The sequence below is a fragment of the Castor canadensis genome, chromosome 8 (genome assembly GCF_047511655.1).
Source record: "Castor canadensis chromosome 8, mCasCan1.hap1v2, whole genome shotgun sequence".
Lineage (NCBI taxonomy): Eukaryota > Metazoa > Chordata > Mammalia > Rodentia > Castoridae > Castor > Castor canadensis.
The window spans coordinates 85,293,999-85,366,087 of NC_133393.1; the positions used below are offsets into that span (position 1 = coordinate 85,293,999).

Here is a 72,089-nt window from a genome sequence, read left to right on the forward strand (position 1 = left end):
AAGGCTACTGATTTTTGTATGTGGATTTTGTATCCTGCCACATTGCTGAATCTATTCATGGTGTCTAGGAGTTCTTGGAGGAGTTATTTGGGTCTTTGAGGTATAGGATCATGTCGTCTACAAATAGGGAATACTTTGACTATTTCTTTACCTATTTGTATTCCTTTTACTTCTTCTTCTTGCCTTACTACTCTGCCAAGGAATTCCAGGACTATGATGAATAGGAGTGGGGAGAGTGGAGATCCTTGTCTTGTTCCTGACTTTATGGAAATGGTTTCATATTTTCCCAATTAAGTATGAGGTTGGCTATAGGTTTGTCATATATCTTCCTCAATCTCTTTCTTCAAGGGTTTGCAGTTCTCCTTGTAGAGATCATTCACATTCTTTGTTAAGTTTACTCCTAGGTATTTGATTTTTTTGACGCTATTATAAATGGAATTGTATCCATATATTGTTTCTCAATTTGTTCATTGTTGGTGGATAGAAAAGCTAATGATTTTGTAAGTTGATTTTGTATTCTTCAACATTGCTGTAGCTGTTTATGGTGTCTAGGAGTTTTTGGGTAAAGTTTTTTGGGTCTTTAAGATACAGGATCATGTCATCTGCAAGTAGGGATATTTTGACAGTTTCTTTACCTATTTTTATTTCTTCTTGCCTAATTGCTCTGGCTAGGAATTCCAAGATTATGTGGGAAAAAAAAGTTGAATAGGAGTGGGGATAGTGGGCACCCTTGTCTCGTTCCTGATTTTAGGGGAAATGGTTTCAGTTTTTAACCATTAAGTATGATGTTGGCTATAGGTTGTCATATATAGCTTTTACAATGTTGAGGTACATTCCTTCTATTCCTAGTTTTCTTAGAGCTTTTCTCATGAAGTGCTGTTGGATCTTCTCAAAGGCTTTTTCTGCATCTATTGAGATGATCAAGTGGTTTTTGTCTTTGCTTCTATTAATGTGCTGTATTACATTTATAGATTTGCATATGTTGAACCACCCTCATCCCTGGGATGAAGCCAACTTGGTTGTGGTGAATGATCTTTCTGATGTGTTGTTGGATTCAGTTTGCCATTATTTTGTTGAAGATTTTTGCAATCTACATTCGTTAAGGAGATTGGCTTATAGTTCTACTTTTTAAGGTGTCTTTGTCTGGTTTGGGGATAAGTGTAATGCTGGCTTCATAAAATGAGTTAGGCAGTGTTCCTTCCCTTTCTATTTCATGGAACAGTTTAAGGAGAGTTGGTATTAGATCTTCTTTAAAGGTCTGATAAAATTCAGCTGAGAATCCATCAGGTCCTGGACTTTTCTCTTTTGGGAGACTCTTAATTGATGCTTCAATTTCATTTTGTGTTATAGATCTATACAGGTGACTAATATCCTCTTGGTTCAGTTTTGGATGGTCGTGTCTAGAAATCTGTCCATTTCTTCAAGATTTTCAAATTTATTGGAATATAGGTTCTCAAAGTAGTCTCTGATGATTCCCTGGATTTTCATGGTGTTTGTTGTTATCTCCTCTTTTGCATTTCTGATTTTTAAATGATGCGAGTTTTAATTCTCCTCATTTTAATTAGGTTTGCCAGGGGTCTGTCGATCTTGTTTATTTTTTCAAAGAACCAACTTTTTGTTTCTTTGATTCTTTGTATTTTTTGGTTTCTATTACATTAATTTCGGCCCTTATTTTTATTATTTCTCTCTTTCTGCTTGTTTTGGGTTTTGCTTGTCCTTGTTTTTCTAGGAGTTTGAGCTGTAGTATTAGGTCATTGATTTGAGATCTTTCTGTCCTTTTAATATATGCACTCATAGCTATAAACTTTCCTCTTAGCACTGTCTTGCTGTGTCCCATAGATTCTGGTAGGTTGTGTTTTCATTTTCATTAACTTCCAGGAAGGTTTTAATATTTCCTCTATTATTTCACCAATGACCCCACTGATCATTGAGCAATGTGTTGTTCAGCTTCCAAATGTTTGCATGTTTTCTACTGTTGTTGAGTTTTGGTTTTAATGCATTGTGATCAGATAGAATGCATGGTATTATTTCTATTTTCTTATGTTTGCTGAGGCTTGCTTTGTGCCCTAAAATTATGACCAATTTTGGAGACAGTTCCATGGGCTTCTGAGAAAAATGTATATTGTACAGAAGTTGGATGAGATATTCTGTAGACATCAGCTAGGTCCAGTTGATCTATGGTGTGATTTAGTTCTAGAATTTCTTTACTGATTTTTTGTTTGGATGACCTATCTATTAGTGATAGGGGGGTATTAAAGTCTCCCACCATCACTGTGTTGGTGTCTATATATGCTTTTAGGTCCTTCAGAGTATTATTGATGAAATTGGGTGCATTGACATTGGGTGCATATATGTTGATAATTGTTATTTACTTTTGGTGTATTTTCCCTTTATTAGTATGGAGTGTCCTTCTTTATCTCATTTGATCAATGTAAGTTTGAAGTCTACTTTGTCCGAGATAAACCATTGGCTTGGTAAATCTTCTTCCAGCCTTTTACCCTAAGCCAGTGCTTGTTTCTGTCAATGAGATGGGTCTCCTCTAAGCAACAGATTGTTGGAGCTTCCTATTTAATCCAGATGGTGTCTTTGATCAGAGTGTTAGTCTGTTAACATTCAGTGTTAATATTGATGGGTACATAGTGATTCCTGTCATTTAGTTTTTTTGTTGTTGTTGTTGTTTAAGTGTTTGATTGTGTGCCGGTGAATTAATGTTACTCTCTGATTCCTTGTCTTTTCTTCTCCTGTGGTTTGGTGTTGCCTGTCCTTTCATGGTTTTGTTTACTTTCATTTTCTATGTACAGAATTTCTTGAAGAATCTTTTGTAGTGGTGGCTTGGTGGTTATATATTGTTTTAGTTTCTGTTTATCATGGAGACTTTTATAATCCATCTATTTTCAATGATAGTTTTGCTGGGTAGAGTATCCTAGGGTTGAAGTTATTTTCATTCACTGCCCAGAATACCTTACCCCATGCTCTTCTTGCTTTTGATGTTTCTGTTGAGAAATCTGCTGTGATTTTGATGGGTTTACCTTTGTATGTTGTTTTTTCTCTTATAGATTTCAGTATTCTTTTTCTATTCTCTGTGCTTGTTGTTTTAATAATAATATTTTGTGGGGTAGTTTTATTTTGGTCAAGTCTGTTTGCTGTCCTGGAGGCTTCCTGTACCTTAATGGGCGTAGCTTTCTCTAGGTTTGGGAAATTTTCTGTTATTATCTTGTTGAATATATTACAAATCCCTTTTGCTTGCACCTCTTCTCCATCTTCAATGTCCATGATTTCCTGGTTTGGTCTTTTGATGGAGTTGGTGAGTTCTTGCATATTCCTTTCACGGGTCTTGAGTTGTTTGAGTAAAAGCTCTTCAGTTTTTCCTTTAATTTCCATTTTATGTTCAAGTTCTGAGATTCTGTCTTCTGCTTGTTCTAGTCTGCTGGAGTGGCCTTCCATTGTGTTTTGTATTTCTGTTTCATTCTTTTTTCTGAGGTTTTCCATATCATGGATCACTTCCTTCCTGTATAATATTGTCTATTTTAATCTTTAATTCATTTATCTTTCTATTTATAGTGTTCTCTGTTTCACTTTGGTGTTTATTTTGGGCTCCTATGAGTTCATTTACTTGTTTGTGTTTTCTCAGATTCTTTATTTTGGGTGCTTTGAAATTTTTGAGTGCCTCTTGTACGCTTTGTTTAACCACGCCTAGTAACATCTCCATGAAATTCTCAGTGGTTACTTTCAGGGTTTCTTCTTTGAGGGTGTTCTTGTGGGCATTCTTGGGTTCCTTAGCATCATTTATCTTTGTTTTGTTGGAGTCTGGAACTGGGTATCAGTTTTCTTCATTTCCCTCCGAATACTGCATTAAATTATTTTTGGGGAGAGAATGGTTTCCATCCTTTTTCTTCTTCCCATTGCTCCACTTGGTGCTGTGCAACTATGTTCTTGATAGACTAGTTGGTGGTTTCAGTCACCTGTTTTCTTTCCTTGCTTTAATTTTGTTTTGTGGCTGTATTGGGTTTATAGCTAAGTGTGTGTGTGTTATTTCTGTCCCTGGTCTGGGTGCAATTTAGTATTTGCTAATTCACAATAGTAAAACTAGGAACAACAACAAAAAAAACCCCCAAAGAAATCAATGTGGAAAGATGAACAAAGAAACACAAACAAACAAGAAACAGAACAAACAGACAGACAAAGAAACAAAAATTCCAGGTTCAGGAACAATGTCAGTCATATTTTAAGTTCTGGTGTTACTCCTCCAGTATCCAATCCTGTTGTTGGTGTTTAAGCAGAAGCTCTGTTGTAGTCTTGCCAGGTGGTTGGGTAGTGTTTGTTATTTTTTTCTTCTTTCTTTCAGAGGCAGCTGCTTGGTCAGCTCCTCCCTCAGTGGGGTGTGGCAGTTTAAGTTTGTATGTTGTCCTCAGGTTCTGGAATCAGCTCTGTAGCCCACTAGCTGTCCTGCTTTGGAATTAGGTTTTCACTGTGCTTGATTACTGGGGGCTTGTTTCTTTGCCTTGCTCCCTTTCTCTGGGCAAGGTCAGTGATCCGTCAGCTGGGCCCCTGCTATCAACATGTTGTGATGGTTTGTTGACAAATCAATTTTTCAATTTTGCAGTGTTGTTTGACTTTGGTTATTGCTCACTGGCTCAGGAGATGAGCTCTGTGGACCGCTACCTGCCCTATTTCAGGCAGTGGCTTATCACCTGCCCGCTGTCAGCGCTTCTGCCTTTCCAGCCTTTGTTTACTGAAAGTTTGTGCAGAAATCAGATCCTTGCCCCTCTTCCTTCTCCAGTGTGCTTTTAACAACTCCACCCCTCTGTGTGTTAGTTTTCAGTTTCTTCTTTCTTGTTTAGTTTTTTTGCAGGGGTGAGTGTCAAACTGCTCAGGAGGCTAGCTGGCTTATCCTAGGGGTGACCGGGTGAAAACTGTGTGATGCTTGGTGCTTACCTGTTGGTCTGCTGAATGTCTCCCAAGCAGGTTTGGAGCCAGCATCTGGCAGTGTGGCAGCTCTCCTGTTTTCTCCATGTAACGTGGCATGGAGATGCTTTCCACAGGCTAGGGGTTCAGGGTATCAAAGTTTTGATTCTTCTTGCTGTTTTATTTCCACCAAGTGTGGCTCCAGTGCCTCAGTGAGGTTTTGGAGTCTCAGAGCTCACACTGTCTGCTTCTGTGCCCTAGTCACCATCTTGGATCTCTCCACCTTTTTCCACTTTAAGGAAAAACATTTTATGTATTGAAATGCAAGAGCTCTGTAGTTTCCCCACCAAGACAGCATTTTAGCATCAGGCTAGTATCTTTATCAAGCAAATTAATATTGCAAGGAATAACTTATTTTGAATCTGTCAAATGCTTATTTATTAAATCTAAGAATAAGATAACAAATAAAATGCTGCATTTTATTACAAAGCCAATTATTTTGGCAGTTTTATGGTGCCAAATTTAATTTGAAACATTTGATCCTAAATGTCTGTATGCTTTCTAGAATGAATCTGGTTGTAAGACAAACTTTTCAATTAATAGCTTCCATTAATTGATTTAGTGATAGTATTTCAATATGAAAAATGTCAATTTCCTAACTTTATAGCACAAAAAGTATATTTAGGTCAGTCTTTCAAATCTGATCATACCCATATTTTTTTTCCAGTACTGGTCCTCTGAAGTCAAGGTTTAGTACTTACTGGTTAAATGGTTTGTCACTTGAGTCACAAATTCAACTCTTTTTTACTTTACTTTTCAGGCATATTCTTGTTTTATTTATTTTTTTTGGCCAAGGTTCAGGTTCAGACCACCTCCTACCTTTATCTTCCTGCTTAGCTGGTATTACAGGCATTCTCAACTATTCTTATTTGTTCAAATGCGGTCTCTCAAACATTGGGCCTGGGCTGGCCTTGAACCATGATTCTCTTGAGTACATGGGATTATAGGTGTGACCACGACACCTCTTTCTACAGGTGCCTAACAAAGAAGTGGACAGAAAAAAAGCTGCAACATATCAAAGAAAACTGGATGGTTCTGACAAGCAGCAGTACTTTCTATGCAGTTACAGAATCTTGCCTATGTGTCAGAAGCCAGATGTTTTTGTTTCACTATCATTACAAATGCAGGGTCAATTACACACTCCACTTTGCAGCTCCTATCATCAAAATTTTTATATAATTTCCTATGACTTTTGTTATTTTGGTATTCTAAATTATGAAAATTGAATGTGTCCTTTGGTGATGTTGACAGTGGATTTATATTTTTTGTTTTACACTAAAACAAAAAATTTCTCTGTAGTGTTGAAATGATTTGTAGCATCTCTCAGTTTGTGCAAGAAATTGAACAGGAAACAAACTCAATGTTCTACTTCTATATTATTTTATTAATGTTTCTTCCTGTAATTGACACCAGTATGGACAGATTTTTAGTTATAGCTCATATTATCATGTAAAAATTGTAACAGAACATTTCATAAGGCAGGAGGGGTAACTTTCCTCAATCATTTTGCAAGGCCTTATACAAAGTCCTAACTATTAAATTCAAAGTGAACTTTGAACTGAAATAGTTGTGGTAAGCTAACCAATAGTGTACATGTAAATTCACCTGTTAATACTTTTAAAAAGATAGTAACAATCATGCATTCTACTATTTTAGGTAGGTTATGGAATTAGCCAGCTTTTAGGAATTTACATATGCCTGTCATTGTTGTAAATGTGTTACATAAATAATAAAATCTATGACAACCTCACTCATCTCATATTTCTGAATGAGGAAGCTAAAATATCTAGATGTGAGCAGTTCATTCACATAGCCTCTGACTTGCATGACTACGAGATACCTTCTTTTAGTTTTATATTGCAAACCTAACATCTTGGCAGACATATATGAAATACTTAAGAATATGCAGGAACCCAGTACGTGGAGGAATAGTGGCTTTAATATGTGCAAGAATATACAAAGGGTAGAGGACAAGCTAAAGCTACAAGTGTGGTGGAAAATGGAGAGTGCTGTTAAGCCCTCAAAAGACAAGGTTCTCATGCATAAGCATTTGTACCTTAATCACTTGACTCCAAATTAGAAAACATACAGAACTATTCAGTTGTGGCTCAACTTTTTTTTTTGAAAGAGGCTGAGCTTGAAATACCTGTTTTCCTGACTGCCAAGTTCTGGGAGTTTATTAAGATTATATCTGACATATAAAATAATGCTAGAATCCTCCAGTTTACAATCAAAGGTCATTAGTTGGGCATGCTGGCAGAGTCCTGTAATCCCAGCAACTGAGAGACCGAGGCAAGGTGATTGCAGGTTTCAGGCCAGCCAAGGCCATGTGGCATGAACCTGTCCTCCCCACTCAAAAAAACCAAACACACACACACCTACTACCATTGTAATTTTGGTTAGTAACTCCAAATTTTGTTTTATACATAATGTTAATGCAGTTGAATTAGTATAAATTCACCAACAAAATAATTTCATTAGTAACTGAAAGGGATTTGGGGGACAGGTTTAGGTACAGAGCTATTGGCCACACTGGGGTTTGAACTCAAGGCCTCACACTGGCTAGGCAAGTGCTCTTACCGCTTGAGCTACTCCACCAGCCGAAGAGTATGATGTTAAAATAAAGGTGAGCTCAATTCAAATTGGATATTTTAACACTAAGACACTAAAGGTAATTCCATAGTACCACACCAGAAAAGCTTATCTGTGGAATTTACACCAAAGGAGGAGAGAAAATGTCTCATCTGGACAGACCTGAAGCTGGACCTGTGGCTGTGAGTTCCCACATGAAGTGTCTCAAACCATTGATGGTTGGGGCTGGTTGAGGGTTCGAAGAAAGAATCACTAAAGGCCCATGTGATCAGACCAAAGCATGTGTTAGGGGGAACTGAAGATATAGCAGTCCTCAGCACAGACTGAGAAAAAGGATGTGTACCTAGGTATGTCTGCAGCAAAGGGGTGCTATGGTTGGAGTGCTGAGAGCTCCCCACATACCTATTGGTTAAAGTCTTGGTCCCAGGTGGCACTACTGGAGGAAGCCCCACTGTGCACAGCATGGCAGTGAGCTTTGCTTGCAGTGGGCATAGTGGGGCTGCTGGCCTGGTGAGATGATACTGGGCAGAAGACGTTCCTTCTCCTGAGGGCAACCAGAATAGCTGGACAACATTGCCCCCACACCAAGAGGAGAACTGGTCAAACCACAGCCCTGCCCCGTCCTGTGGATCAGGTGCTGAAGGAAACACAGGTAGCCTGGCCAGGCTACAACAGGCCCTTCTGGCTAGGCAGGTAGACTGGGCTCAGAGAAAGGCTTTAACATGGAAAGGGTGCTCAGCAGAGGGACAAAGAGAATGCTGGGCGGTGAGCTTGTGCTTGGGGCAGTGGTGAGGCCCCCAGGCTGCCTACCCCCACAATGCTACTCTTTACTCCTAAGGCATATGTCCTCACCATTTTCCTTCTGCAGAGTCTACACCCTTGTCCAACAAACACTTCTGATCCAGTGCTCACCTCTCCTGAGCATCCTGGTTTATCTACTGTGCAGAAGTGCCCTATCCATAGGAAGTATATGCTAGGTGCTCCTGGGGACCGCCTTTTCTCTGGCCTTCATTGCCCTTCCCTGTCTTGTCACTGTCTTTACCCAGCTGGCTTGCCTACCCTGTCCCTGCCGTGCCAGTACCCACCCTCCACCAGCATCACCATAGGAAGCACACTGTTTTCAGGTACCTCAGGTTCAGACGCTTCGGGAGTTCACCTGTGCTAGAGGAAACCCCCATACCTTGTTTCGCCAAAATAGGATGCTGGCTCTTGCTCATTTTCTGCCACTGCCTTTATATGCCACAGCCACAGCCTCCAGCTGCTTCTGGTGAGCCAGGGTTTGTATTTCTTCCTCCACATCTTGCAGAGAGAAGAAGATGCAGACAAGTGTTCATCTAATAGCAACCTTCACCCGTTCCCCTGCATGTGTTCTAGCATCATGGGTGGAGAAGAATACAAATATCTGTTCTCCCCATTATGATACAAAGCAGGGCAGGCTGTGGCTTAGTGTACAGTACAGACCCTGCATGCATGAGGCCCTGGTTCATTTCCACCACACACACATGCACATTTACTTACTATAACACAGAATACACACATACATATGTATATATAAAATGTTTTGTGTGACAGTAAGTAATGCTATAACTGTCCTCCACTAAAACTGACTTGCAGCAGACACTTAAGGCACAAATGCACCAAGAGTTACCTGCCCAGGCCCCATGGTGTTGGCCTGCTCTGGCCAACATGTGTGAGGGGAAGAGCCTGTGTAGGGACCCTCCCCTAGATCCAGAAGAGCCTGTGTTCAATGGAATGTGTCCAGCTGCAGAGCAGCCCATTTCTTCAAGGTTTACCAGAAAATCAGGGCAGGTGGCTCTTCTGAGCCAGACCTTGATCCTGGGCCAACAGGAGGCAGACCCTGAAAAGGGGCCAGAGAGGCTATGAGCTGAGGGCTGTGTCCTCAGACCTGAGGTGCTCTACATACTTCACAGTAGAACTCCTTGTCGCAGAGCAGCTGTTTCACAGAGGACCCTGTCCTCTGCTTCTGCTCTTATGCTTCCTGATTGACCTCATGTTGTCTGAGCTGTGGCCAGGCTTCCCTGGCCCAACTTAATGCAGCCTCAAGGACCATGGAACACACTGGTGTGCTCTCCTCACCTGTCCTGGCTACCTGGCCCAGGTTCTTCAGTCAAGGAGAGGTGCACTTTGCCTCAGTAATATCTGCTCCTGAGCCTGAGGAACCATGGGGAGAGAGAGCTACATGATACAATGGGGAGCCTGGGCTGGACTGAAGGCTGTTCAAAGCTTCACTTCATCTGTGAAGAATTTGTGGTGTCTTCTGTGGGTTTTGTGCTGGTAGAAATCACACATTGCTCTCCAGAAACTCACAGGATGGGTGGAAACTCACAGGACAGCTGCCAAAAACAGAGGTCTGAAGCACAATGAGTTGGTTTCTCTGGACCTCAGTTTTCTCATCAGTAGGAAGGTGGTGACCCACCCAACTCAACGTACCCAGTGTGTAAGGAAACTGTTCTATGCAAAGGAAATGCATAGATCCCTCCCCAGAACAGTTATGGTACAACAGGCTGTACTCAGTCTTGGTACACCTCCAAGATGTGTCCTTCCCCATTGAGAAAGTGGGTGTGTAGATTTGTCTCCAAGACCAGGGTGGACCTGATGTTCCCTGTGGTGTTTGGTCTTGGTTGAGGAAGTCTGTGGATCTTTTCACATTAGCTGTTCAGCCAGCAGAATATTGTTCTCCTTTCCATCTCATTTCTTCCTGCAAGATGAGGTCTGTGTAAATATGCAGTCATGACTTAACTGGGAAACTTGGCTTCACAGACATATGCAAGGTCTTGAGCCAAATGAATCCATCCCCTCCCACTAAGGATGTCAGGCGGGTGACATGAGCAGCTTTCTTTTCTCTGTAGAGAATTTTCAACCCAATCTTGTGCATCTTCTCTGGCAAGGATTAATCTCCAGCTTGGAATTGTTAGCCACACCTCTGGTAAGGAGGCATTTAAGCACTAAGACAGTGACAATCGCCAGCATATTTAAGCCATCACACTTTATATGCAGATGTGGAGTAGAGGAGGGACAATTTTCCAGATATCGAGCGAAGCCCTCACTGGGATTCACGGCTTCCACCAGCTTCTTCTACGAGGTGGCTCGGTGTCTTCTTAGTCCTGGAAATAGAATATTTGCCAATGACAGTCTGATCATGCAGAAGCAGGTGCAGGTCGTGGAAATTCTTCACCTCCTCCTTCTGGTGCTCCATGGCGTGCAGCCCATGTACTCACCAGGCGTGTGGAGTCCAGGGCATGATTTTGGGGAATTGCAGCAGGTGGAGGGTGCTGAGAGACCCTGCTGCTGAATGTTGAAGGAATGCAGAGCTGGATTCCTGTTGCAATTTCACAGGTAGGGCTTGCACCTGTGCACTTGAGCAGATATGGGTGCAGAGACTGTCATTTTTGCCTGAGGTGCACAAGTGGTTGTTTCATTAACATTGAAAAAACATTTTGATTGTAGAAAACAATGAGTTTCCTATAACATTTTGATATATGTGTATAACGCAGTTTGAATTCTGACAGAAATATAAGCCTCTCTTCGGCTGCAATATGACAGTCCGGATCAGGCACAGGCCCAGTTGAGCACCGCTAGCTACCTTGCTCATCACTGTCTGAGGCACACTTGTGATGCTCATTGACCTTTTTTCCTCCTTTTCATTGTACAAAATTTTTAAGTTTAATCACGACATTTTATACATGTATATAATACACTTTGAAATTCGAATGAATGGTGGGCTGCACTCCATCTGCCATTTGGCGGGCAGGGCCTGGCACCTGCGCAGTTGGGCACCGTTGCTTGGCGGGACCCCTCCCCCTCCGCCCCGTGCTCTGAGGTGCGCATGCGCGTTGGTACACGCACTCAGTTGTGTTTACTTTTATTACTTGGAGACGCCCTCAAGCCAACTGCAACTGTCACTTGACAGTTAACTCAGCACGGAGCTCTGTATTGGGACGGTTGCGATAGCTGGTTCGCTAACCTGGAAGCTGAACTATGTGGATTCCGGAGGTTGCGAAATGCTGAAGGGGAAGGGGGTTCCTGGTAGAGTGGAGTCTCAACCATGAACAAGGTTTAAAGTCAAAACATCCCTGGGCTTCTGTGACAAGCGGAAGTCCTTTCTGGGTTTTTTCATCACAGTCTACAAGTTCCGATACCGAACCTAGTCTGGAGATGCCTTCAGCAGTGCGGCATATGAGGGTGATCTAGACGAAATAAACGCTATCCTTCAACGAGGGAAGCAGAAAGTTCAGTTGAGCACCGCTGGCTACCTTGCTCATCACTGTCTGAGGCACACTTGTGATGCTCACAGACCTTTTTTCCGCCTTTTCATTGATCAAAATTTTTAAGTTTAATCACGACATTTTATAGATGTATATAATACACTTGCAATTCGAATGAATGGTGGGCTGCACTCCATCTGCCATTTGGCGGGCAGGACCTGGCACATGCGCAGTTGGGCCATTGCTTGGCGGGGGGGGGGGGGACTTGCCCTCCTCCGTGCTCTGAGGTGCGCATGCGCGTTGGTACACGCACTCAGTTATGTTTACTTTTATTACTTGGAGACGCCCTCAAGCCAACGGCAACTGTCACTTGACAGTTAACTCAGCACGGAGCTCTGTATTGGGACGGTTGCGATAGCTGGTTCGCTAACCTGGAAGCTGAACTATGTGGATTCCGGAGGTTGCGAAAGGCTGAAGGGGAAGGGGGTTCCTGGTAGAGTGGAGCCTCAACCATGAACAAGGTTTAAAGTCAAAACATCCCTGGGCTTCTGTGACAAGCGGAAGTCCTTTCTGGGTTTTTTCATCACAGTCTACAAGTTCCGATACCGAACCTAGTCTGGAGATGCCTTCAGCAGTGCGGCATATGAGGGTGATCTAGACGAAATAAACGCTATCCTTCAACGAGGGAAGCAGAAAGTTCAGTTGAGCACCGCTGGCTACCTTGCTCATCACTGTCTGAGGCACACTTGTGATGCTCACAGACCTTTTTTCCGCCTTTTCATTGATCAAAATTTTTAAGTTTAATCACGACATTTTATAGATGTATATAATACACTTGCAATTCGAATGAATGGTGGGCTGCACTCCATCTGCCATTTGGCGGGCAGGACCTGGCACATGCGCAGTTGGGCCATTGCTTGGCGGGGGGGGGGGGGACTTGCCCTCCTCCGTGCTCTGAGGTGCGCATGCGCGTTGGTACACGCACTCAGTTATGTTTACTTTTATTACTTGGAGACGCCCTCAAGCCAACGGCAACTGTCACTTGACAGTTAACTCAGCAAGGAGCTCTGTATTGGGACGGTTGCGATAGCTGGTTCGCTAACCTGGAAGCTGAACTATGTGGATTCCGGAGGTTGCGAAAGGCTGAAGGGGAAGGGGGTTCCTGGTAGAGTGGAGCCTCAACCATGAACAAGGTTTAAAGTCAAAACATCCCTGGGCTTCTGTGACAAGCGGAAGTCCTTTCTGGGTTTTTTCATCACAGTCTACAAGTTCCGATACCGAACTGAGTCTGGAGATGCACTCGGCAGGGCGGCATACGAGGGTGATCTAGGCGAAATAAACGCTATCCTTCAACGAGGGAAGCAGAAAGTTCAGTTAAGGAACTCAGGCTACAAATGACCTCGGCAGGGCGAAATTCTTTGGTCATCTAGACAGAATCATATCCTCAAAGGAGGTCAACAAAGTGTAATGAAAGAGTCAGTAAGAAGAGGTTTCAGGGCCCTCGAGGGAGGGACCTCCCCAGCTCTCCCTGAGAGGGAGGAGGCCGGGCTGTGCTTCACCCAGGATGCTGGTTGTCTTCCCGCCGCTGGCTCCTCGGCACAGGAGACCTGCCTTGCAGGAAGGGCCGGAGCCGGGCCATCTTCACCAGGGGCGAAACGACTCGAAGGCGCCGGTGGCCGCGCAGCCTGGCTCCTCGCCTGACGCCGGGGAAACGGCCGTGGGCCCTCGCTCGGCCGCTCGCGCTTTCGCTCGCTCGGTGTCCCGGCCCGTGGGCGTCAGGCCCGCGCGTCAGCTGCGCTCTCCACCCCAGGTGCGGTGTCTGTTGCCCGCGGCTCAGCTGAGCAACGCTCCAGCCCGGAGAATACAGCGCCTGCGCGGGGCGGGGGGGCGTGGCTGACGGGGGCGTGGCTGACGGGGGCGGGGCTAGCGGGGGTGGGGCTTGGCCTGCAGGGGTGCGGGCGCTGTGCTTCCGGGGAGATGCTTGGCGTGCTGGGGCTAGGGCGCGGGCTAGCGCTCGGATGGACGCCCAGCGTGGGCAGGATGCATGCCCGCCGGCCCCAGTCGCGACATTGGTGCGACCCCACACACACCCCTTCATGCTTTCGCCAACCCACCAGGGTGCTGGCGGCATAGCCAGGTTCTGTCTTCCCAAGGGAATGTCAGTCACCCTAATTTAAAATAATAACTGCAGCTTTGGGGAAGGTAAGGGGCCGCTTGAGACCATCTCTCACTAGGGTCTCAACCATCTTTGATACTGTGACTTGTGGAGATGTCTAGAGCTTGGATCGTTCCAGAAGCCTCGTCCGCATGCACAAGGCGCCCTTCCTCAGTCAAACGGTAACCAACACAAAACAACTCAATATCCGCAAAGCTCTCAGACCTCTACCGGCCCGGTTATTTGTCCTGACGCTTTCCTGGTCAGGGCAAAGCAGCTCCGCATGTGCAACCCGAGGCTGACAAGGCAACTGGAATTGCACTCTGGATTGTGCTCCTCACAAGGGCAGGGCTTCCTCACCTGTCCGCTCCTCTGACTTTCTCCCTCCTTTGTTCTTGCATCCTTTGTTCTTGCTATGTATTTGACTTTTTGACTGTGCTAATTAAAGTGACACTTGCGGCCAATGAAATAAATATGTGTGACTTGGCCTGGAGAATATCAGTAGGAAGAATTAGAGAAAGCCTTCAGCTTACAGGTAGAAAGACCACTCTAAGCATCCACCAACTCCAAGTTCAAAAGTCTTCCAAACAGCTGGGGATGTAGCTCACTCACAGAGCACTTACCTAGCATGCACAAAACCAAGATGAAACAGACTTTGCAAAAACTATAAAAGCTAAATGTACCTTTATTTGTCTACTTACTGAAATGCTATCAAAATTGTATTAGAAATATCATAAACTGAGAAAAATTTAAAAGAACTAAATAAATAAAAATAAAAACAAAAAGAAACCTTTAAGCAAGCTAACAGAAATACAATGAACTCGCTTACGTTTTGTGTTCAAAACTCTTAATGGTAGGACTGGCAATATAGCCCAGTGGTTCAGCAGGAGCTTAGTGTGCTTGGGGTCCTGGGTTTGATCACCCGTACTGTAAACAAAAACATTTAATTTTGAAATGTTTTCAATAAATGTATCTGAGAAAGAATTTTTGTGCCAATTACTATCTTCCAGCCCAATTATAAAACAAACAACCCAGTTTTGTGCTAGGGATTGAACTCAGGACCTCGTGCATGTTAGTCACACGCTCTACCATTGAGCCATACTCTCCAGCCAACAATCCAGTTTGTGTGTGTGCGTATATGTGTGTGTGTGTGTATGTGTGTGTGTGTGTGTGTGTCCGTGCACACGTGTTTCTGGGATTGAAACCAGGGCCTCACCCACGTTAGACAAATGAGCCACATTCCCAGACCCAACATTCCAATTTTTTAAATGGGCAAAGTGTTTGGATAAATTGGGTGTGGTGGCAATCACCTGGAAATCCAATGACTCAGGAGGCTGAAGTGGGAGGATCACTTGAGTTCAGGAGTTTGAGAACAGCCTAGTTCTAGTTTTTGAGACCCTGTCTCAAAAAAAGTATATTTATATATATATGTGGACAAACACTTGAATAATGTGAATATACAAATGACTAACTAGTACAGGAAAAGATCACGAATGAGTAAACCAAATTAGGGATGATTAAACCACAGAAAGATACCACCTCCTATTCACCAGAAGTGCTAACATTAAAAACAAAAAGACAATACCAAGTATTGAAAAATATGTATACATAGTTGGTGAGAATGTAACATGATACAGCTTGAGCTGAGGATGGTGCACACTTGTAATTCCCATGCTCAGAAGGCTGAGGCAGGAAGATCAAGAGTTCAAGGCCAGCCTGGATCACATATGGAGACCCTGTCTAGTGAAGCTGGGTTTGATTCCCAGCACTGAAACAACAACATATATAACTTGGAAAATAGATGATGTTTCCTTGTAATGTTAAACATCCACTTTAGCATATGTCCTAGAAAACTTCACTCGTGTATATTTGCAAGAGAAATGTAAGCACATAATCACAAAAAGACTTGTTCTCATTCATATTCTTCACAGCTTCATCCAGAACAGTCTCCAACTACAAATGACTTATGCTAAGTGTTTTATTATCACTTGGATTCAGATCCACACTACTTTGCCCTGCTTTGTGATACCAGAGGCCAACTCTGTAAACATTTCTCCTCTGTCAACTTGAAAGTGCTGAAGGACCCTGCAAGCTTATATCTACAAGAAAGCACTTCCCTTCAAGGTTCTGGTCTTTTCCCACATTTGTGTTCAGTACAGGGCCACTATGTGGTCGTGCTCATCTCTACTGTGTTCGCTGACAAGCTTAGCCACAGTCTGAAACCGTGTCCTTCCCACTCTCAGGCTGTGATTACAGACCAAGCCACCCAAACCATAAGGAAACCACAGGGCCAGCTTAGTCTATGTCCTTTGGCAAACAGGCTGTGTGACCACTGACACAAGCAGGCAGTGCATGCCTATGGTAACCATGCCCTTTTAAAAGAGGTCTGAATGAAATCCCTGTAAGGGACATGGCATCCTCCCCTAAGTCTTGGGTTCCTTCAAGATTCAGCTTCCCCCATCCTACCTGTTACTTCTAGACCTCTTAGAGTCCCCTTTTATCCTTTGTTGTCACTAACCACCTTCTGCCCACAAAATAATGATATGTGAAAGACAGACACGCTTACTCTTATTTGAACAATATATAATGCATGAAAATATCACATGGTACCTCAAAAATATGCATAATTTTTAGGTTCAATTTCAAAGAAGAGGCCTGGCGTGTAGCTCAGTGGTAGAGTGATAGAGTGTTTGTCTAGCACGGGCAAGGTTGTGGGTTAGATCCTCAGCACGGTGGAAGGGAGGAAGGAAAAAAGGGAGGGAGGCAACTTCTCTGAATCCAGAGTAGAAAGAACAATGCTTTGAGTCCTTGCTAAAGCCATAGCTGTCAGCTGGTTTGCACTGCTATCGTTGCACTCAGCATTAAAATACTAATGTTCACCTGAACACTGGTAACCTACTATTGACCAGTACTCCAGACCCCACCCACCCTTCTCTTCCCTCTGTCCCTCCTTGAGTTGTCTACATGGGCATCCACCCATCTTAACATCTCATAGTTCTGGGCAATGCCAGGGCCACAATGGTGCCCTGACTTTGCCAGCCTGCTCTTACACAACCTCTGTTGCTCCTTGTGGGAACTTCAATCTCCACAGAATCCCAGACTGGTTGTTACATATTTTAAGTACCACTTTTGCCTACATCCTTTTATTATTACTCTTGTTTGAGAGTTTAAGTGAATTTAATTAAGGCTATAGGAATGAGTGTAGGCTTCAGGATCAGACTTGGTTCAGATTAAGGGGAGCAAATTCTAAGTCCCAGGGTCAGGATATGTAAACTGAAGAGAACGATAATAATATCCATTTCATCAGAGTCAGAAATGTGGCTTGGGGCGTGGCTCAACTGGTAGAGCACCTGCCTAGCAAGCTCAAGGCCCTGAGTTCAAACCCCAGTACTGCCCAAAAATAAAATAATAAAATAAAATTTGGGAAAAGCAATGCCATTTTGAGAGGGGAAAGGATCAAATGAGATAATCCTTCAATGTTCAAATGCCTACATTTTCCATATGGAAAACTCTTGATTTTCCTGCCAGACCTGCTTCTTACACAGTTCTGCCTATTTCAGCTCATGGCACCACCATTCACATTTGCTTAGACCCCTAACCAGAGGTCATTTGTGTTTTGTTTACTTTCAAGATCTTAGGCCCCGAGACTTGAGGTGTGGCTCAAGTGGTAGCACACTTGCCTAATAAGTGTGAGGTCAGGAGTTCAATTGCCAGTACCATAGATAGATAGATAGATAAAATAGTTTATTTTAAACATTTTATTTTAAAAATGTAGACCCCAGCAATGAGGTCTATGTTCAAAATACATGTTGACTCCAAGTACTCTGGATCAACTCCATTGCTATCTATCATCCTAGTTCACCAGTCCTCACACTTCTTTGTCTCAAGGCCCCTTTACACTTTTGTTTTCTTTTGTGTCAGGGTCTTGCTAAGTACCCTGGACTGAACCCACACTCTCAATTCTCTTGATTCAACGCCCCCATGCCCAGCCCCTTTATACTCTTGGAAATGACTGCAGACTCCAGAGACCTTTGATTACATGTATTTTATTTACATTAGTATTAGAGATTAGTACTGAGACAAATTTAAAATATTTATTTCTTTACTAATAATATTACCTATGACATGTTAACATAGGTTATACATTTTTTGAAACGTAGTTATACTTTAAAAAATTAGTTAGACTAGTAGCGTTGCTTTACATTTTTTTGCTGGTCTCTGTAATGCCTAGCTTAAAAAATTTAGATTTTCCTATCTATTTCTACATTCATAATCTTCTACAGGATCCCATGTAACCTCTGGAAAACTCTATTCTATGCTCATGAAAGAATAAGAATAAGAACAGCAAACTGGAGGTGTGGTTCATTCAGTAGTACCCCTCTTCTCAAGCATGAATCTGTGAGTTCAAACCCCAGTACCAGAAAGGCAAATGGTGTCTCAGTATTATTATCAAAATAGTTTTGAACTTGCAGTCCCACTAGTATTTCTCAGGATTCCCAGTGGTCCACAGACTATATTTAAATACATATATATGTGTATGTATGTGTATATATATTTTTCAGCATTATAGGGAATTGATGGGACCTTCATCATAGGTGTGGTCCATCACTGACCAAAACATTGCATGCAGGACATGACTGTGTATCTTATCCAGAGTACTTTTATGTTGCTCTGGGGAGACTACCTGTTCTCCACTTTCAGTTGCTACACTCCCAATAAAGCTGCCTCAGCAACAGGTCTTGAGACTGAGAACTGGTGACTGCACCTGAGCCAATCAGCTCATTTTTATCCCCCTGGCCAGTGTGACTGGTTCAGAAGCAGGCAGATATCCATTGCCTTAATCCAATTTGAGTTCATTTTACTCACAGTCCTACCTGGGAGAATCAATATGCTTAACACACAATAGGTGCTCAACAAGAGTACCTAAAAAAGATTTTTGGATGAATGTGAGAATCAAGTATTTGCTTATGTTTCATGAACCCACAGCCAAACACACAAACTCTTCAACACTCTTCATTAAATAAGTTTGAAACTTCAAAAGCTCTTCAAAGAAGTATTGTTGTCATCATCATTACAGTTTTCTGTTCTTCAGGGGAGGTTATATTTGTTTGACACAGGGTCTCACTATGTAGCCCAGGTTGGCTTTGAACTCAAACTCCTCCTGCCTCACATCCCAAGTGCGGGTCTCTTCTTTGAAGATGAGTAGAGCTTAAAGTGAGGGGGACAAGAAGGAAGAAGGATGGGCACTGGAGATGGTGAAGAGAACCTCAGTACAGATTTCCAAAGTCTTCTCAGAAGAGACATAAAATCAGAATGCCCTCCAAAAAAGTTGGATGCTATTTATGCTCTACTTTAAAAGTAAAGACTCTGAAACAGTAGCAAACAAATCCTTCTAAGATTTGCACTGTCAAAAGCAAAAGCCCTTAAAGAGCAGCAAAAAGCATGTGAAATATTTTGAGTATAGGAGTCTCTCTGTCTCTCTCTCTCTTTCTCTCTCTCTCTCTTTCTGTTAGACAGGGTCCAACTATATAGCCCCAAGCTAGCCTCAAACTCAAGCTCCTTCTGCTTCCACCTTCCAAGTGCCCACCACCACACCCAGAAGTCACTTCTTTTATTACACCTCTAGGAAAATACATCATTAGAACCTTCCGATTTGTAAAGACAAAGGCTAGATGAGATTTTCTAACATGGTGTAACAAGCACTGTACAAAAGGAGGGACTTCGATTAGATAACTCCATAGAATTCCTTCTAGGGATTCTATGATTCACATCCTTCCTTTCAGAACAGTTTTTGTTTTGTTTTAATAAAAGGAGAAGGCATTGGCTCCTGAGAGGCAGGAAGGAGGGAGAGAGACATCTCTTCAGGAAAGAGGAAAAGGAGAAAGGAGGAAGGGCGAGCAGGAACTGCAGACCAATTTCATCCAGTTCCCAGTTCTGGTTGTCAGGAAGCTGTTCCTCATTCTCTACTTGGAGTTGGAATATTTCTACAAATCCTTAGCATTACTTCAGATCATCAGCTTGTACCTGACAGCTTTATTCTCTTGGCTCTGGGAAGGGGAAGTAAATCAAAGCCTGACTGCTCAGAACCTGGCAGGGCCACTAAATGATGACGTTCATCCAGGGCTGGGGTGGGCCTGAGCACACTATGGTTATTTCCCTCTACTCTCCATCCATGCTGGCTTCCAGGAGATGTAGCAAGTGGTAGGAGTGACAAGTTTGCCCAGCTGTATTGCACAATGAGTTAGCGGCTCTGGAGCTCAGTCACTGCAGCACAAAAGGCTAGGAAGGGACTGGAGATGTGGCTCAGTGTACAGTGCTTGCCGAGCACGCATGAGACCCTGGGCTCAATCCTCAGCAAAAACAAGAGAGGGGAAGAAGGGGTTTGGGGAGGGAAGATGCTGCAGTGCTGCTCTAGCACTAACCGGTACAGAAAACCCTCCATGCGGTGAGATGCTTGGTTCTTCTGAGAAAGGCCAAATAAGCAACAAGGAAGACACCGACTCTTACATGGGAAGCTGAGAGAATCCTGCAGCTGAAGTCCACCTGTGAGTCCATTGCAATTGATGCTGAGCTGAGGACTGGGACTTACCACGAGCACAGAGCCAAGGGTCCACAGTGGCTGCTGAACCAACTAGGGTTGACCTGAAGTGCAGTTTCAGCATTTGCCTCAAGTCTGTGTTCTCATTAATCCCCTTGTGAGTGTGACAGAAATGCCAAGTTTAAGCTCCTTTCCTTCCCAAGACCATGATTTTTGGCTAACCTTCAGCCTGAGGTGGCCTGAGGCCCTTGAGGGTAGGCTGGCTTCGGGATCCAACATTCTTAGATCTGCCATCCCATACAGCAGTCGTTCACCCACTTCCCCAAATCTTGGCCAACCTTGTTTATACTCTTCTCTGTCACAGAAAAAGTCTTGCCTAACTCCATGGATGCTTGCAGACCCAAGGGTCACAGCATTCTCCTGTTCCAATAGCTAGCTTTCCCTGTTGCAAGAGCCCGCCCCTACAATACTTTTGAGTAAAAAAATCGCTCTTTAGATGGGTGAGTTGGCTCATGCCTGTATTCCTAGTTACTCAGGAGGTAGAGATCAGGAAGATCATGGTTCAAAGCCAGCCCAAGGAAACAGTTTTCTACATCTTATCTCAAAAAAACCCATCACAAAAAGGGGCTGGTGAGTTCAAGCCCCAGTACCACGAAAAGAAAGCAAAAATAGTTGTTCTTTTCAAAATCTGGAATTTATTTTTTGAGACAGGGTCTTGTTACATAGCTCAGACCAGTCAAACTCATGATTCTCCTGCTTCCGCCTCCTGAGTATTGTGATTACAGGCCCACACCTGGCTTGGATTTCTTCTTTTTAATTTGCAAGAATTGCAAGATAATCCATCAGCTAGCTCCCTTCTGAGCGCCTTCTTGCAGTAGAAGTTTTATAGACATTGAATATTGTTTGATTATTCAGCCCTCCGGAAGGGTTTCTAGAGTGCATAGTTGCTTGCCAAGACAATATGTCTTTGAAAAATGATGGTAAGGGCAGAGGTCTAAGTTAGCACTTACCATGTGCTGGGCACTGTTTCAAGTGTGTTATAAATACTACACTTAAATTCTCCCACTTCCATGAGAGGTAGGTACTATTTCTTTTCAGTTGTTTTTCAAGTGAGGAAGTTAAATAACTTACTCAAGGTCACACAGCCAGTGAGTAGAATGGCAGATCAGGGAGGTAAAGTCTCATCAGCCAGGTCTAACCACCATGCCAGGGCTTTCCCGAGGGACCTATGTGAATAGGAAGCACGTGCAGAAGAAACCGTCAGCTGGGATGTGGGCTGGTACCAACAGCTAAAGGCTGGCATCCGCTTGGCCAATGCAACCCATTTTACAGAACTGTAAGGTCCGATGAGGTTCCTCCATGGCTGTTGTGGAGTTAGATGAAAGAGAATAAAGAACTCTTTTTGTGAACTACAGAAAAGACCCAGCACCCCCTCTCTGGCTATCATAAGCAAGGGTGCCTTCTCAATCAGTAAGAGCTTCAGCTGGGTCTAGTGGTTGCCATTAACTCCCTAAAAATCATTAGGATATCCAACCCCACAACCCAGAATGATCCCCATTCTGCTGAACCCTTCCCCAAAAAGCCTGAAGTAAACTCAAATCCTATTATTAGCCCCTCCTAATTCCTTCTTGTCCAGATAAGGCACAGTTCCCCAACCTTGATATAGCAGGTAATAAACCCAATATTATTAATTTATTTTTGCTCTTTTAAAAAATTATGTTGTACTATGGTACATTGTGACATTCACAAAAGTTCTTACAGTGTATCATAGTTGAATTCACACCCTCTACCACTCTCCTTTATCTTCCCTCCCCTCATTCCTGGAATAGTTTCTACAGGCCTCATGTTTGCTTTTTCATACACGAGTACAGAGTATTTCCATCACATTCACCCTCACAACCCTTTCCTTGTATCCTCCCCTCTCCCAATGCTACCAATCACCCCGCCCCAAGACAACACCTGTTTTGCTTTCCTGCTCTCTGTTTTTGAAAGAAGAAAAAAGACATTTTTGTTTGCTTAAGATAGCTGTACAGGTTGTTTCACTGTGACATTTCCATGAACAGATGTATTATAACCTGAATTTTTTTGCAGTTCCGGGGCTTGAACTCAGGGCCTGCACCTTGAGCCACACTCCACCAGCCGTTTTGTGTGATGGGATTTTTCGAGATGGGGTTTCCTGAACTGTTTGCCTGGGGTGTTGGCTTCAAAGTGCAATCCTCTTGATCTCTGCCTCCGGAGTAGCTAGGATTGCAGCTCTGAACACCAGCGACCAGCTGTAACCCGAATAGACACCCAACTCAATTGCCTCAATTGACAGGCCTTCGGGCTGGCCTGCTTTTACACAAGCCTGTTCTCACCTACAGGCCGGAACTTGATGCGTTCCCACGCGCCACCTTGTGGTTGTACCAGAAATAGCAGGAGCTCCCAGGGGCAGGTTCTGGAAAGGCCTATCCTGGAAGTGCTTACTCCTTAGCACTTCTCCATCTTAGCCACTCTCCCGTGTCTTCCATGCAACTCCCATCCTCTGGTGATGCTTCATTTCCTTTGGGACCCTGTAAATTGTATAGCATGCTGGAAAGATTTCTGTAATTTACCCATCTCCAACTCACTTTCACCAGCTGTGAAAGCTTAAGCCTCAGCCTTCACAGGTTCCATGATACACCTGAAAATGGAGAGGACAGTCCACAGAGACTCCTGCTCCACTGTTCGGTGCTAGATGGGAAGTATCCCTACCAACGGCTCTTCTTCCCTAACTTGTCTTCTTCCTATCGTTTAGGCCTTGAGATGAAAGGTGAAGTTGTCCAAACAGCTACATTATTATTCTTACTAACATTCCCAAACACTAATCACAAAAATACAGGAAGGTTTTTTTTGTCATTTTGCTGTGCTGGGTTTGAACCCAGGGCTTTGTGCATGCTAGGTCGGCATGTTGCCACTAGACTACATTTCCAGTTCCTCCTCCCTTTATTATTATTATTTACTATATTTAGAGACAGGGCCTGTGTTGCCCCATGCTGGCTTCAAACTCTGGGACTCAAGTATCCTCCTTCTTCAGCTTCCTGAGGAGCTGGGTCTACAGGCCCAGGCCGCCACACCCATTGGCAACCCTTTTTAAATTGTAAAAGAGTAAAATTTACAAGTAGACTAAGTGGTAAAAGTGCCTCATCATTCTCAACCCCAAATCCGTCTCCTTTCCCTAGTGTTGGGTCTGGGAACCTAAAGGACAGAGGAGTGAGTCTGTCCCATCCCCCATGGAGAGCACTATGAGCCCTGCACCCTGAAGAGGAGTTATAGATTTGCACTCCTGCACCCTGAGGAGGAGACACACGGGCTCATAAATCTGCCACGGGGCTGATAAACAGAATGCTCTCACGTTGTTTTCCCCCATAAGGGGAAAACAGACCAGCTCTTCAAAGAGAGCTCGTGCACGTCCATGACCAAGGAAAGAACCCACCTAACCCTTACGCTAACCCAGAGTGAAAGCATCCATAAAAAGCCCCAGCCTTCACCTGAGCAGGAGCCACCGGTTTCCAGGCTTCTCTGCACTGCTCTAGCTGCAGCCTTTCCTTCTCTAATAAATCTGCCTGTGTGTGCACTATCTGTGTCTTGTGAGCTTATTCCTAAGCCCAGCGAAGACAAGAACCCACATCACTGGCCTGTTAACACTAGAATAAGCACCAACACCATTGTTGCATGCTTCCTTCCTAATAGTTTGCTGGGCTTTCATATTTCTATACGCAAGCTGATTAGTAGATAATAATCACAAACATCTCTTCCACATTGATGCATTTCAGCTACCTTGCCATCTTATTTAATCCTATAACAGTCTCTGACTTACTGTCATTATCCACTTGGGGATGAAGAGCTGGAATTCTAAAGGATCTAAAACATCCAAGTTGCTCCAAACCTGAACAACAGAGCCAGACTTTAAGCTCAAGGTGTCTATGTAGTATCCCAAACTCTCAACTCTACACTGCACCACCTCCCAACCGCAATATCCATATTGCCCAGTGTTTTGGTTTACTCACCGTAGAGCTGGCCGTGTGCAGTCTGTGTATGTGTTCAGTGGTGGCTCTCCATGGCCAAAGGGTGACTCTGTGTAATGAAACCTGGGCTATTGCAAAGCTTCCCTGTGCTAATAAGGACACACACACACACACAAGCGTAGGGAAGAGAACTAGGGGTTTGAAGCTAAAAACTTTGAGATTCATTGACCTGTCTTAGTTCATCAGCTGGGTGAAATTTAATTCAAGAGTATTTTATTGGTGACTTTCTTTTCACATTCCTGACCCACACTGGTTTTTTTTTTTTTTGAAACAGGGGTCTCACTATGTAATCCTGTTTGGTCTTGATTTCAAGATCCTCTTGCCTCAGCCTGCCCAGTGCTGTGATTACTGGTGTGCACTACATACCTGGCTCTAAAGTACTATTCTACTTTTACAAGTACATTCCCTCCTAGGGAATTTGAAATAATGGAGCAAAAGCTATATTAAATGTCTTTGATTATCTGTTTTAAGAATTCTAGGTAGGCTGGTGGAGTGGCTCAGGTGGAAAAGCACCTGTACAGCAAGCATGAAACCCTGAATTTAAACTCCAGAACTACCAAAAAAAAAAAAAAAAGGGGGAGGAATACTAGGTAAACTGATATTTACATCCTGTCCAGCCCTATTAAATGTTGAGACTTGATTAAACTTATTGCACTTTCCATATGCACCAATTTTACTGATCCTAAGATGAAAAAAGTGATACCCAGCATCTTCTTAGCCATTCAGAGGCATCATGAGTTTAAGACAATGTGTGAAGTGCTTTATTTCAACATTTTCATAGACGTATTTCCCGAGAAGAGCCACATAGATAAAGCTATTGATCGACCTCTGTGTGTCTCCAGTCCATCGCTGGTAGCAGGAGCTGACAGTCCTCAGGCCTGGGAATTAAGCAGGGCTCCCCGAGGCTGATGAGGTTGTACATCAAGGCAGGGAAACAGGGGTGAGAAGTGTCAGAAGGAACAACTGGAGACCCTGATAGGGAACAGCATTCAGAATTTAGGAGGTCTTGAAAAGTAAGTCTGAAGGAGGACAAAAGGCAAAGGATTCCCTCCAAAGTCAAGCAGGCAAGTGCCTTGCCACAGTGGCAGTGGGCCAGCAAACAGGCTATTTCTGCTATCTCTGCTGCGGGCCTGGGTTAGTGCATCCACGCTGGGATTCCTGTCCAGCTTTTCTCCAGAAGGTTTTGCTGTGGAGTTGAGGGTAAGTATCTGAGTTCCCAGCAACCAGGACAGGAGCCCCGGGGAGTAAAACGTCTGATCTAATTATATGGTGTGTGTAGGTGTTGTACGTGGTAGGTGTGAGCCCATCTGCTGCTAACAGTGAGTCATTCTTACAAACACAATCAATATTAACACGACTGCATGCATGCAATACCTTGTACAAAAGAGTGGCCTTTCAGGAAAGAATAAGTTTGGGAAGAAAAATAAATCCTTAAACTGACAATGTCTATATGTAATTCTTAACCTTTCCAGGAGAATGACTTGAATTATTTGATTACTACCTAACAATGTGCATTGGTGGTTTTTGGTGTTGGTATATTGACTGGAGGCTGCAGGTCTTTGTAAGACTTCTAAACTTGATATCCCTTTTCTTTTGACAGGGTCCAGCTATGAGGCCTGGGCTGATCTCCAGGTCACAATCCTCCTGCCTCAGCCTCCTGAGTGCTGGGATCATAGATGTACACTTGATATTTGCTAACTTACAACATTTTTTACAACACCCACAAAGAATAAAGAGTAGGAAGAATTTTTGCAACATTTTAAGAAGAGTTTATGGTTTCTGGAATTTCTGGGAATTCTGACCTCTCTTTTCTGAATCACAAAGCCTGACATCTGCCTTGAATTTGAAAACATTGTCCAAGTTTAATGCTCTCTGTTGTACTTAAGAAGATTAAAGTTTTACTGCTGTGGAAAAGCACAACCTTACAAGTGTATGTGGGTCCTAAATTGTAACAGAGACTGAAGTCCAAATATGGGGTGAAGGTGGGGGTAAGTTCTTCCTTCTGTAGAGGATGACCTCTAATTAGAATATTTTCTTCAGGTTAAGGAATATTTGAGGAACGATTATATAGATTAAAATGCTTGGATAGTTACATTTTTGATAGTATCACAAGGATATGAAAGTTTTATTTTATTTCTCCCTGTTAGCAGGAATTTATAGAATCCAAGACAGTAAGTTGAAATGGAAAGATGAAATAAATTATATAGAAAGTTCCTCTGTTTGCAATAAAAAGTGAGTGACTGTGACTATGCAATCCTGTATGTTCAAAAATATTACTGCATATTCAGCACTTCATTTTGTTTTCCGTGATAGAAGAAGACTACATCTGCCAGAATTCCCTTGAATGAACCGCCTCTCAGAATCTTTCAGGTTGGCTCTTTCTTCATCTGTATGATTGGAAATGAAGGTGCTGAGAGGGCAGACACACACGATAGGAAAGTCATGATCCTGGAATTTGCTGTGTAGAGAAGAGCTGCTCTGACTAGGAACAGCAGCTTGAATGACAAAGCAGGGCTGAGGCAGGAGGATCACCAGTTCAAGACTAACTGGGTACACAGAGAGATCCAGTGTCCAAAAACAAAATAAAACCCACCGAAGGCTGGGGGCATGACTCAAATCACATATGCCTACCTAGCAATCTTGAGGCCCTGAGTTCAAACCATGGTACTGCCAACAAACAAAAAAACCACTAAACAAAAACAACAAAAATCCAGACTTTTATATTGTTATGCCTCTGAGAGCTCACTGTTTAAGATCATACCAACCTGGGGAAGATCACCATGTGGGATTGCAACTGCAGGCGTACCCCAGAGGCCCAACTCCAACATGTCAGGTGCAGCCACTTTCACCTATACGCCAAAGAATGAAATGAATACTGGTGAAGTGCAGACAAAGAAGCTTTATTATACAGCACAGGCTTGGCATGAGAAGAATTGGGGATAGGGGGTAAGAGGTGCATAATTTTTAGACAGTCTGTCACAGGTGTAGTCCAGGGGTCAAAGGTGGGCATGGACCTGTTGACCAGCTTCTCAGGATTGGTTAGGTAAGGCCTGATATGATAATAAAGTTATTGGTGGCTGGGGGATAACTTCCACTTTTGTCACAAGATGTATCCATCAGTCCTGTCCTTCCTGAATTTCAAGGTGACCACAAAGACATGAGCAAAAACATATGAAATGGAGCTGGGACAGCAAGCTTTATGCTGCTTCCTATTAACATGTGGGCTCAAGTAAAGAGGAAGTATTTTTTAGCAAAAGCAGTTTCTAAGTACCTGTTACAGGATTGACATAAAGGCATGGCAGTTGACAACAAACAATAGCACATAAGGCACACTGCAGGAAGTGTATCCTCAACACTTGGAAATCATAAGCTCACTGAGAAATCAATCAATAAAGTCAACATTTAATAGATCCTGCTACCATCTGTTGAAATAACCTCATTAAACCATTGGCCTCCATCATTGCTTCTGTGCCTATTTGTTCATTATAGCTGAATAAATGGCAAGGTATTGTCCTTTGTACAATAAGCTCTCAGGTTTGGCCATGTCTGACCAAAGCTGGTTTTTGACCTTAGTAAGAAGGGCCAACCTGGAAGGTGAGGTTCCCCACCACCCTCTGCTTCCCAGTAAGGTTGTCAGCAGTAGCAGCTCAGTTTACCACCAACAGTTCTCATTGCAGACCAAGTTGTCTTTTTAGTGGTTTAAAGTGATTTAGTCCGTTAAAAAAAAAAGCAGGCAGTCACCAAGAGGAACCATGCTGGAAGGGACATGCAGCCTTAGTGCAAGAGAAGAGGGCCCTGCCAGCATGATGTGGTGACAGGGTGTCTTCATGGGGAGCAGAGTCAGGGGAACTGTGGGGGAGTGGGTGGTCCCATTTTGACAGAGGGCTTGGTTTAGTCCAAAATCTGATCCCTCTTCTTGTGAAGATAAATGTTAAGTGTCACAGTTTATCTAATTTAAAGACATAAAAATCTAAGGCCGGACTCTTAGATTTAGTGTTTCAGACAGCAAAGCGATAAGATCATCTACTTTAGCAAATAAAAGCTTCTGGGGCAAAGTCAGAACTGGAGTAGTTCAGCAGGCTCTTGAGAGAGTGAAGTAAGTTAATTAACCCCAAACTACACTGAAAAGCACTTATACAAGGTATGCTAGCATTGCAGCAGAAACCCAATTCCATTCAGAATCTCTAGCAGTCTGTAGGTCACAAATTCTAATCTGTAAATGTGCAACTGAACACACAGGTTAAGCAGCAGGTTGCTTTTTCTTTCATAAGCCACACTGAGAATGACCTCTCTTTGTAAGTCCCATAGCCAGGCAGTTAGGGGCTGATGGTGCCCCCTGGTGGCCCCCATGTGGAGTCACCTGACTAGGCGGGCTTCCTCACATTGTATGGGACATCGCTTTACTCTTGTACATATGTATGCATTTCTGAGAATCAAAAGTGAAAAACTGGGTTCATATCTATGCATGAATTGATAAGTTATGGGAGTTCTCATTCCCAGAGAAATAAAATGGCTGATCAAGTCTTCATTTTATTTCACAATCTTCAAATGCATTCAGAAGTTCTAATAGTTGTACAAGTTCTTTAATTTTTCTCTTCATTCACAGCTGGTTAGTGAGCATTCGACTGAGATGAAGGATGCAACCCTTTGAGGGTCATCTCTGTCTCAACCTTATTCTGTTCATGTGGTCTACATACTAACTTTATTTTAATTTTTTTCTTCATTTTTAAAATTTTCTCATTTATTCACTTATTTTTGTGCTGATGGAGATGAAACTCAGAGCTAGGCAAGCTCCCTACCACTGAACCACACCCCTGACCCCTCTCATTTTTTAAAAGGAAAAAAAGCAAAGAGACAAACAATGCCAAAAGAGACAGCACATTGGCTGGCAGGAACCTCCATGCAAGGACTCAACTCCATATTCGCTGAGACCAGTGTTCAAACGTGCAGGTGTGACAGGAGCAGTGGAAGGAAGTCTGTTAGTCCAGGACTGATTAGGATTCTTATATTTCCTTTTGGAGTCTCTCTATTCTGTCCCTATCTCCCAGGTTCCCCATGTGGGAATGGAACTCCGAGTCTCATTTTATCTTTTTTTTTTGAACTGGGTTTGAACTCAGGGCTTCATGCTTGCAAAGCAGGTGCTCTACCACTTGAGCCACACTTCCAGTCCACCTAAACCTTATATCTTCAGGATGGGTTAATTCCATTCCAGACAACATTTTTTATCTTACATGTATACACATCCTTTTGAGAAAAATATACTTTTCTTTTGTCTTCTGTCTCTATTTTATTTTCATGTACAGGTCTAAAAACCCTTCTGATAATGGCTAAGAGAGAAAAAAGGTCACAAAAGTCCCAGAGTGAAATACAACTTTCAAAAAAAGAAAGGAAAACAAAACAAAACAAAAGGTTAGAGCATCAACCTTTAACATACTCAGATGGTTCTTTTCATCTTGTCAAATGTGAATATTCTTCATCCATTTAAAATCTACCCTGTTTTTCTTCAAGTACCAAGTATCAAGATAAATAAGAAGTTACTGGCTATATTTTATTACTGCTTTATTTTTTCTGTCATTACAATAGAATAGTCTCAACATTATTTTTATTTTTTAGTTCTTGTATTCACATGTGCATACATTGTTTGGGTTATTTCTCCACCCTGCCCCCTACTCCCATCTTCCCCCCCCGCCCCGCTCAGTTCCAGGCAGGTCCTGTTCTGCCCTTATCACTGATTTTGTTGAAGAATAGACATAAGCATAGTAAGGACGACAAAGCGTTTTTGTTAGTTGAGTTAAGGATAGCTATACAGAGAGATTCCTACTATTGTTTTCATGTACCCATGTGTTACGACCCATGTTGATTCAACTCTAACTGATCTTTACATTGGTTCCTGATCCCCTGTTAGTGATAACCTGTCATTTTAAGGTTTCTGTATTAGTTCCTCTGGAGTGGGGACATCAAACGCTTTCATGTTATGGATTTTCTACCTATTCCTATATCTCCCGTGTGTGCTCTCCCCTTGTAATGTGATCCAAATCCAACCACATTGCTGCATTTGCCCTAGATCTAAAGTCTGCATATGAGGGAGAACATACAATTTTTGGTCTTCTGGGCCTGGCTAACCTCGCTCAGAATGATGTTCTCCAGTTCTATCCATTTACCTGCAAATGATAAGCTTTCATTTTTCTTCATGGCTGAGTAAAATTCCATTGTGTACAAGTACCACATTTTCTTGATCCATCTTGGTTGGGGCAATCTTGGTTGTTTCCATAACTTGGCTATTGTGAATAGTGCTGCAATAAACATGGATGTGCAGGTGCCTATGGAGTAACCTGTGTTGCATTCCTTTGGGTATATCCCCAGGAGTGGGATTGCTGGATCATATGGAAGGTCTATGTTTAGATTTTCAAGAAGTCTCCAAATTTTTTTCCAGAGTGGTTGCACCAGCTTGCATTCCCACCATCAGTAGATTAGGGTTCCTTTTTCCCCGCATCCTTGCCAACACACGTTGGTGGTGGTGTTTTTGGTGATAGCTATTCTAACAGGTGAGGTGGAATCTTAGTGTGGTTTTGATTTGCATCTTATTTATAGCCAGAGATGGTGACCACTTTTTCATGTGTTTTTTGGCCATTTGAATTCCTTCTTTTGAAAAAGTTCTGTGTAGTTCAGTTGCCCATTTTTTAATTGGTTCATTGATTTTAGGAGAGTTTAGTTTCTTAAGTTCCTTGTATATTCTGGTTATCAGTCCCTTGTCTGATGTATAGCTGGTAAATATTTTCTCCCACTCTGTGGGTGGTATTTTCAGTTTAGAAACAATTTCTTTTCTTGTGCAGAAGCTTTTTAATCTTATGAAGTTCCATTTGTCCATCCTTTCTCTTAGTTTCTGGGCTGCTGGGGTTCTATTGAGGAAGTCTTTGCCTATACCTATTTGTTCCAGAGTGTTTACTTCTCCTTCCTGTAGTGACTCCAGAGTTTCAGGTCTGATATTTAGGTCCTTGATCCATTTTGAGTTGATACTAGTACAGGGTGATAGACATGGATCTAGTTTCAGTTTCTTGCAGATGAGTAACCACTTTTCCCAGCAACATTTGTTGAAGAGGCTGTGTTTTCTCCATTGTATATTTTTGACACCTTTGTCAAAAATGAGGTGTGTATAGTTGTGTGGATTCATATCCGGGTCCTCTATTTCTGTTCCAGTGGTCTTCATGTCTGGTTTTATGCCAATAGCATGCTGTTTTTATTGCTATCGCTTTGTAACATACTTTGAAGTCAGGTATTGTGATACCTCCAGCATTGCTCTTTTTGCTGAGTATTGCCTTGGCTATTTGCAGTCTCTTGTGTTTCCAAATGAGCTTTAGGATAGATGTTTTCAATCTCTGGGATGAAAGTCATTGGAATTTTGATGGGAATTGCATTAAACATGTAGATTGCTTTCGGTAGTATAGCCATTTTTACTATGTTGATTCTTTCAATCCATGAGCACAGGAGGTCTTTCCATCTTCTGTAGTCTTCCTCAATCTCTTTCTTGAGGAGTTTGTAATTCTCCTTGTAGAGGTCGTTCACATCCTTTGTTAAATTTACTCCTAGGTATTTGATTTTTTTTTGAGGCTATTGTGAATGGAATTGTTTTCATGTATTCCTTCTCAGTTTGTTCACTGTTGGTGTATAGAAAAGCTAATGATTTTTGTAGGTTTATTTTGTCTCCTGCCACCTCACTGTAGCTGTTTATGGTGTCTAAGAGTTTTTGGGCCTTTAAGGTATAAGATCATATCGTCTGCAAATAAGAATAATTTTGACAGTTTCTTTACCTATTTGTATTCCTTTTATTTCTTCTTCTTGCCTAATTGCTTTGGCTAGATATTCCAGTACTATCAACATTGCTTTTAAACTGAACATGTGCCAATCTTACATGATAGCCTGGGAACTAAGCATCATTTATGACCAGGTTTCTCTGTAAAGACAACCTCCAACTCCCCAAAAACAACAGAAGAGGACTCCCTGTGCTAAGCTGATAATAATTCTAGCTGATCTGACTCGTGTAGCGATATTTATTGGTAGTTTGAATAATTATTATTAATATTTATTAAATGTTTCTAGGTTCCTGGTCCCGTTTGCAGAACCCTGTGTGCATTGTCTTATTTAATCCTCAGCAGCATCCTACAAAGTAGAGCCTTCATCCTATTTTATAAACAAGGACATAAACTTAGAGAGCCTACATTACTTAAAGCTCAGAGCTATATTAAGTAGCGGAACAGTTTGACCTCTATGCTCTGTTCTTTTAACAGGATTTTTTCTGTAACACAAGCCATATATTGGACCTTATAACATATACATAGAAACTACTGAAATTCATACTAAAACTCCTTAAAAGTAGGCACTATGTTTTACTCATTTTTGTTCTTCCCACAGTGTCTACCCCTAGCAGATTCTCATTAGATAGTTATTGACAACTGAGTTATCTGGGGATGCTAGTCTTTAATGGTTATTATTATATGCATTGTTTCTTTCTTTCTTTTTTTCCCCAGACTAGCCTTGAACTTGTAATCCTCCTGCCTCAACCTCTTGAGTGCTGGGGTTATGAGTTTGCCACTGTCTCAGGATATAAATGTTGATCAAGAGAGCTGAAAAGTGACTCAGAGCACTGGAATAGGTGATGTCCCATTAGACAACTGGGCTTGGTTATGGGAGGGGGTGAGCTTAGGTGACCTGTTGCAGTACCTGATCAGATCAAGGTAACCAAGATCTGGTCCTACTTATTCAGCAGCAGTGTCCACAGATCTGTTCTAAACCTTGGGTGCCACCTGTCACTGAAAAATCTGGGTCCCCATTGTGGATGTTGTGTACTCTTGTTGAAGGAGCCTACATTAGTCTGGGTTCTTCAGAGAAATAAGGGGTGTGTGTGTGTGTGTGTGTGTGTGTGTGTGAGAGAGAGAGAGAGAGAGAGAGATTTATTGTAAGAGTTGGAGCACACGATAGAACTTGTAAATTCTTGCTGTGACTCTGTATTTAAAACATTATCTCCTTTCTCATTACTGAGTTTAAAATCCTTAAAGGCTAATGGAATATAGTATGGTGTTTAGGGGCACAGCTCTGGAACCAGGTTTTTTGATATGGAGTCTCATTATATTGCCCAGGCTGGGCTTGAACTCTTGGAATTAAGGGAGTCTCTCTCTCTTTCTCTCTCTCTTTCTCTCTTTTTAAATATGGACTGCTTCACAAAGTTACGTGTCATCCTTGTGCAGGGGCCATGCTAATCTTCTCTGTATCATTCCAATTTTAGTATATGTGCTGCTAGAGAGAGCATGCAATTAAGGGATTCTCTTGTCTCATCCTCTAGAGTAGCTAGGACTGCAGATTTGGCCACCATGCCAGCTTACTGCAAATTATTTATGTGACCTTGGGCAAATTACTTACCCTCCCTATACTTTCATTTCTTTACCTGTAAAACAAAGATCACTCAACACTCAGGAGGCTGAGACAGGAGGACTGCACATTCAATGCCAGTCTGGACTACCATAGTGAGACCATTTCAAAAACAATGAAAACACCAGAAATTGTAACAGTACCTATATTCTAGACTTATTTTGAAATTAAAAAAAAACAATTTATGTGTTCAAGGCCAGCCTGGGCTACACAGCAGGATTCTGTGTCAAGATATTACTTATGGGGTTGGAGGTGTCCCGAGTTCGAAGCTTATTTCTTGGTTCCAAGTTCACATTTCATCAGCTGCCTCTCCTAGGCCATCTGAATGAGGGAGGCAGGGTCACATAATGAAGACACTGGTAGGAACCCAATTCTCTAGATCAGGTCAGGGACTCTTATGGCCTGGGGGAGGGAAGTGGAAGGTGTGTTAAGGAGGCAGCCTCACAGGGGCCACTGTTTATGATGCCTTGCATGAATCTTGCCAATCAGAAAGATGCAGAGGGAGCCCAAATAATTTACATAGGCCCTTTGTCCTCAAGTAGGAGGAGCATTAACTCCTCACTCCCTAAGTGTGGGCTGTGCATAGCGACTTTCTTTCAAACAATGTAGGACAGAAAGAGGGGAAAGAGGAACTTTACAGTGGAGAAATATGTCAAACAGCACCTCAGACAGGTGACCACGATCAACATGAGTAATCACAGATCATGCTGATAGAATGCACTCTTGATGTAATGAAAACAGCCATTTACTTCTGTGATCTTTCTTCTATAACCTAAACCTCTGTAAAATACTGAGAAAAACATCAGATGAGTTCTAATGGAAGCATTCTATAAAACATCTGACTAGTTTCCCTTAACACTGTCAAGGTTATCAAAGACAAGAAAAGTCTTACAAACTGTCACAGCTAAGAGGAGCCTAAGTAGTTAAGAGGACACCTATGCAATGTGGTGTCCTAAAACTACTCTCCTTCCTTCCTTTTTAGTAGTAGTGGGGTTTGAACTTTATCCTTGCCAGGCAAAATGAACCATGCCTCTATCATTTTATGCTCTGGTTATTTTGGTGATAGGGCCTTTCTTTTTTCCCAGGCTGGCATAGACTGCTATTTCCTATTTTATGCTTTTCGCTGACATGCAATGTCAGATGTGTATCACCACACCCAGCTTTTTTCCATTGAGATGGGGTCTCACAAACTTTTTTGCCTGAGCTGGCCTGAAGATGTGATCCTCCTAATCTCAGCCTCCCATGTAGTTTAGGATGACAGACACATACCACTTTGCCCAGCTATTGTTTGAGATGGGGGTCTCATCAATTTTGTCCAGGCTATCCTCAAACAGCCATTTTCCCAATCTCAGTCTCCCAAATAAGTAGGATTACAGGTGTGAGCCACTGGTGCCTGGCTTCTTGTTTGTTTTCTTGATGATAGCCGTTCTGACTGGTGTGGGATGAGACCTCAAAATATAGTTTTGATTTGCATTTCCTTTATGACTAAGGCTGTGGATATCTCTTTGTGTATTTAATGGCCATTTTCACTTTTTTTGTAGGACTAGGGGTTGACTCAAGGCTTCAAGCTTTGCAATATTTGCATTTCTTTTAAAAGCCATCTGTTTAATTCATTTTGCTTACTAAATAATGGGGTTATTTGTCCTTTTGGTGTTTAAATTTTTGAGGTATTCATATATTCTGAATATTAATTCCTTGTCAAATGAATAGCTGATAATGACTTTCTCCCATTCTGTAGGCTGTCTGTTCACTTTGGTAATTGTTTTTTTTTTTTTGTCACACAGAAGCTTTTTAATTTGATGCAGTCTTAGTGTTCAACTGCTGCTATCATTTCCTGAGCAATTGGACTGTTCAGAAAATTGTTGCCCATGCTCACATCTTATAATGTTTTTCTTATTTTTTTCTCTAGTAGTTTCAAATTTTACATTGAAGACTGATCCATTTTGCATCAATGTTTGTACTGGGTGAGAGACAGGGATCTAGTTTTAGATTTCTACATTTAGAAGCACTGTATAAACACCAAAGTGAAACAAAGAACATGATTAATAAAGAGATAAATGAACTCAGGATGAAAATAGACAACATTAAACAGGAAGAGACTCAGGATATGGAAAACCTCAGAAAAAAGAACGAAGCAGAATTGCAAAACAAAATGGAAGGCCAATCCAGCAGAACAGAACAAACAGAAGACAGAATCTCAGTACTCGAAGATGAAATGGTAAATAAAGGAAAAACTGAAGAACTATTGGTTAAATAACTCAAGACCTGTGAAAAGAAAATGCAAGAATTCACTGATTCCATCAAAAGACCAAACCTGAGAATCATGGGCATTGAAGAAGGAGAAGAGGTGCAAGCAAAGGGAATGCACAATATATTAAACAAAATAATGACAGAAAATTTCCCAAATCTAGAGAAATCTATTCCCATACAGATGCAAGAGGCCTCCAGAACACCAAACAGACCAGATCAAAATAGAACTACCCCATGGCATATTATCATTAAAACAACAAGTACAGAGACCCGAGAAAGAATATTGAAGGCTGTAAGAGAGAAAAAACAAATAACATACAAAGGTAAACCCATCAAAATCACAGCAGACTTCTCAACAGAAACATTAAAAGCAAGAAGAGCTTGGGGTGAGATCTTCTGGGCCCTGAACGAAAATAACTTCAACCCTAGGATACTCTCTCCCCAGTAAAACTATCATTCAAAATAGATGGAGCAATAAAAGTCTTCCATGATAAGCAGAAACTAAAACAATATGTGACCACACTACAAAAGATTCTTCAAGGGATTCTGCACACAGAAAGTGAAACCGAACATAACCAAGAAAGGGCAGGCAGCACCAAACTACAGGAAAAGAAAAGCAAGAAAGTAGAGAGTAACCTCAACGTAGGTACCAAACCTTCAAATAACTAAGACAACTAAACAACAGGAATCACCACATACCCATCAGTACTAACACTTAATGTTAATGGACTTAACTCCTCCGTCAAAAGGCACCGTTTGACGAAATGGATTAAAAAGGAAGATCCAACAATTTGTTGCTTACAGGAGACCCATCTCACTGACAGAAATAAGCATAGGCTTAGGATGAAAGGCTGGAAGAAGATTTACCAAGCCAATGGCCCCCCAAAACAGGCAGGAGTAGCAATACTTATCTCTGACAAAGTAGACCTCAAACCTACATTGATCAAACGAGATAAAGAAGGACATTGCATACTAATAAAAGGGGAAATAGACCAAAAGGAAATAACAATTATCAACCTAAATGCACCCAATGTCAACACACCTAATTTCATCAAACATACCCCGAAAGACCTAAAAGCATATATTAACTCCAACACAGTGGTCGTGGGAGACTTTAACACCCCATTATCATCAATAGATAAGTCATCCAAACAAAAAATCAATAAAGAAATCCTAGCTCTAAAATATACCATAGATCTAATCAACCTACTTGATGTCTACAGACATGAAGACCAGTGGAACAGAATAGAGGATCCAGATATGAAGCCACACAACTATAACCAACTTGTCTTTGACAAACGTGCTAAAAATATACGATGGAGAAAAGACAGCCTCTTCAACAAAAACTGCTGGGAAAACTGGTTAGCAGTCTGCAAAAAACTGAAACTAGATCCATGTCTATCACTCTATACCAAGATTAATTCAAAATGGATCAAGGATCTTAATATCAGACCCCAAACTCTAAAGTTGGTACAGGAAAGAGTAGGAAATACTCTGGAATTAATAGGTATAAGCAAGAACTTTGTCAATGGAACCCGAGCAGCACAGCAACTAAGAGATAGCATTGATAAATGGGACTTCATAAAACTAAAAAGCTTCTGCTCAACAAAAGAAATGGTCTCTAAACTGAAGAGACCACCCACAGAGTGGGAGAAAATATTTGCCAGTTACACATCAGACAAAGGACTGATAACCAGAATATATAGGGAACTTAAAAAACTAAATTCTCCCAAAATTAATGAACCAATAAAGAAATGGGCAAGTGAACTAAACAGAACTTTCTCAAAAGAAGAAATTCAAATGGCCAAAAAAACACATGAAAAAATGCTCACCATCTGTAGCCATAAAGGAAATACAAATTAAAACCGCACTAAGATTCCACCTCACCCCTGTTAGAATAGCCATCATCAGCAACACCACTAACAACAGGTGTTGGAGAGGATGTGGGGAAAAAGGAACCCTTTTACACTGCTGGTAGGAATGTAAACTAGTACAACCACTCTGGAAAAAAATTTGGAGGCTACTAAGGAAGGAAAACATTGATCTACCATGTGATCCAGCAATACCACTCTTGGGGATATACCCAAAAGACTGTGACACAGGTTACTCCAGAGGCACCTGCATACCCATGTTTATTGCAGCACTATTCACAACAGCCAAGTTATGGAAACAGCCAAGATGCCCCACTACTGATGAATGGATTAAGAAAATGTGGTATCTATACACAATGGAATTTTATGCAGCCATGAAGAAGAATGAAATGTTATCATTCGCAGGTAAATGGATGGAATTGGAGAACATTATTCTGAGTGAGGTTAGCCTGACCCAAAAGATCAAAAATCGTATGTTCTCCCTCATATGTGGACATTAGATCAATGGCAAACATAATAAGGAGATTGGACTTTGATCACATGATAAAGCGAGAGCACACAAGGGAGATATGAGGATAGGTAAGACACCTACAAAACTAGATAGCATTTGTTGCCCTCAATACAGAGAAACTAAAGCAGATACTTTAAAGCAACTGAGGCCAATAGGAGAAGGGGACCAGGAACTAGAGAAAAGGTTAGTTCAAGAAGAATTAACTTAGAAAGTAACACACATGTACAGGAAATCAATGCGAGTCAACTCCCTGTATAGCTATCCTTATCTTAACTAGCAAAAACCCTTGGTCCTTCCTATTATTGCTTACACTCTGTCTTCAACAAAATTAGAGATAAGGGCAAAATAGTTTCCTCCGGGTAGCGAGGGGTAAGGGGGGGTAAGGGGAGGATAAGGGGGGATAAGGAGGGGGGTAAGGGGGGGTAAGAGAGTGGGCGGGGGGAAGAGGGGAGAAATGACCTAAACTTTGCATGCAGATATGAATAAAATAAAAATTAAATAAAAAGGAAAATGGAGCCCCAAATCAAGTAGAGGGTAGTTATATTCATACGTGACAAAACAGCATATTTCTTTTTTTTTCATTAGTAGTAATTTATTAATGTGCCAGACACACAGAGGGCAATAGTCAGTAAGTGTCCACTGAACAAACTACGTATGATTCAGAATGTGACAAAATGGTTCCAACCAACAGAATTAACACTGTAAGACATATTATCTAGTGTGGTAGACATCCAAATGCAGACAGGGCCTCATAATCCAGGGTGAGTGAGCATTTCTCCTGGCTTGGCCCAGGGAACTTCCAGATGTCACAGTGATTCCATGAACCCATTGCATATCCTCCAAAGGACACCATATGGAGTCAGAGTCCCAGGCTCAGTGGCTATGATTTGGTCCTTTGGTCAGGGCTATAGGCTGGGGCTTAGCAAAGGAAATATAGAAATCTTACTCAACAGTCAATGGCTCTGAGTGTCAGCATTTCCCCCCTGGGAACTACAGCCCTGAAGCAAAGTGAGGGGTCTGTCCTTGCAGATGATGGACGCCAACCAGCGCTGGGATGTGCCTGAGGCAGTGGAGTGGACGTCAAAGCTGGCTGAATTCAAGCCATTGTGGATTGAGGAACCCACATCCCTGATGACATCCAGGGCATGCCGCCATTTCCAAGGTAGGAAAACTATTGCTTCTACTGTCTTGGCCATTTACTTTTTTGTTTTGTTTTCCAGAATGGTCATAACAGAGATTAAAATTCCATCACCTGTCTTTTACATTTCCTGATGACGTGACTGAATTATAACATGGGACAAGTTCCTAACATCCTTTTATCCACTGTACTTACCCACCTTTGTTATAGAGAAAGTATATTGCAAAAGTTGAAAGGCTACCAGCATTCTGAAGAGGAATAGACTTGGTTCCCATACTTTATAAATATAGAAATGCAACTGTTAATTAAATATAGTCTCTGACTTACGATGACTTGACATGAAGTTCCCACTTTAGGATCTTCAGTAGTAATAGGCACAGCAGCAACCATACTGCAAATTTTGAATGCGGGTCTTTTCCTGAATTAGCCATATGCAATACAATACTCTCTCAGTGCTTGACCACAAGAGTGAGCCACCACTCCATCACCCCACCATTACAAGGGGGAAACAACTGTCACTCTACAGCATGCTGTGCTGCTAAGCTGAAATGTTCCGTAGGTTGGGTATATTAAATGTGTCTTCTACTTAAGATCTGTTCAACTTACAATGGGTTTATCAGGACATAACCCCATTATAAGCCAAGAAGCGTCTGTACTTTTTTCACCCAGAATGAGACAAAAAAATGTACATTTCTTCTGGGTGACTCCAAAGAAAAGGGTTGCTTAGCTAATGTCAGGATCAGGCCACCCAAGAGAAAGTTGCCCGTCCGTTCCACAGAGCTCCCAAGACAAGTGCACTCTAATTGGGGGCTGGCCTCCCTGCCATTAGGGTCAGGTTCTTCCTCTAAGAAATCTTGGTGGCTCCCATTGCTCAGGTTTACACACTGATTACAAAGTCAGAATGCCAGTTGGTTAATTTGTAAGAACTGTAACTTCCAGGTTTTCATCCTCAGACCATAGCAAGCTCTGGAGAGTCTCCTTGGAAGCTCTTCTGGGCTTTGACCCACTGAGGTTTTGCCTCAACTCTGCTTTGTCATTCTCTGCATACAGTGCCTCTTCACTTCTCACCTGTAAGGCCACCCATCATCTTCTCACCTGGGCTGGGTTTTCACCTGCACCCTGTTTGGGCATGGTGGTGCACATCTGTAATCCCAGCTTTTTGGGTGGCAGAGGTAGGAGGATGGCAATTCAGGACCAGCCCTTCAATATGAAAGTCTTCAACTCTGAAGTCATCAATTGTCTCAACCTTTCATAGGATTTTGAGCTTAGGGAAAGGTCTTGGTTCTCGCTGAAGCTGGGTTTTCAGTGGCTCAATGTGATTCAGGTAAATATGTGCATCTCCCAAAGTATGTACAAAGTCACCTGGCTGCAGGCCTGTGATGTGTGCAATCATGTAGGTGAGCAGAGCATAGCTGGCAATGTTGAAGGGTACACCCAGACCCATGTCTCCTGACCGCTGGTATAGCTGGCAGGACAGTTCTCTGTTCACCACATAGAACTGGCAGAGAGCATGGCAGGGAGGCAGCGCCATCAAAGGAAGATCTTTTGGGTTCCAGGCACACATGATGATTCTTCTGTCATCAGGGTTGGTTTTGATGGTGTCAATCACTTTTTGCAGCTGGTCTACTCCTTGACCTGAGTAATCTGAATTCATATCTTTGTAGTCTGCTCCAAAATGCCTCCACTGGAAGCCATAGACTGGGCCCAGGTCTCCTTCTTGTCGGGCGGAAAATCCCAGGCTGTCCAAAAAGTCTCAGGATCCATTGGCATCCCAGATTTTCACTCCCTTGGAAGACAGTTCCTTAGCATTTGTGGATCCCTTGATAAACCACAGCAGCTCCTCCAAAACTCCCTTCCAGAATACACGTTTGGTTATAAGCAGAGGAAATTCATCTGAGGTAGCTTCCAGTCTCAGGAAGGGGTCTTCCCCTAAGTGAATCTGCTCACCCAGTAGTGCGTATCCCCACCTGGATCAAGGATGGTCTTCATTCGTCCTAGAGGTCAACTTGACCCCCAGGGTTTGCGGGAGTCCCCTCGGCTGCGCAGCAGACCCTTAACCCAGGAAGACCACAGTGAAGGGCAGGGCAATCAAAGCAGCATATTTCAAACTGAAATCAGTCAGATGAGACAAAGAGGGTCACTTCATATTGATTACGGGAATAATCCATCAAGAGACTATAAAACTTATAAATACACATTAAATATCAATATACCCAATTTCATAAAACAAACATCACTCAAGATAAATAGATAGACCCCAACACAATAATAGAGGGTGACTTTAATACCTCATTTGCTCCAATAGATAGATCATCCAGACAAGCAAATCAATAAAGAAACAACACTAGATTAAAAGCTGCAGAATTCACATTCTTCTCAGCAGTCCATGGACCTTTTTACAAAACAGACCATATTTTAGGATATACAATTAGTATTAACAAATACATGAAAATTGAAATAACTTCCTGAATCTTAACAGGGAGTTAAAATGGAATAAAACTAGAAATGAACAGCAAGAGAAACTACAGAAAATCAACACTGGAGACTGAACAGTACAGTTTTGAATGACTGGTAAGTTATTGAAGGAATAAGGGGAGAAAGTTAAAAATTCCTAGAATAAACTGAGAATGAAGACAGAACTTACCATAACCTTTAGTACATGCCAAAGGAAGTGCTAAGAAGAAAGTTAAGAGATATGAATGCCGACATTAAAAAAACAGTAAGATCACTGGTATGCTGAGCAATACCTGACTTCAAAATACAATACAGACCCATGGTAGAAAAATGAACTGGCAGAAAAACAGACATGTAGACCAATGGAATAGAAGATCCAGAAATAACCGCATGAGCTATAGACATCCAATTTTCTACAAAGATTCCCAGAAACATTTGTTGGAGAAAAGACAGCCTCTTCAACAAATGGTATTGAGAAAACTGGATATCCATATGTAGAAGACTGAAACTAGATTCCTACCTCTCAGCCTGTACGCAAATCAATTCAAAATGGATCAAAAATCTTAATTTAAGGTCTGAAACTTTGAAGCTATTAGAAGAAAACACAGGGGAAACACTTGAAGATATCTGCATAGGCAACGGCTTTCTGAATAGGACTCGAATTGCTTGGCAAATAAGAGCAAGAACTGACAAATGGGATTGCACCAGATTAAAAATTTCTGTACATAACAGATACTAGGGAAAGTGGATGTCATGGGAAAAGATTTATCAGTGGGTACTAAGCTGTAGTTAGATAGGAGAAAAAATTTCTGATGCAGGATGATTATAGTATAGCAATACACCACCAAAAACCTGGAAGAAAGGATTTTTAAAGTTTTCACCATAAAGAAGTGAGAAATATTAGAGGTGATGAAAATGTTTACCTGATTTAAATATTATATCATGTATAAATATTTCAAAATCTTACATTGTACTCTATTAATATGTATAATTTTATGTTTTATGTATCTGTTTGAAATAAATTTTAAAACTTAAAACTTTTTAATTCAAATAACACTATTAAGAAAGCCAGCAGACAACTCACTAAGGTGGAAAATTATTCATAAATTATATATCAGACAAGGGACTAGCATCCAAACATAAAGAACATAAATAATTGTACAATTATGAAAATGAATAACCAGTGAGAAAATGGGTAACAAATATTTCTCCAAATAAGATATACAAATGGTCACTATACACAATGAAAGATTCTCTACATCTTTATTCAGGAAAATGCAAATCAAAATCACAACTACATATCATTTCTAACCCCTGTGGATAGCTATAACTTAAAAGATAGACAATAACAAGTGCTGGAGAGGTTATGGAAAAACTGGAATCATCTTATACTCCTAATAGAAATTTAAAATGGTACAGTCACTTTGGAAAATATTTGGCAGTTCCTTGAAAAGTTAAACATAGAATTATCATTTGAACCAGAAGTTATACTCCTAGCTATATGCTCAAGAGAGTTGAAAATAAATGTCAACAAAAAATTGTATAAGAATGTTCAGATTAGTATCCACAACAGTAAATACCCAGAAGCAATACATGTACATCAGCTGATGAATGGCTAAACAAAATTTGTACATCCACTATGTTAGTTAGTTTCTCAATTTTCTCACAAATATCTGAAAGAAACAATTTGAAAGGAGGAAAGATTTACTTTGGCTCATGGTTTCAGTACATGACTGACCAACTCCATTGTTTCTAGGCTGTAGTGAGGCAGAGCATTATGGCAGGGAAGAACAAGGATCCAAGTTGTTTACCTCATGGTGGCCAGAAAGGAGAGAGAGACACCATGGACAGGACAAAACCTCCCAAGAACAAGTCCTCAGTGACCCACTTCTTCCAGCTAAGTTCTATATCCTGAAGTTTCTAGAGCCACCCAAATGTCACCACTAGCTGGAGAACAAGCCCTCAGCACAGCCTGCAAGACTGATACATTATTGGTTCATAAAAGAAATAAAATATTGAGTCATGTTATAATAATGAAAACATTATGGTATGTGAAAGAAGCCAGATACAAAATACCACAAAGACAGAAAGTAAATTATTGCCAAGGGGTGGGGGAGGGGAGAATAGGGTTCCTTTTGGGGTTATAAAAATACTCTGGAGCTTGTGGTGCAAGATGCCCAATTTTGTGAATATCCTAAAAATACTACTGAACTGTATAAAATAATGTATTTGTGGTATGTGAATGAAATTTCAATTTTAGATGGTAAATGTCCTCAAATTCAATTTGAAACATAAAAGTCTAACAGTCAAGACAATCTTGGACAACTTTAGTATACTTGCCAAATTTTAGACTTTAACATGACAGTAATTGAAACAGTGTGCTATTTCAGTATATTAGACTAATTATTGGAATAGAAATCAATTTATATTTATATGATCATCACTTTAGTTCATTTACTACAGGTGAACTAATGTAACTTAAGGGGAAAAGGAGAAGATAAATCAACTGGACTGTGATAGTCAGAATTTTCATCACTGTGACAAAATACCTGCCATAAACAACTTATGGGCGGAGGATTTATTTTGGCTTACAGTTTCAGAGGTTGCACTCCATGGTTGTCTTTCTCCACTGCTGTGGAGCTGTGGTGAGGTAGAACATCATGGTGGCATGGAGAGCAAAAGTGCTTACCTTGTAGCAGCCAAAAAGCATACAGAGAAACAGGAAGGGGCCTGAGACAGGGTATAGCCCCCAAGGCACATCCCAACTGACCTACTTCCTCCAACAGAGAGACAGACAGAAAGGGGCCTGTGACAGGGTATAGCCCCCAAAGAGCACTCCCCCAGTGACCTACTTCCTACCAACTAAATTTTCCAGTACCTCCCAAAATAGCACCTCCTGCTAGTGACCAAGCTTTCAAAACATGAGTCTATGAAGGTCATTTCATATTAATATAATGGCATGAATATTTCAGATGGGAAAAGAGTGAATTTAGAACTATATTTTATGCCATGTAGAAATTTATCTTGAGATGCCATATTCCTATTTGTGCTTGGTGAAACAATGCAGCTTCCAGAAGAAAGCCTAGAGAGTTTATTCATGATTTGGGGCGGGGGCAACATTTTGGAACAGTCTATGAAAAGCACTAATTATAGAAGTAAAAATAATTATTTGGACTTAATTAAAAATTAAAACTAATAATCATCAAAATATATGATAAGAAACATGAATGAACTCCAGACCTAGAATGCATCTGTGCAACACAAAGAAATGAAAATATTCATATCCTTCACAAACCAGATTATCCAGATGGCCAATAAACATAGAGGAAGTCCTCAACATCATTAGAAAAATGGAATTAAACCAAAGTGAATTTCTACTTCACATGCATCTTATTTGCTTAAAAAGCTTTAAAGGGGTGAAAAAGATATTAAATTATTGACAAGAATATACAGCACTGAAACCTCATACATGTTAAGATCATTTTGGAGAACACTTTGCCAGTTTCTTCTAAAAGTAAACCTGTACTTTTCTATGATCTAGAAATTCCACTACAAGTATATATAGAAGAGGGTAAATGAAGATGGTAATGCTGGGTGGCTATGGTTGATGTATTTTCTATATATGTATGAATATGGAACATTGAAACCTGTTGGAATCATTTTAACAAGGGTAGTGGGGAAAAAAGGGAGAACAATGGAGGGGACAAATCAACTTGGGTTCAATATATGTATACATGGAAATGTCACAAAGAAACCCCCTGTATAGCTATCATATACTAATAAAAATGTTTAAAAGTACATATAAAAGAGTGCTCACAACATATTTACCCTTACTAGCCCCAAGCTAAACAATATAATACCAGTAAACAGAAAAATAAATCATAGAATATTCATGAAGTGGACCACAACACAATCAGATATCAAATAAATGGCTCTATTTTTGTACTTTGCAATCCTGTGTTCTAGTAGTGGAAGGTAGGCAAATAGAAATGCTTGCTGTTTTCACTGGAAAGCCCTGGTACGATTCATGTTACTCTGTGCCAGCACTAGATAGAGTGGGGATTATATACCACGGCAAGAATGCAAACATTATTCTTATTCTCACACATTCTTCCTGCCTCTGCACTGAATTACATTTACTGGCTTCAGATCTCATATATTCTTTAAATGGTTTTGTGATGTAGAGGCATGTAGAAGTACAGCTTTCCTCTTTGCCCCCAGAGATGAGAAGGGCTCCTTTGAGGGGCTGAATGACTTACATAGAGAGGTCTGAGTTTATTTATTCCATATTTCCCCTTACAATTCATGAAGCATGAAATTGACATTGATTAAGTGTCTTGTTGAGTCAATATAGACTAGACACCTCATATTGAGAAAAGTGAAATACACAACTTGTAAATTGGCATAACTGAGAGGGGGACTATGCAAACTGTCAAAGTAGGTTTGCTGTTGGTTCAGCAATTGCTGTGCAGTGCTCCACACTGAAAAATAACTAGCATATCTATCCAAGATTCAGGTGCAAAAATGTTCATTTAGTACTGGTTACAATAGATTTGATTTATAATTAACTTGAATAATCGTAAGTTAAATAAAATGTCTATTATTATGTGTATCTTGTAGGCATAAAATGAGTAAGTTGAATATTTCATGTAAGCATTAAGAGATAACCAAATTATACAATTATATGATGAAAACAATCTGGAACATAGATATGGATCACATACATACATGGAAAGTGCCTCTGAGCATATCTCCTAGATAATAAAACAGGAAACTGCTTCATAATTTCTTATATAATAAGATAAAATAAAAATCATAATTTTCTTACTTTTCACTCATTTAACTATCTTGACACTCAACCAAGTTGTACTTACAAACCTACTTCATATACACATGGGGAAACATTGGAGGTGAACTCAATCACTTCTCAGCTTCCATGGTAAATCCCAGAGGGCTCATTCCCTTTGTTATCTGGCCAGTGGGAAAATCTTGACTCTACACAGGGGCCATATTTTCTTCTCTCTGCTTGTTTGAGCTCTCACCAGCACAGCAGGATTTCTTATTCAATAATTCAAGATGATTGCTTCAACCCAGAATTTCTAAAGATGATGTATAATAAAGTCCCCTGTTACTCTAAAAAAGTTCTCTGTTTAGTTAATGACTCCAAAGACAAGCTCCTAGTGTGACTCCAGAGACTGCCTGGCACTGAGTTAGCTGCCTCTTTGGCTCCCTTACTCAATCCAACATCCATTGGCTCTCTAAATAAGGCCGCCTTCCTCTGATTGGATACACTGAGGATCCTTTCTTCAGATAAAGTCAGCAAAAAATTATTAGTCATTAAAGAAATTATGTGGACAATTGAATCTGTGATAGAAATTAAGAAACATAGGTGAAATTGATCAAAGATTAGAATGCTTCAAGATGATTCCCAAGCAGAAATTAGAAAAATGTTCTGAATATTTTTCTAGTGTCTTTTGGAGCCTGGCTAAACATATTTCTTTCCTCTTATTTATCTTCCTAGTTTGAACACTATACATACCCAGAGTTGAACAGTTGTGGTACATTCTCTCTTAATGGAAATCACCTGAGGTAAGATGTGTTAGCTTCTTGACTGTGAACTCTAAGATACAAACAAGGGGATATAATAACGTCTTCTCAAATGTTCTGATGTTTTTGTGTCTTCTAATCAGCTCCTAGAGCTTCTTTTTTCCTTCCTTCCCTCTCTTTACGACTTCTGAAGACATTAATTTTATTTCTAATTCCTCTCATCTTAGTCTTTTTTTTTCTCCTGGAACATTCCTACAATGTTACCACCTCCAGGAAGAACAGCTTATATTGGTTCTCTAAGATGTTCTAGTGGGCTTCTCAGATGTATCTCTCTTCTTCCCTTGAAATATTGATAATTTCAAAAAAATTGAAAGTGAATTTTTAAAATCTGTTCTTTTGTGTAAAATATCCAATTAAAATTTCACAGTATTTTAAGGTGGGTATTGAAATTTAAAGCTTGAATAGCTGGAAAATAGCACATCTGGGATAAGGCTCCCACATATGTGTCTCCAAGGAGCTCTGCTCCACCTCTGCTGCTTCTCTTTGCCCTTTGGCATAGGGCCTGCATTTCATCAGGGTCTGGACATGTTAGGGGAGCTTACCTGAGTGGTTAAGTAAGTGCAGATTTCTACTCTTTACAGAGTAAAATCTCCTCTATGCCCTGAGTTCTCAAAATTTACTTTTTTGGCAATGAAAAAAAGAAATTACAAAGTTTAAATGCCAGATAAGTTGTAGATTAGTTTTGTTTAGTGTAATTTTATGATTTGTCAGTGATTCCTTAAATGTCAATATTACAAAATAGTGTCTTTAAGATATACCTACATGGCAACAAGAAGCATTTTTTTTTTGCAGTACTTGGGGTGACTCAGGGTCTACACCTTGAGTCAATCCACCAGCCTTTTTTTGTGATGGGTTTTTTCAAGATAGAATCTCGAGAACTATTTGCTTGAGCTGGCTTCAAACTGTGATCCTCCTGATCTCTGCCCCCTGAGTAGCTAGGATTACAAGTATGAGCTACTGGCGCCGGGTACAATGAGGCATTTTTGTGGGTCTTGTTTTCCTAAGTGGAAATATTTCCATTCTGTCTTCATATGCATTTATAGGGTCAAAAAGTAAAGTCAAAATGGACTCTACATTTTCATTGATAGACTTCTAATTCATTCAAAATAGAAGTTGAAATTATTGTCAGCACAAAGATGTCAATTGCCAGCAAAGTGCCTTCCATGATTTTCAAGGTTACATAATACAATAAAGAAAAGAGAGTCAATATTTGCTACACACACACACACACACACACACACACACACACACACACCACATTTTGTAAAACTCCACAGTGATCTGTTTGTGGAGCTACTACACAATCATTTATCAAGTTTCTAGTTCAACATTTTCTTTATTCTGTAAGACTATACTTAAAATTAAATCATTTAAAATAGTTACCAATTTAAAGATCATCATAGACCAAACAGTTCAGTAATTTGAGATTTGTTTGACTGTAAGAATATGGCTTTAAAACAGTTTACTAAAGACCCCAGGGCACTATCCCCTTGGCTCTGAGGGCCTCCAGCACCACTGGCTGAGCACTGACCACACAAACAGTGCTACTTGGTTGATGTTGTTGCAAGGAAAATAACTAGTTTGATTTCCATCCATTAGCCTCCACCAACCAGCTGATTTTCTATGAGGTTAACACAATTGTACATATCTGTTGCTTCCATTGTAGGCATTTGAAATGGGATTCCTCAGTTGCTTTCTTTTTTTGGCACTTTACCTAATATGCATTTTAACATACTGGTAAACTCCATTTATTCTTGTTTCTCAAAAAGATTAGAACCCACAACTTTGATTCAACAAAAGCAAAAAGAAAAGCATATAAATAGTTGTTTAAATTGCGTATTCGAATACCTGATGTGTATTTAGAGAGTGTACTGATGAGTATATAGGAATGTATTTTAACCAAGCATTGTGTTTTACATGATGCTAGGGGTTTGTAATCAAGGGAAATATACTGTAACTGTTTTCCATGAATTAATTGTGGTTTGATAAATATCAGTGAGCTTCAATTTGAACTTCCCTAGTGGATAAGTCTATTATTTAAGTAAAACTTAGTCATTAAATTTATGTGTGGACTGGATGCTAATAAAAACCTTTTTAAGTTTGAAATTGTTTTTAAATATAGGAAAGTTGAAAGAGTAGTGCAAATAATGTAACTTTAACTAGATCCATGATTATTAACATTTTACTTACTACATGAATTTTATCATCTTTCTGTACATGTAACTTTGTGTCTATGTATCTATATAATTTGTTTTGTCTAATCATTTGAAAACAAGTGATGACACTATGACATTTAAACAACCATTATTCAAACATTGATCCCTGAATACTCAACATTCATCTCCTATATATAAGAATATTCTCCCATATTACCACAACCCCATTGCTAACCCAAGACCATTAACAATAACACAACAATATCTAATATTGGATCTGTTTTTTTTTTAACAGATAGGGTTTGACACCTTTGGAAAATAAGTAATGATTCTTTGTTCTTTAAGATAGTGTTTCAGTTCTAAAAACACTTATAGCATAATTCTTTTAGCAAAGTGTTTTAGGTAGCCTCACCATGTAGCCCACAATCTTAGGGCAAATATGACAGCTGTAGGAGACTCTGAATGTGAGGTAGTATGCTTTGCCATTTGATACTCTTCCTAACAAGCTGAAACTGGGGACTCTAAAGATAATCTTATTTTTAAATCTGGTTTATAAGTAGCCCTCACACATGTAAAGAAATAACATTCAAATCTTTGTTAATTGTACAATAAATCATTGTAATTTGTATGTAAATCTAGACTAATTTTGATGTATTCTAATTTATGTGTAATATTTATTTCCAGAGTTTTAAAAATAAATCTTTATAAAACAAAACAAAGCAAACACCTACCTTAATCAACCCCAGAGTATATGGGGTATGTAATTGGGCAAAAAGGCAGACTTAGAGAAAATTTAGGACACATTTAGAAAATGGGTTCAATTTATCTTTGGAGCCTCTCACTTTATTATTTTCCCTCTGATGCCAATCATCTCTCACACATTTAGGGATTTCAAGCTAATAGTGTTTAAAAGCCTATGTTTTGGTCATATAGTTTGGCTTGTCTTCCAACAGCAGCCTCTCTGTTTCTTTTTCTTTCTTCTCATGTTTTCTATTATCACAAAGAACCTCCTGTAGGCTAGTTATTATGCACAGTGATCTTTGATTTGTCACCCCCATATACCAGTGTTTACCTCTAAAAATAAGTTTTTCACATAAGGTTCTCATAGTTGTTTATTTTAAAATTTGAACTATAGACTGATAAATTCAGTAACAGTGATAATTAAAGCATCATCCACACACAGTCTAAATGGAAGCTTTCATTTATTTTAAAAATTTTTGTCTGCGAATCTCTAAGTATATCAAGGAAGAGATATGCAGAATCATGTGACTACTGTTAACTTTCACTGCAATGGCCATCTCCGTGCAGGGTTTTGCTTTGATCTAAGGTTAGGATTCTCCTGTGTCAATAATAGCTCAATTTTATTTTCTTCTATCCATGTTTCTCTTCTCTTATCAACAGTAAATCTGATGTGCGATACTAGAATTCTTCTTCAGTTTGAATCCCCAGTGATTGATACAGGCATCACTTTTTTGTTTGTTTTTTGTTTTGGGACATAATAAATGTTATCTCTGGCTATTTGAATTGCATCAATGAAACTTAGTTTTTAAAAGAAAAATTAACTTGGGTTTCTCTCTATAGTTCATAGGATCTCTGGAGCTAGTCTGTTGGATTATGCTTGGAAGGAGCCAAAAGAAGGGCATTTTTGGCAAGTGTTGCCTCTCGAGTCACACAGCACTGGTTTGATTCCTGGCCCTATGAACCTTTGCCTGGGTTCTCTTCCACATTGCTTTGCTCTGTGGGTGATGGGACAATCTTAACATGAGCACTGGGAGCACCCATGTCTAAGAGTGAAAGAGAAAAAATTCAAGCAATTATCTCCTCTATCCTGTTCCCCAAATAATGAAATAAATACCCAGGTATTGTCTATGACTGATAATTTTACATAGTTAATGTTCAATATCATAATACTAAATTTTAACATGACTTACCCTTTAAACCATTTTTCTCAATGTTGGTTATACAAGCTAAGAAGTTTTATAACTAAGTGGATTAGAAAGCAGTTTAGTAACCTAGTGTATACTAACTGAGAATTTAGGTAATGGGTTTTGTTCCTCACCAGGATAGGGTGACTCCGTTCAATTAGTCAACAATAGAAGGATCTGTCAGTCTTCATGGATGAAGTAGCTGAACTAGTATTAAATTAGAACAGAAAGAAGGCATGATATTGAACACAGTTATCTTGAGACTTAGGTGAAATTTAGAGTATCAGGTTAGTATGAGAAAATAAACACACTTATAAACTGTAAGAAGATAGTTCAGGTAACCATGAACCTTGTATAATGACTTACATGAAAGTGGTGACTGCATATAGTACTGAATATGTGGAACTTAGGATGGGAATGTTTCTGATCAGATGTTGTTCTTATGACCCACTGTAGGCATATATTTGCCCATAAAAGTCCATGTAGTGTCCCTGGATATCAAAGTTCATTATTATTACATATATATATTTTAATTAAATGTAATATGTTGCCAATAAATAAAATGTGTATATTTAGAACAAGAAAAATCCATAACAATTTAATTCCACAATCTCCAATTCCCTTATGTCTCATAGTTTTCTTGTCTCCTACTGAATTCTTGTGCTTCATTGTGGTCACTATTCCTATGACTGTATGCTTAACATTATTACTCTCCATGCTTTTATTATTTCCTATGGACATCTGGGTATGCTCACACACATGCACAACCAATGACCTCACTTAAATTTATTGAAAAGTGGGAGCAATGAAATAGGAAGTCTCTTACCTTCTATCTGGTCCAACACTTGGCTTTCTTTTCAATGTAAGGTTAGATAGTGTCCCTGCTCCTACCTAAACCTTCTTTATTTAGATTCAGTTCTTTCTCTATTTTCATAGTAATTCATTCTTCTCTCCCATTAGAAACTGTCCTCAAATGAATTATTCTCAACCGCATAAAAATTCTCTAGCTAAAAATATAAGATTAAATAGTTAATTTAGAGAGTATTAATGATATGCTGATGACCAGGAAGTTATCATTTAAGTGACTGAACATGGATTTGGGCTTAGTAATGAGAAGACCTTTATGGAGAAAAAGATCTATCTAGGTCTGGGATAACTAAGGGGCATTAAAGGTCTTTTGATGGATCTTGTTTCTTGTATTTCAGAGAGAACCCTTCTACATATGGCAATGAAAAACTACAGTGCCATCAGTGAGTTTACTCTCCTTGGACTTTCTGCTGACCCCTGCATTCAGGCTATGCTCTTTGTGTTGTTCCTTCTGATTTACCTCCTCACTCTGATGGGGAATTTCTTGATGCTGCTGGTGATCACAACTGATTCTCAACTCCACACACCCATGTACTTCTTCTTGAGACAACTCTCCTTCCTAGACCTGTGCCACTCATCTGTCACAGCTCCAAAGATGCTGGAGAATCTACTTTCTGAAAGGAAAACCATCTTTGTAGAGAGCTGTTTGGCTCAGGCCTTCTTTGTATTTGCCACTGGCGGCACTGAGGCCTGTCTGCTGGCTGTGATGGCCTATGATCGTTATGTTGCCATCAGCTCCCCTCTGCTCTATGGCCAGGTGATGAGTAACCAGCTCTGTGTTGGGCTGGTGTGGGTCTCGTGGGTCCTGGCCTTTGTTGATGCTCTCATCAATATCCTCCTGGCAGTCAGTTTAGACTTCTGTGAGAACCAGACTATACCCCACTTTAGCTGTGAGCTGTCTTCTCTCTTCCCTCTGTCTTGCTCTGATACCTCTATCAACTTCACATTACTGCTTTGCTCCTCTGCCTTGCATTTCTTTGGAACGCTTGTTATGATTGTTTCTTCTTATGCCTGCATTGTCTCCACCATCCTGAGGGTCAGCTCCATGACAGGCAGAAGCAAGGCCTTCTCCACCTGCTTGTCCCACCTCACAACTGTGATCTTGTTCTATGGCTCAGGTTTCATCAGCTACCTCTTACCAGATTCAGGTTCCCCTCTGGAAATGGCCTTTTCTCTGCAATACAGTATGATCACTCCCATGCTGAATCCCCTCATCTACAGCCTGAAGAACAAGGAGGTGAAAGCAGCTATGGGAAGAATGGTCAGAAAATATTTTCATCTGCTTATATAACAGATACAAAATCATGATGATCAGACTCTGAGCTGTTTTGCTACATTATCAGATAATGGAATTTGAGTGTTCTTGATTGTGTTGGGAGATTCCACTGGAACCATGATAGCTTTTCCTTTTTTGGAAATGCTAGTGAAGAAGACGGAAAACTCAGGATGATCAGTCTTAATCAGTGAAGGAGAAATAAATCAGTTAACTTTCTTTTCCAGGTAATCATTTATAAAAATATTGAATTATTTTTCATATCTATGTGAACATTTATTGCTATTGGCTGATAATTACTCCTTCACACTGTTTCTAATGGTTATACACTAAATCATAGGATAACTGATTCTCTCATATTCATATGGCAATCAAGGGGGGGTGATTTTTGTAGTCCAGGATAAGTTCACTGTTCCATCCCTCTCTCTTGACAATGTATTGTCACAAGGAGTGAAATCAAGACTTGAATGAGGTTATTCAGAATATTCTGTAGGAAATTCAAATATTAACCAGAAATAAAAAAGAAAGCAATTGTTTGGAACAGAGTCAATCAGACTGTAGTGCCTAAAAAAACTACGAACTCTTGGCAATTGTCCTTCACTGCATCATCTTTTATAAGAAAAAAAATAATTATAGCAAATTTGTTGCATTTCTTTACTTGTGCCAATAAGTATACTAGTTCCTGTGGCAGAAAGATGCTACCTTCGAATCTATGGAAACTGTCAATATGCTATGTTACGTGGCAAATGTAACATAGGTTTATTATTTGTTACTGAGCTAGTCTGTGGACTTGAATGAAAACAAGGAACAATAGTGGCTCAGGGAGTCTTGGTACATCATGCCAAAGTGAGTGTGACCTGGACAGGAGAGATGGGCCTGGAAAGGGAGAGCATCTAATGTGGATCCACTGAGCAGTTTAACTAGCAGGGAGCCAGGCAGTGAAGGAAACAATGATCAATATCTGTACCATCTCAGACGAGGAGTGAGTGTGATAACCTGAAATAAAGCATCAAGTTCATGGCAGGCAAAGTTCTTGGTCTTTGGGAGGTGCTTCCTAACTGCATGTGTTTGCTGCCAGAGACTGAGAGAATGCCCAGGTCCTGAGAACCATGTGATTTCCCCAGATTCTTCCCTCCCAAAGGGTGGTGAATTCCTGGGTGGAGCTGCAAGCACTTATAATGGCCTTGGGTAGCTGTATTCCAGATGCATGTGTTTGATGCAAGATGAGATTGAGTGTTCAGAGCCTAGAACTCATGAATCGCATAAACACCCTCTTGGCTTATTACTTCCCACAGGTTGGTGATCTGCTGGGCAGTGTCTGAAAGCACTGACCTGGCCACTAGAGTATCTGAATCCCTCAGTTCTCCTCCAAGAGGCAGAACTCAGTGCTCTGCTTGCTCCCTACACTTCTCTGATGCATTTTGGGAGCACACTGAGGGGATGCTTGCTACCCTTAAAAGCACAAACTGGGGAGGTGGGTAGAGCAAGTGGGAACCTGCCCATCCCACAACCTAGAAAGCTCCTTGCAGTCAGCAGTGGCTTCTGCTACCCAAAGAAGGGAAGCTTCTAAAGTGAAAGCAGCTCAGAATAGACAACTGATCCTTGACACCCCTCCCCTCAGCATGCATATAGCAACAACCTCTACATAATGAGCAACAAGAGACTTCAGCCAGTTTTCTTCTATCTGTGTGGTGCCTGGAGTCAGGCCCTGAGTTGTGGGTGAATGTTTGGATACTGAGGTATACCCACAGTCCAATGGAAAGAATTGCAACTCGATGGTTCCACTACACATTCTGGCATGAAAATTGAGGATATTTAACTGAAAAACTACAGGTTATTAAACTACCAATTAAACAATCAATGACATGGCCTCATATGAACAAATCCTCCTATAGAAAAATAAGACATATGAAAAAAGAAGGCAATATGAGTCTTACAAAAGTAAAGCTCCACAATTTTATAGTAATGATAATGAAGTGGATGATAGCAAAAGAATTATAAAAGAGTGATTTTAAGAATGATCAATGAAATTAAAGAGGACACAAATTAATGCCTACATGAATTCCAACAGAGTACAAACAATAAAGAAGACAATGCAGAGTATGAAACAGGAATTTCCTGAATATACAGAAATCCTAAAAAAAGTAAATTGAAATTGTGGAAATGGAAAGCTCAGTCAGTAAAATAAAAAACTCACTTGAAAGCCTCATTAATATACTGGATCATGTTGAAGACCTTGATAAGGTCTTAAAGACAAAGTAGATGATCTAGGACATTCAGATAATGAAAAAAATAAGAAAGTACAAATAGATCATGAGTGACCTCCAGGACACCATTAAAAGATCAAAGTTCCAAATAATGAGCATAGAAAAATGAGAAGAGATGTAAGCTAAGAATAATAGAATATTAATAATAGATTATTGCTCCAATCTTGAGAAAGTTAGTTATTAGGCACAGTAGGCTTTTAGGCTTTTAGGACAACAAAAGGACAAGACCAAAAAGAACCTCTCCATGGCATATTTTAGTTAAAACATTAAGAATACAGAGCATGGAAAGCTGCAAAAGAGAAGCATTAAGCCACATAAATCCATGAGAATGATAGCAGATTTCTCAACAGAAACTCTAAAAGTCAGGAAAGCAGGAATGATGCATTTAAAGCTGTAAAGGAAAATAACTGCCAGTCTACATTACTGTATCCAGCAAAACTCTCCTTTATAGTTGAAGGATAAATAAGTACCTACCATGTTTTAAAAAAAAACAACTAAAAGAATTCATGGACACTAAGATAGCACTACAGAAGATACTTAAAGTAATATTATACAGAGAAGAGAAAGATAAACACAACCAAGAAAATATGGGGAAGAATAAATCTCATTTGACAGATAGATAAGCAAATGACAGGAATTACTACATACCTTTCAATAATAACTTTGAATGTTACTGGTCTCAGTTATCTAAGCAAAAGACCCAGACTGGTGGTTTAGATTAAAAAGCAAAACCAAAACATCTGTCACCTTTAGGAAATCACACCTTACTAACAAAGAAAACACAGGCTTAAAATGAAAAGATAGGAATAGATATACCAAGAAAATGGAGCTCACAATCAAGCAGATTTCAAATAAAAATTAGAAGAGATAAAAACGATCACTTCATACTGATAAAAGTAACAATCCATTAAGAGACTATTAAAAAAAACAACAACAAGATAGCATCTGATGCCTTCAATGCAAAGGAACTAATGCACAAACTTTAAAGCAACAGAAGCCAATAGGAGAAGGAGACCAGGAACTAGAGAAAAGGTTAGTTCAAGAAGAATTAATTTATAATGTAACACATATGTACAGGAAAGCAATGTGAGTAAACTCCCTGTATAGCTATCCTTATCTCAACTAGCAAAAACCCTTGGTCTTTCCTATTATTGCATATACTCTCTCTTCAACAAAATAGAGATAAAGGGCAAAATAGTTTCTGCCTGGTAGCGAGGGGGCTGGGGGGAGAAGGAGGGAGCTGGGGAAAGGGCAGGGGTGGGGAGAAGGGAGGAGAAATGACCCAAACATTGTATGCACATATGAATAAAAGAAATAAGAAAATTGTAAACATACACACTAAATATCAGCACACTCAATTTAATACAATAAACACCACTGAACATAAATAGATAGACACAAATACAATAATAGAGGGTGACTTTAATACTTCAATTCTCACTAGTTGATAGGTCACCAGACAAGCAAATCAGTAAGAAACACTAGATCAAAGGCTTAAGAAGTCACATTCTTCTCAGTAGCCCATGGATCTTTCTCCAAAACAGACCATATTTTAGGATACAAAGCAAGTCTTAATAAACACATGAAATTGAAATATCTCCCTGTATCTTATCAGACCAAATGGAATAAAACTGTAAATGAACAGCAAGATAAACTACAGAAAATATTCAAACACATGGAGACTGAATAGTACAGTTTTGAATGCTCATGAGTTAATGAAGAAATAGGGGGAGAAAGTAAAAATTCCTAGGATCAACTAAAAATGAAAATTCAACTAACCAGAACCTTTGGGACATGCCAAACAAAGTGCTAAGATCAAAGTTTATAAATATGAATGCCACAATAAAAAACAGTGAGATCTCAAATAAATAACCTAATGGTACATCTCAAACTCCTAGAAAAACAAGAAGCCAACCCAAAAATCAGTAGATGGAAAGAAGCAATAAAGATCAGGGCAGAAGTTAAGGAAATGGAAACTAAAAGGACAGTAGAAAGAATTAATGAAGAGCTGGTTCTTTGAGAAAATAAAGAATATTGATCAACCCTTAGTCAAACTAACCAAAAGGAAGAGGGAGAAGACCGAAACCAATAAAAATTAGAGATGAAAAAGTACATATCACAACAAATACCAATCAATCCCAAAGTTCATTAGGAAATATTTTGAACACTTAGATTCTAATAACCTAAAAATTTTGAAATAATGAATAATTTTAGATGCATATGACTTACGTAAATTGACCAAGAGCATAAACTATTTAAACATATCTATGACAAGAAGAGGTTCAAGTAGTAACAGCATGTCCCTCAACAGAAAGGCCCAGAGAGGGTCAGAGTCACTGATGACTTCTGCAGGCCTTTAAAGAAGAACTAATACCAATGCTTCTCAAACCATTCAATAATAGAAAGGGAGTACTAGCAACATATCCTACAAAGCCAATATTACGCTGATACCAAAACTGGATAAAGTCACAACAAAAGAAGAAAATTGTAGACCAACTTCCTTGATGAACGTAGACACAAAAAATCTCAATAAAATGCTTTCAAGTTGAATTCAACAACACAATTATAAGATCATACACCTTGATTGAGTTAGTTTTATTTTAGGCAGGCAATGATGGTTCAACATATAGAAGTCAATAACCATACTATAGCACAGAACAGAGGACAAAAATCATATAATCATCACAATAGATGCAGAAAAAAACTCTTTGGAAAAATTCAACATTCCTTCCTGATAAATGCCCTAAAAGAATGTAACTCAAGATAATAAAGGATATATACAATCAACCTATCATTATTATTGGATTAAATGGGGAAAAATGGAAACATTTCTTCTAAAGTTAGGAATGAGACACTCTCCCCACTTTTACTCAACATAGCGCTTGTGTTCTTAGCTATAGCAATACGTCAATAGAAAGAAATAAAGGGGACATAAATTGGAAAGGAAAAAGTCAAATTATCTTATTTGCAGATGATATGATCCTATACTTAAAGACCCTAGAAAAAACTCTCATATCTGGTAAACACTTTCAGCAAAGGAGCAGGATACAAAAATAATCAGTAACTTTTCAATGTATCAATAACAAACCATCTGAGAAAGAAAGAAGGAAAACAATCCCATTCATAATAGTTTTTAAAAATACCTAGAAATAAACTTAGCTAAGGAAGTAGAATTCTTCCATAATTAAAACTATAAAACCCTGAAGAAAGAAATGCGAAATATTAGAGGTGACAAATATGTTTAACCTGGTTTCAACATTACATCATATATAAATGGTTCAAAATCTTACATGGTACCCTATTAATATGTACAATTTTATGTTTTATGTATCCGTCTAAAATAAATTCTAAAACTAAAAGAGTTTTTTGTTTTAAGAAAGTGAGGGGACAACTCATCAAAGGAGAAATTATTTATAAATTATGTATTAGATAAGAGACTAGCATCCAAATATACAAAGAACATAACTGTACAATTAAGAAAACAAATATCCTGTGAGAAAATGGGTAAAAGTTTAGAACAAATATTTCTCCAAGAAGATATACAAATGGTCACTATACACAATAAAAAATTCTCTACATCATTATGCAGGAAAATGCACATCAAAATCACAACTTGGTATCATTTCAAATGCTCATGGATAGCTATAATTTAAAAGATAGACAATAACAAGTGCTGGAGAGGTTATGGAAAAATTAGGACCACCTTACACTCCTGATGGAAATTTAAAATGGCACAGTCACTTTGGAAAATACATGGCAGTTCCTCAAAAAGATAAACATAGCGTTACAAATTGAACTAGCAGTTATACTCCTAGCTATGTGCCCAAGAGAGTTGAAAATAAATGTCAACACAAGAATTGTATAAGAATGTTCATATTAGTATCCATAATAATCAAAACCCAGAAGCAATACATTGTACGTCAACTGATGAATGGTTAAACAAAATGTGGTATATCCACCGTGTCGGTCAGTTTCTCAATTCTGGTACAAATATCTGAAAGAAACAATTCTAAAGAAGAGACTTATTTTGGCTCATGGTTTCAGCACATGGTTGGCCAGCTTCATTGTTGCTAGGCTGTGGTGAGGCAGAGCATTATAGCAGGGAGTGCAGGGAGGATCTAAGTTGCTTACCTCATGGCGGCCAGAAATTAGTGAGAGACACTATGGACAAAACAAAGCCTCCCAAGTCCACATACCCAGTGACCCACTTCCTCCCACATCCTAAAGTTTCTAGAATCACCCAAAGTAGCACTGCCAGCTGGAGACCGAGCCCTCAAAACAGCCTGTAATGGACATTTTATTTTCAAACCATGACATCCACACAATGGAATATCACTGGGCCATGAAAAGGAATAAAACACTGATTCATACTACAAGAATGAAAACATTTAATTTACAGAGTATTGCAAGGATTAAATAAAATAATTATTTTAAAAAATGAATGAAAACGTTATGCTAAGTGAAAGAAGCTAGACACAAAAGACCACATATACAATTAAATGTCAAAAATATGCAAATCTATAAAGACAGAAAGTTAATTATTGCCAAGGACTAGAGGAAGGGCCTAATGGAGGAAGAATGCTAATTGGTACATAGTTCCTTTTTGAGATGATGAAAATATTCTGGAGTTAGTGGTGATAGTTGCCCAATTTTATGAACATGCTAAAAACACTACTGAACTATATAAAATAATGGGTTTGTAGTATGTGAATTAAATTTTAATTTTAAAAAGCATTTGCACTTGTATATACTATCAGGAAACCATTAGAGCAGGGCACTGGTGGCCCATGCTATAATCTTAGCTACTCAGGATGTAGCAGGGAAGAGGACCAGAAAAGAAACAGACAAGTTTGTGTTCTGATAACGTAGCACGGGTAAGGGATGACATAACAGAGAGATAAAGCTTAAAAAATTGAAACATGAAGAAGATCACATAGCACTGGGGAAATGAAATAGCCAATAAAGTCACATGCAACCATATATGGGTTAAGCTTTGCTTTTTGCTTCTGTAACCTGCTTACAAAGGTATGTAAGATGAGACCTCTTTGTTCTCGGTGCGCAGCCTTTGGACATGAGTTTGCTGAGTCTGTGCTGGCACAATAAAACATTGCTTCCTGCTAAATTGCTTCAGTGTCCTGTATCTCAACCCGAGATTCCTGCAACAAGGAGACAGAAATCAAGAGAATAGTGGTTCGAAGACTGCCAGGGCAAATAGTTCATGAGGTCCTATCTTGAAAATTCTCCATACAAAAAATGGCTGGTGGAGTGGCTCAAGTGACAGAGTGCCTGCCTCACAAGTGTAAGGCCCCGAGTTTAAGCTCCAGTAGCTCCCCCACCCCAAAAAACAAACAATTAAAAAATAAAAAATTTATAATATCATCAAATAATAATGTCATCAAAGACATATGTAGGAATGGGTTAAATGAAGGTGTTTAATATCTCTACTCTGAAAAGCATATGAAGAGAGACATATACTTTAACTGTGGTTTGGAGAACAATGTTGTTAGGATGACAATGCTCAAAAATAGATTTCCACATTCAATAAACACATCATATTATTCCATGATTTTTTGTTAAAATCGCCTCAAATTCAATTTGAAATATAAACATCTAATAGTCAAGACAATCTTGGACAACAATTTTAGAATACTTTGCCAGGTTTTCAGACAGTAAAACAATAGTTCAAACAGTGTGCTATTGCAGTATATTAGACTAATCATTGGAATAGAAATAGACTCATATTTGTATGATCATCACTTTTGTTCACTTACAACAGGTGCACTAGTGTAACTTAAGGGGAAAAGAAGATACTAAATCAACTGGACTGCAATAGACTTTTCATTACTGTAAAAAAATACCTGTCATAAACAACTTATGGGCAGAAGGACTTATTTATAGTTTCAGAGGTTGCATCCATGGTTGGCTTTCTCCATTACTATGGAGCTGTGGTGAGGTAGAACATCATTGTGGCAGCATTACAGAGGAGCAAAATTGCTTACCTTGTGGCAGCCAGGATGCATACAGCGAGACAAGAAGGGGCCTGGACAGGGTATAGGCCCCCACCAAGAACATGTTCCAGGGACCTACTTCCTTCAACTAGGTCCTGCCAACTAGTTTCCAGTACCTCCCAAATAGCTGGGGAACTAAGCCTTCATACATGAGTTTATGGAGGTCATTTCATATTAAAATGATACCATGGATATTTCATATTGGTTAAGAATGAATTTTCAACTATATTTCATGCATGTAGAAACTTTACTTGAGATATCCTAATCCTATTTGTGCTTGGTGAAGTAATGCAGCTTCTAGAAGAAAGTCTGGAGAGTTTATTCATGATTGGGGGTAGGAAACATTTTTGAACAGTATATAAAAAGCACTAACTATAGAAGTAAAAATAATTAATTGGACTTAATTAGAAATTAAAACTGATATTCATCAAAAAATATAAGAAACATGAATGAATCCCAGACCTAGAATACATTTTTGCAATACAAACAAATGGAAATAACTTGTATCCTTCACAAAACAGATTATTCAGATGGCTAACAGACATATAGGAAGTCCTTAACATTATAAGAAAAACGGAATTAAACCACAATGAATTGCTACTTCAATTCAAGTGCACCTGATTGGCTAAAAAATTTAAAATGGTGAAAAAGATACAAAATTATTGAGAAGAATGTAGAGCATTGAAACTAAAACCTTGTATGTGTTAAGAGCACTTTGGAAAATAGTTCACCAGTTTCTTCTAAAAGTAAACCTGTACTTTTCTATGATCTAGAAATTCCACTACAAGTATATATACAAAGGAAATGAAATACATATAAAAAAGGGCAAATGAAGGTGATAAAAGTGGGTGGATTTGGTTGATGTACTTTCTACACATGTATGAATATGCATATCGAAACTTGTCAAAATCATTTCAAGAAAGGGAGTGGAGGCAGAGGGATAATAATGGAGGGGATGAACCAAACTGAGGTATAATATATAAATATGTATATTATATATTCCATATATATATAGAAATGTCACAATAAAATCCTCTTAATAGCTATAATATACTAATAAAACATTTAAAATACATACAAAAGAGTACTCAAAACAGGTTTATCCTTACCAACCCCAAGCTGAAAAATCTAATACCAGCCAACAGAATAATGGGTAAATAAATTGTAGAATATTCATAAAGTAGAGCACCACAGGAGCAGATATCAAATAAATGGCAATTTTATTGTACTTTGTCATCCTGTGTGTTGATAGCGGAACATACACTATTTTTGTTGGAAATCTCTGATACCATTGGTGTTGTCTTGTGCCAGCATTAGTTGTGGGGATTAATTATGACAACAAGAATACAAACATTATTCTTATTCTCACACATTCTTCCTGCCTCTGCACTGATTTACATTTACTGGCTTCAGATCTCATATATTCTTTAAATGGTTTTGTGCTGTAGAGCCATGTAGAAGTACAGCTTTCCTCTTTGCCCCAGAGATAAGAAGGGCTCCTTTGAGAGGTTGAATGACTTACACAGAGAGATTTGACTTTATTTGAAATTGACATTGTCTTGTTGAGTCAATATAGACTAGACACCTCATATTGAGGAAAGTGAAATACACAACTTGTAAATTGGCATAAATGAGAGGGGGACTATGTAAACTGTCAAAGTAGGTTTGCTGTTGGTTCAGCAATTGCTGACAAATAACTAGCATATTTATCCAAGATATAGTTGCAAAAATGCTTATTTAGTACTGATTACAATAGATTTATCTTGTAACTAACTTGTATGATCAATACAATTGTAAGTAAAATATATCTATTATTATGTGTATCTTGTAGACATAAAATGAATAAGTTGAATATTTCATTTAAGCATTGAGAGCTTATCACAGTATACAATTAAATGACAAAAACAAGCTGGAGCATAGATATGGATCACATACATACATGGAAAGTGCCTCTGAGCAAATCTCATTATTTTCTTGGTTGTGCTCATTTGACTATCCTGACACTCAACTAGGTTGTACTTACAAACCTATTTTATATACACATGGGAAAAACATTGGAGTAAAATGTTTTTTTGCTCCAATGAACCCAAAGGGTTCATTCCCCTTGTATTTGGCTGGTGGGAAAATCTTAGTTTTCTACACAGGGGCCATAATTTTTCCTCCCTGTCTATTTCAATTGGAGCTCTCAGCACAGCAGAATTTCTTATTCAATAACTCTGGGGATTGCCTGGCATTGAGTTAGCTGCCTCTTTGGCTCCCTTACTCAATCCAACACCCATTGGCTCTCTAAACAAGGCTGCCTTCCTCTGATTGGATACACTGAAGGATCCTTTTTTTCAGATAATGCTAACAATGAATTATTAGTCATTGAAGAAATTATGTGGACAATTGCCTCTGTAACAGAAATTAAGAAACAGAAATGAAATTGATCAAAGATAAGAATGCTCCAACATGATTCCCAAGCAGAAATTAGAAAAATATTCTGAATATTTGTCTACAGTGTCTTTTGGAATCTGGCTACATATATTTCTTTCTTCTTATTTATCTTCCTAGATTGAGCACTATACATACCCAGAGTTGAACAGTTGTGGTACATTCTCTCTTAATGGAAATCACCTGAGGTAAGATGCTTTAGCTTCTTGACTGTGAACTCTAAGATACAAACAAGGGGATACAATAACGTCTTCCCAAATGTTCTGATGTTTTTGTGTCTTCTAATCAGCTCCTAGAGCTTCTTTTTCCTTCCTTCCTTCTCTTTATGGTTTTTGAAGACACTTATTTTATTGCTAATTCCTCTCATCTTAGTCTTTTTTTTTTTGCTGTCCTGGAACTTCCCTGCCATGTTACCTCCTCCAGAAATAACAGCTTATATTGGTTCTCTAAGATGTTCTAGTGGGCTTCTCAGATGTACCTCCCTTCTTCTTCCTTTGAAATACTGATAATTTCAAACAAGTTGAAAGAGTGAATTTTTAGTCTGTTCTTTTGTGTAAAATATCCAATGAAATTTTCACAGTATTTTAAGGTGGGTATTGTTATTTTCACAATGAAGATGGGAAACTTGAAATTAAAAGATGGGTTAGTTTTTCAAAGCTTCAACAGCTGGAAAATAGCAGATCTGGGATCACACTCCCACATATGTTTGTCTCCAAGGATGTCTGCTCCACCTCCGAAGCTTCTCTTTGCCCTTTGGCATAGAGCCTGCATTTCATCTGGGTTCTGGAAATGTTAGGGAAGCTTACCTGAGTAGGTGAGTGCAAATTTCTACTCTTTACAGAGTAAAATCTCTTGTATGCCCTGAGCTCTCAAGATTTACTTTTCTGACAATGAAAAAAAGAAATTAAAAGTTCGTGTATCAGATAAGTTATAGATTAGTTTTGTTTAATGTGATTTTATGAGTTGTCAATGTTTCCTTAAGCATCAATTCTATAAAATAGTATCTTTAAGAAATGCCTATATTACAACAAGAGGCATATTTCATGAGTTTTGTTTTCATTAGTAGAACTCTTGCCATTCAGTCTTCATATGCATTTACAAGAACAAAAAGTAAAGACAAAATGTACTCTACATTTTCATTGATAGACTTCTAATTCATTCACAATAGAAGTTGGAATTACTGTCAGCACAAAGATGTCAATTGCTAGCAATGTGCCTTCCATGATTTTCAATGTTACATAATACAATAAAGAAAAGAAAGTCAATATTATGCTGTACACACACACACATGCACACCCCCCCATATTTTATAAAACTCCACACTGATATATATTTGTGGGGCAACTGGACAATCATTTGCTTATCAAGTTTCTAATTCAACATCTTCTTTTATTCTGTAAAACTATACTTAAAATTAAATCATTTAAAATAATTACCAATTTGAAAATCATCATAGACCCTGCCAGTAATTTGAGATTTGTTTTCCAGAAATGGAAATTGTTGTTTCTATTGCACTCTTTTGACTGTAAAAATGTTGTTTTAAAACTGTTAACTAAAGACCTCAGCACACTCTCCTCTTGCCTCTGAGGGCCTCCAGCACCAATGGCTGAGCACTGACCACACAACCAAGCAATTGATCTAGCTACTTGGTTGATGTGTTGTGAAGAAAATAACTGGTTGGATTTCCATTCCCTAGCCCCTATCAACCAGTTGATTTTCTATCATGTTAACACAATTATAGATCTCTGTTGCTTCCACTGTAGGCATCTGAAATGGGAGTCCTCAGTTGCTTTCCTTTTTTTGATCACTTTACCTAATATGTAATTTTACATATGTTGTATAAATTTACATTTCTTCTTGTGTTTCAAAAAGGTAAAAACTCACATTTTTCATTCAACAAAAACAAAAAGGAAAGCATGCAAATAGTTGTTTTAATTATATTTGAATACATTGTGTATATTTAGAGAGTTGATTGAGGATAGAGGGAGTGTATTTTTGTATTTTTTATTTTATTCATACAATTTTGTGCATACAATTTTTGGGTCATTTCTCCCCTCTTCTCCCCGCCCCTGCCCTCATCCCCCACCCTGGTCTCTCCCTTACCCCTCCAACCCCTGGCTACCAGGCAGAAACTATTTTGCCCTTATCTCTAATTTTGTTGAATAGAGAGTATAAGCAATAATAGGAAGGACCAAGGGTTTTTGCTAGTTGAGATAAGGATAGCTATACAGGGAGTTGACTCTCATTGATTTCCTGTGCATGTGTGTTACCTTCTAAGTTAATTCTTCTTGAACTAACCCTTTCTCTAGTTCCTGGTCCCCTTCTCCTATTGGCCTCAGTTGCTTTAGAGTATCTACTTTAGTTTCTCTGCATTGAGGGCAACAAATGCTATCTAGTTTTTTTGGGTGTCTTCCTATGTTTGGAAGGAGTTAAAAGGGCATTTTTGGCACGTGTTGCCTCTGAAGTCACACAGCACTGGCTTGATTCTGGCTCCTATGAACCTTTGCCTGGGTTCTCTTCCACATTGCTTTGCTCTGTGGGTAATGGACAATCTCAAGATGAATGCTGGGAGCACCCATGTCTAAGAGTGAAAGAGAAAAAGTTCAAGCAATTATCTCCTCTATCCTGTTCCCCAAATAAATAAATGCCCAGGAATTATATATGACTTATTATTTTACATAGTTAATGTTCAATATCACAATACTAAATTTTAACATGACGTATCCTTTAAACCATTTTCCTCAATGTTGGTTCTACAAGCTGAGAAATTTTTATCACTTAGTGGATCTGAGAGCAGCGTCATAACCTAGTGTATATCAGCTGAGAATTCAGGTAATTAGGTTTTGTTCCTTACCAGAAAAAGATGGCTCAGCTGTTGAATTAATCAGTAGTAAAAGGGATTCCTTGGCCTTCATGAAAGTAATAGATGAACCAGTATTGAATTAGGGCAGAAAGAAGGCAAGAGTATTGAACAGTTACCTTGAGACTTGAGTGAAATTTAGAGTATCAGGTCAGTATAAGAATATATACACACACTCATAAACTGTGAGAAGATAGTTCAGGTAACCAGGTGAAACTTAAAACCTGGTATAATGGCTTACTTGGGGGTGCTGACTGTATATATTATCGAATATGTGGACTTTAGGATGAGAATGATATTTTTGACCAGATGTTTTTCTAAAATAGGGATCAGTTTCTCATGACCCACTGTAGGCATAGAATTGCCCATAAAACTCCACCTAAACATCCCTGGATATTAAAGTTCATTATTATTACATGTATATATTTTTAAATTAAATTATACTGTGTTGCCAGTAAATAAAATGTGTGAATTTAAAGCAAGAAAAACCCATAACAGTTTAATTCCACACTCTTCAAATTTCCTCATGCCTTATAATTTTTTTGCCCTTTACTGGCTTCTTACTCTCCACCATGGCCCCATTCCTGTGACTCTATGCTTAACATTACTACTAATGCTCACACACATGCACAACAAATGACCTCATTTAAATACATTGAAAAATGGGAGCAATGAAATAGGAACTCTCTTAACTTCTATCTGGTCCAGCACTTAACTTTCCCTTCTATGTAAGAATTGGTAGTGTCTTACTCCTACCATTTGATGTAGATTTAATCCTTTCTCTATTTTTCAAGTAATACTTTCCTGAAATATTCCTCTCTTCCATCAGAAACTGTCCTCAAATGAATCACTGTTAGCAACATAAAAATAGCTCAAAAATATTGTGATAACAGATAGTAACATAGTTTAGAGTATTAATGGTATGATGATGACCAGGAAGTTAGCATTTAAATGACTGAACATGGATTTGGGCTTAGTAATGAGAAGACCCTTATGGAGAAAAAGATCTGTCTAGGTCTGGGATAACTAAGGGGCATTAACGGTCTTTTGATGGATCTTGTTTCTTGTATTTCAGAGAGAACCCTTCTACATATGGCAATGAAAAACTACAGTGCCATCAGTGAGTTTACTCTCCTTGGACTTTCTGCTGACCCCTGCATTCAGGCTATGCTCTTTATGTTGTTCCTTCTGATTTACCTCCTCACTCTGATGGGGAACTTCTTGATGCTGGTGATCACAGCTGATTCACAACTCCACACACCCATGTACTTCTTCTTGAGACAACTCTCCTTCCTAGACCTGTGCCACTCATCTGTCACAGCTCCAAAGATGCTGGAGAATCTACTTTCTGAAAGGAAAACCATCTTTGTAGAGAGCTGCTTGGCTCAGGCCTTCTTTGTGTTTGCCACTGGCGGCACTGAGGCCTGTCTGCTGGCTGTGATGGTCAAAAATAAGTGTGAAAGAGATTCAACCCTTCATTTCTGTCACGATGGAGGGGATATAAGAAGGGATTGTGAGCAGCTTCTAAAATCTGAGAACCACACCAGCCAAAAGCCAAATAAAAAACAGGAACCTCAGTTCATGGAATTCTTGGCACTAGATTCTGGCAATAACCTGAATGAGCCTAGAAATGTTCTCCCAGATCCTTCAGATGACGTCTCCTGACACCTTGATTTTGGCCTTGTGCAATGCAGAGTGTGGAAACACTTGATCCCATCCAGACCTCTGACCTAAAGAACTGTGAGATAAAATATTTGTGTCTTTTGAAACTATCAATTTGTAGTGACAGCACTAGAAAATTAATATAGTGTCTTACCTTTTATTATCCTATTCAATCATCTCAACAAGTATATGGGAAAAGTTATATTGCTCGTTTTCCTCTGCTGGTGAGGAAATGAGGCACAGGATGGCTATCTGCTTGTCCAGTGGTTCATTCGAGGAGGTGGTAGAGCTGGAGTTGTCTGAGCCGATCAATGTACTTGGTTCCTGAACAGCCAGTCCATTAAGTTTAGGAGGCTATCACATCCTTTTCATAATTATTTACTGTCCTAGTCAGTTAATTACAAAAATGGTAACTGACCTTAACACAGGTCTCAAAGATGAATTACAGGCAACAGAACTTCAGCAAAATGTTCGATATTTAGAATTAGACAATAATTACTATGCTACTTGTCCTCTTCTATTTTGTGTTATCCTGTTTTATCCAAAACTTCCTGTCTACATTTAATCAAGTTATCTAAAGTTATTTTCTCTTATTTATAAAGAAACCTAATTGGTTTTGAAATTGTAACTAAAGTTTTGTTTTTAGGCAACAACTCTCAGGGAAATGAAGATGTGTGAATTTTGTTTTTGTGAGAAGATGAACAAAATGGAGTTGGACATTTTAACTGCCCATGATATGTGATTGACACTTTTCTATTAAGCCACAAGATTGCCTGAAACCATCGTCACTGTGTTAAAACCGTGAATAATGAGAAGTTACTAAACTTAGGCAAGTCCAAAAGTGAAATGAGCAAAGCCAAGAGTACAGGGTCTTCTGTTTTCAAGAAAATGATATCATTTTTTGGTTTTTTTTTAATCTTAAGGTAGACAGTGAACTTCAGGGACTTTCTATATATATTCTGAAAGAACATCTGTCGTTCTATATGTGTAGAACAGAGGCTGTACAAAACTCAGAAGTGGATTTGGTGACCTGCTTAGTTACATCACTAACTGAATACACTATCACATCAAATTATTTATGACATAATTTGACTTTATCAGGGAATTTTATAATTGCAACAATTGGAATAATAAGATCTTGGAAAATTTGGAAGAACTAGAGGACCATGAACCCCCAAGCCTCTAAAACTAACATGCCTCTCTTGCCTCAGCATGCTGCATCCCATTAAGGAACGGGAAAAAAGTAACTCTTCCTACATGCTTCTCAGTTAAAACCCAGAGTTCAAAGTTAATATGATCTGAAGGTGAAATTAGAATCAGAGAAAGACAGAATTATACCTAAAGGAAGTAATAGGTTGGGCATGGTGAATCATGACTATAATCCCAGCTATTCAGGAGACTGAGGCAGGAGAATTTTAAGTTCATGGCCAGCCTGGGCAAACTTCATCTCAAATACAAAAATATGAACAAAAAGGCTGGGGATGTGGCTTGAGTGCTTTCCTAGCATGCTTGAGGCCCTGAGTTTAATTCCTAGTACTGAAAAAAAAGGGAAGGAAGGAAGGAAGGAAGAAAGGAAGGAAGGAAGGATAGAAGTATATTAATTTTTATATCCAATAGTCTAGGAATTTTTTCTGGAAATGTATTTTATTTTTTCTCAACTAGGAGAATAAATTTAATTTATGCATAGATTTTTATCTTTTAAAAATAATTTTACATATCTGTATTGACTTATGTAGACATCATTTTACCTAAATAGTTGTAGGGAATCATATCATACAACCTATTTCTTTGTGTGTTTTTTTTTTGTCCTGGTTTTTCACCTTTTCCACATTTTCTCTTACTATTCTCCACTCAGTGAAACTGTATTAATCACAGAGTAGCTATCTTAGCTTCCTCTGGTTTTATATATACATGTTCAAATATCTATACACATATGTGCATATAAATATATATATACTTAGAGATTTTTCTTCTCTATTTAACAATGTAGACTATATGACATATTTTCTGTTTGTGTTTCTCATTCATTAACAACATATAAAACTTACTACATGCCAAATGGCATATCTGTAATTTCTTTTTTGTAATCATAAAATTTCATCTTGTGGATGTGCCAGTTTCTTAAGCCATTTCCCTATATTTGGGCTAACTTTGTCTACATTTTTATTTTTTTTTACTGATATATTTTTATTTTTATTAATTTTTCTTTTGTCCCCTTTATTGTTGTGCTGGATGGAGGTACATTGTGGCATTTATAAAGGAGCTTACAATGTATGAAATGTATCATACTTGAACACACCCCCTCCACTGCTCTCCTTTATCCTTCTTCCCCTGATTCCTGGAGTAGTTTCAACATTACACATGTATGTAAATGTACAATTCTTGCATTTATATACATGTGTACTGTCTCTATTTTTAAACCACTACAAACAATACTGCAATAAATGTTTTTTGAGTACACAACATAAAATTTGAATGTTGTTTTTTCTTTGGTATTGATTCCCAGAAATAAGATTGTGAAGTGTATATATATTTTTTAATTTTTAATTTCTGTTGCCAAATTGTCTTCTAGGTATGCTGTAACACTTCACATCTTCACTAACACAAAGAGTGCCCTTTAACTCTGAGTCTGCAGTGTGATATTTAGCTTTTATTCCAATTTGCCTTCCTCTGACCTGTAGGGAATGATGATATCATTATACTTATTAATCTAACATTTCCATTTGTTACTTAGCAGAGATCATATTCTCAGTCCAGTTTTCTTTGATCTTGTCTGCTGTTTTTTTTTTAAATAAGTGTTAGAGTTCTTACATTTCAGGTATAGTAATCTCTGTCTATATTCTAGGTAGCAAATGCTTTCTC

The 72,089-nt window shown here is 39.4% G+C and overlaps 1 protein-coding gene, 1 non-coding gene and 1 pseudogene across 2 annotated transcripts; 1 reads left to right on the top strand and 2 right to left on the bottom strand.

Annotated features, from left to right (window-relative positions):
* Positions 1 to 33,719: 33,719 nt before the first annotated feature.
* LOC141426013 (U6 spliceosomal RNA) lies at positions 33,720 to 33,826 on the bottom strand. The gene has a single exon (XR_012451127.1). It is a non-coding gene; the product is annotated as a U6 spliceosomal RNA (small nuclear RNA).
* Positions 33,827 to 40,823: 6,997 nt separating this feature from the next.
* Positions 40,824 to 43,985, bottom strand: LOC109703169 (thymidylate synthase pseudogene; annotated as a pseudogene).
* A 9,094-nt stretch (positions 43,986 to 53,079) lies between these two features.
* On the top strand, positions 53,080 to 54,015 carry LOC109703168 (olfactory receptor 8S1-like). Its single transcript, XM_020188346.2, has one exon. The coding sequence runs from the start codon at positions 53,080 to 53,082 to the stop codon at positions 54,013 to 54,015; it is 936 nt and encodes a 311-aa protein (XP_020043935.2).
* The last annotated feature ends 18,074 nt before the right edge of the window (positions 54,016 to 72,089 follow it).

Bases quoted from the DNA above. Each gene is read 5' to 3' on its own strand.
- LOC109703168 (XM_020188346.2), top strand. From the start codon at position 53,080: ATGGCAATGAAAAACTACAGTGCCATCAGTGAGTTTACTCTCCTTGGA.